The sequence below is a fragment of the Talpa europaea genome (genome assembly GCF_964194135.1).
Source record: "Talpa europaea genome assembly, chromosome: 4".
NCBI classification, from domain to species: Eukaryota; Metazoa; Chordata; class Mammalia; order Eulipotyphla; family Talpidae; genus Talpa; species Talpa europaea.
The window spans coordinates 72,066,801-72,138,889 of record NC_140070.1 but is presented as its reverse complement, the minus strand read 5'-3'; positions in this window follow the sequence as shown (position 1 = coordinate 72,138,889).

The following is a 72,089-nucleotide window of genomic DNA, read 5'->3' as shown; positions in this document are numbered from 1 at the left end:
GTAGCATTCCTGCTGATAAACTAAACAGAGGATATACTTCTATGATTTTGTCAATCTCTCTTCCCATTTCTTTTGATCAGTCTCTAAGGAGAGGGCATTTTAATCCAATTGATTAATACATTATTGAGTTTTAAGCTGCCTGAGTAGACATTTCCTTGATGGTGTGTGTGTGTGTGTGTATATATATATATATATATATATATATATATATATATATATAAAGAGAGAGAGAGAGAGAGTCATATATATGGTTGTAGAGGCAGGAATGGACACAGTGCAGGTTTTCTGATCCCATGCAGACCAGGTAAAGTTGCAGTCAGAGTCCTCAGTGGTTTTTTGCAGGTCTTTTATTGGGGTTCACCAGGCATATGGCAGGCAGGGGTGCTGGCTGGGGGGCTGGGAGGCTGGCAGGCCTCCCAGCCCCCAGCAAATCTTCACTCTATCTGGGCTCTCTGGCGTTCGTTCTGCTGCTTCTCGGCTTCTCTTTCGGCTTCTGCTTCGGCTTCTATTGGCATCCCCATGACGCAGCCCTTAAAAAAGCACAGTCTTAGTGCAGGTGTAGCCACTTCAGGTGTCCGCCATCAGGCATGCATTCAGGATCACATGGTTCCCTCATTCTATCCTGATGGGGGGAGGGCAGAAAAGCCTGATACCTTTTACCTTACCCTACAATGGTGATACATATATTTATATATATGTTGCCATATATATGGTGAGATATATGTGTGTGTTTATATATATATATATATATATATATATATCCACTTTAAAAAGGTCTAACTCATACACACTGCCAACCACAGACCAGAAAAGAGGCTGGCCTTCTCCCTACTGTCCCCAGTCCCCCAGCTCCTTTTGGTTTACAGGTCCTGGTTGATTTACTTTACTGGTCAGTTGAGACTGAGTTATCTTTTCACTTTTGTCTCTCTTCCCACACATTAAATTCCTGCTTTTATATATTGGATGCACCAGTAAAGAGCAAGCCAAACCTCGAACCCACCATTAACCTCAAGAAAGGCAGAATCCCAGATACGTGTTCTCCTCCTCTCGCACCTCTGTGGTCCATTTCCAGGTCTTATAAGTAATAAACTTCTATTTTTTTTTTAGACTTTCCTGATGGTTATTAGTGAAAGACACATCACAATCATAAAAAGAAACCTAAGAGTCAATGAGTCAATCCTTATTGTCTTAAAGGGGGAAATGTCTATGGAGAATTAACCTGGGTCCAGGTGAGTCCTCCCAGGAATTTCAAGCACTTAGCATTATTATCCATCAAGTGAGACCAGCACAGAACAGATACTGATTAATTGAACCCCATTAATTAGTGGCAAGTCCCCTACATAGTAAACAATATGGACAGCTGTGAGGTTCCCCTCTCCAGAAAGCCATTGTAAAGTAAGGAACCCTCTTCAGTTTATGCACATTCTCAAAGCAGTAGAGTTGACATACTGAGGTGGGCATGACTTCACCAACAACCCTTGCTATATTATGTGGTGACTTAGGATAGAAAATACCTTATTGATGGGGCTTGTTGAAGTCATATGCACACCTGACTTCAATAAAGACCATATTATATTAGGGTGTAAATTCAAGGCAATTTATGAATTAAAAATGATTTCAAAAGAGAAACTTTATTCATATTTGTCAGGACACTTATCTTTCTTGTAGAATCTGTATAATTTAAATTAGGAGATAATAACAGCCAAATATTCTCAATTTTCGAACTACCAGAACTCTTAGTATTAATTCAAAGACTGATAACTAACATCCCAGGTAACTATGCTTCAGTTTAATTGAATATTGTTCATTTATACAATCATTCTCTTCCAATGGTGCTTTATTTTTAATAAAACATTTAAATGAAGAAACTAGGCAATGAAAACTGCACATACCAATTCAAGTATTTTCTGTCTAAATACTTTTGAAAATATTAAAGGCATACATTTGAGAGAAGATGCTGGACTTAATTAGAGAGAGTAAACTCCTCTAATTTGAACAAAGTTACTGGATAAACAGATCGTTCCTATCACTCTGGTCCCAATGGTGATTGGAAAAAAAAATTAAGAAAACAAAATACAAAAGCAATGGATTAAAAACTGAAAAATTACTATAATAATAAGCTAAGAATATTCTATGTACATTACATCATTAGTTTTGGGATGCATATTTTATAATTGATTTCACATGACAAATGAGGAAACTGAGCTCTGAATAAAGAGATTAATATCAGCCCTCTACATCTTTGTGTTGCCTGAGAACTGTCTACAGTCCTACACCATGGTTCAGTGAAACTCTGATTGAAACCATTGAGCATATGAATGTTTCCTCTACTCTTTACCAGTGAAAGTCCTAAAAATTTTCAGTTGAATTATATAATTTTCATTTTAAGAATAGTATATCATATTAAAGAGATTTATCTTTGAATAGCCTAAACCATAATATGAAGTGTTATAATACTAGAAGAAATAGTAAGATAAAGGTTTTTTTTTCTAAGTAAAAACTTTTATTTAGTTTAGAAATATATGTATTTTATAGAAATTCTGTGGAATTCCTGGGTTAAGATTCAAGTTTCTAAATGGTCTGATTTTATTAATAAAAATGATCTAGGAACATAAATAAAGGAAACATGTTAATGAAAAACTGAGTAATGTATCTCTAAGTTTTATTTAATTTAATCCAAACATAAGAAAATTCAGCTGAGAAATGCTGTATTAGAAACCCTTTGAAACACTTCTCTACAAAATAAGGGCAAAAAGATGAAAAAGTTTCTGCACAATGTTTTGAATCTCTTTTCATTTATATCCTCAAGGAACTAAGAATTTGATGTACCCTAAGGAAAATAAAAATCCAAGAAAGATTTTTTGGGGGAAGAAAGACTATTATCAAGCCTCAGAGGTTAGATTTAAAAGCCAAGAAAAACTTTCTTAGATTGTAGTGTTACAGAGCAAACCAATCTTTAAATCCATGAAAACACTCCTAGAATGCTAAAATACAATGTGAACGAACAAATCACCAGTGATTTGAAAAACATCAATTTTGGTTTTTGGGGTTTTTTTTAATGTCCTAAACCACTGGCTTATAAAGTACGAAAGGATATGGTATAACATGGATTGGAGAATATATAATGTGGAGACAACTATTAACAGGCTTTCTTTTGACATTGAAGTACATTCCCCAAAATAGTTCTTGTGGCTTTTTTTTTTTTTCACTTCATGAACAAGAAAAGAGACAAAGCTCAACTGAACTGCAAGAAAGACATAACAATTCAACACTAAGAATCTGTAAATCTACCTGTATCCATTTTTAAGATTCAGCTCTTCATTTGTAATAAAAAATTATAATAGTTAAATATTGTTTATCCTATTTTTATTATAACCTCTTGCTCTTTCCCTAAATTAGTAAATCATTACTAATATCATTATCAGTGCCTCTCAATTCTTAGTGAATTTAAAAGGCAACATCATTCCTTAATTTACCATCTCAAAATTTCATTAGAAAATTAGTAATTGTTTGTAGGACTAATATAAATCAAAGCAAGAACTTACATTTAAATTATATTGAATCCTGACTTGGATAAGAAATACTTAAAAATATGAATGTATCCTGGGCCTCCCTGGTGGCACAAGGGGTTAAGATGCAACCTATGAAGCTGTCCGAAGCTGCTGCAGCACGAGTTCAATCCCCAGCTCACAATGGGCAAGTCAGGAGAGGTCTGCTGCACCATGTGGGTAGCTCCCTGGCCAGGCACTGTTCCCCTCATAAGTATATTTCAGTCAGTCTTCCTGTTCTGTTCCCCACTCTGTCTCTGGTGAATCTTCTCACCCCCCACACCAATTGGCCTGTATCCCAGTTCTTGTAAGTGTAAATAAATAAATCTTTTTATATATATATATATATATATATATATATATATATATATGAGGGCCTCCCCGGTGGCGCAGCGGTTGAGCGCTGGGTTGCGAAGCTGCCCGCAGCCTCTGTGGCGCCGGTTCGATCCCTGGCTGCTCCCCGGCCACCGGAGAAGGGTCCCACAAGGCACGCAGACCTCTCCTGCTGCCCGCTGCTCCCCTCAGCAGTGTACTTCGTCCTTCTGCCTGCTCTGCTCCCCGCTCTGGCTCTGGTGAATTCTCTCAGCCTCCCGCACTTCTGACTGTACCCAGTGCATGTACAAACAAAACAAAAAAATAAATAAATTAAAAAAAACATGCCTCTATTAAAAAAAATTGTTAAAAAAAATATATGAATGAATCCTGTGTCACAAGCACATGAACACAATTGAAATATAAATTTCAAAGAGCAAATTATGTAGAAAGAAGCCAGATAACATAACTAGTTCATAATAGTTTATATTTAATATAATATAAATGAGATAGTTACTAATGAGATAATGCGTTTCATATAATACTTAATAGTCATTGGGTATTTACCCAAAGGACCCAGAAACATCAATTCCAAAGAGCACCTGCTGTTTATAGCAGCACTGTTTACAATAGCTAAGCTTTGGAAACAACCCAAATGCCCCAAAATAGATGACTGGATCAAGAAGATGTGGTACATATACACCATGGAATATTACTCAGCATTCAAAAAAGATAAACACATGCCATTTGCAGCAACATGGATGGCGCTGGAAGGGATCATGCTCAGCGAAACAAGCCAGAAAGAAAAAGAAAAATACCGGATGGTCTCACTCATAGCCGGAATCTAGAAAACTTAAATAAGGGACCGGGAGAAAGAATAACTATGAGAAAGTAAAAATCAAAATCAACAAACAACTATGACCCAGAGACACTCTATGAGGGGTGGGGGCGGGAAGGGGAGGAATTGGGGTCAAAATAAGGGAGTCACAATTGTATGGGGAATATAAAAATAAAATTTATAATATAAAAAATAAATAAATTCAAAATAAAAATGAAAATTTAAATTAAAAAAAAAGAAATGAAGAGGTCAAATTAATTTCTATGTCCTTCCATTCATATTTGGAAAAGACAGGGGAAGTCAAATTATAATACTCTTTTAGGTAAACCTAATGAATGGTTTTAACAAATATGAGATCTGACAGAAGCATATATGATGAAAAACTTCAGACAAACAGAAAATTATTGGAAACAATCGATACTCACCTGAATATTTTGAATGGATTAAGCATCAATTCAGGCACACTACACATACTTAAAATGCAATTGTGACTGAAAACCAGTCACAGGATATGATCAAATTAAAAAACTTACTGACATAGAAATTATGAACCATAAAATGCCATATTTGAGCTAGAGGATATAACCCTTTATTAGTTCCATTGGTAAAACTCAATGCCCAACATGACACTTAGGTTTCTTTATCAGATTTCTTTGTGATACTTAAGACTGACTCTCAAAGAATTCCCAAGTCTAATAAAACAACAGCCCTCTTCTCTCTGAATTCAACTTAGACTTTCAGTTAACACATTTGCATTTGTTCTTTGTTCTTGAGGAAGAACTCATCATGGAAAAATCATCTGCAGGGAGAAATTTACCTCAAGACTTGAGGAAAGGTTTAGAATTTTGTCATGATCATAAAATATATGCACAGGTACTTTTATTTTTTTAAGATGTATTTATTTATGCATACAAGAACTGGGGTAAAACCCAGAGGAGTGGGGGGTGAGCGGATTCACCAGAGACAGAGTGGGGAGCAGAACAGACAGATGTACTGAAATACACTGCTGAGGGGCACAGCGGGCAAGTCAGGAGAGGTCTGCTTTGCCATGTGGGTTGCTCCCTGGCAAGGCCAAGGATTGAACTCGTGCTACAGTGGCTGCAGATAGCTTTATAGGTTGCTTCTTTTTTTTTTTAAGACTTATTTATGCATACAAGAGCTGGGGTACAGGCCAGAAATGGGGGGGTGAAAGGATTTACCAGAGACAGAGCAGGTTACAGAACCGGCAGATTGACCGAAGTACACTGCTGAGGGAAGTAATGGGAGAGTTAGGAGAGGTCTGCTGCGCCATGTGGGTTGCTCCCTGGCCAGCCAGGGATAGAATTCATGCTGCAGAGGCTGCAGTTACCTTCATAGGTTGTGTCTTAACCCCTTGCACTACCAGGGAGGCCCTATAGGTTGCTTCTTTACCTCTTGTGCCACCAGGGAGGCCCCCTCGGGTACTTTTATTATGTAGCAAAATTTATATGTCAATTATATAAGGCCAACCAAGTTACAATAATTGCCATTTAATTTTTTAAAGGACTAGCAATAAACCTGCTCTTAAGAGACTCAAATGATAGGCAACGATGAGGATATTCCACTGTGAGCTGATAGTGATTTGGCCCAGTAGAGTGTCAGTGCAAAATGCCCCAGTTCTATATTCAATTCAAAAGTAGACTTGCAGGATTTCCTAGTGCACTGAGTATAGGACAATAAAAGTAACAGCTGAAGATAATTTCATGGTTTTTGGTTTGAATAACTGAAGAATGGAATTTATTTATTGAATTGGGCAAGACTGTGGAAATACAAAAGATCAGAGGGCTAATTTGGGGGAAAAGATTATTGGATTAATTTTGCAAATAAAATTGCCAAGTTACTTTTCATTTCAAACAGAAATATCTACCTGGAAATTTAATACACGATTCATGAGTTGAACAGAGCAACGAAGGTTGGAGATAAAAGTTCAAAGTCTATATGCAAAATTTAAAACATAAGATTAAGAAGGGGGTTAAGTATGGACAGAGGAAATAATTACCAAAATTTAGCTGTGTCATGCTATAATTTAGAAATCAGGAATATGGGGATCAGCCAAGGAGTCTAAGAAACAAGTTAATTAAGTAGATAGAAAATAATCAAAACAATCAAAATAAAATAAAGACTCAGTGAATAGTAATTGTTTTTAGAGTTTATTCAGATAACTAACCTTTTCTAATGAGTGGTGTCACCTAAAATCGTAGTCTATGAGTGATCTATGATATTTCTTGTAGATTTGTTTTCCACAGCTTCCTCTAACTTACAGGCAAAGATTCAAATTGTAATGGTCAGAGCCTTTGTAGTCAAACTTCATAAGTAAAATTAATTACTCAGTCACTCATCAAACACAACCCATTCCATACAATAGTAGGATAGGCTACAGGACATGTTCCAATTTTAGACATTCCGTCTTAAATTCTATACCACAAGAGTGATGAGTATTGTTACATTATACCTCAGGTTCTTACTTATTTTCTCTATATGAATAAAATTTCAGTAGGCATATGATTATTCTAATATTATTCCATGACAGGTTTCATACTGTAAGATCGTGGAAATGATTTATAGTTAAGGTAATAATATTCAGCAATTCAAATTGCATGATCTTACAAGAAAAGTGGTTTTCTAGTTTATCAAAGTATTTTGATCTGGTGATATTTACATAGATAGAATATAATAGAAAAAGCTGCTACTTTTTGATTTATAATATTTCTTATGCAACAATTTCAAACAAGTGGGGAAAATCACTCTATTTTACCAAGTAGGTTGTGATAAGTTTTATATTCATAAACCATGTGCTTTAAACAAATAGGCAATATTACATTTTATGGTATAAACTATAAAATTGAATGACAGTAACTTCAGGACCTGTTTTTCCTCTAGAAAAGTGTTTTATATGATTGCAATTCTTGGATACAGTATTTTCTAATACTGCCTTCCTAAAATAACCTTATTGGATTTATTTTTCTAACTCACACATGTTTTCTTTTTAATCACATTCCTTCACAAACACATGGTAAATGCGGTGATTTATTGTACTGGATTTTTAACTACCTGTCTACATTTATGCTTTGCTGTTAAATACATCATTCCTGACAAGTATAGCTACACAAAACATTTGTAGAAGGCATGAAATTAGGGGCAAAAATCAAGACGTATAATTTATAATAAGGCACAATCTGAATTTTCATATAAAAAAATCAAATTCAATTGTTATTTCAACAAGGAAAGACAAGACAAAGGACATTTGGTGAATATTTGAAAAAAAAAAGCTAGTATCATTGGTCGACAGTAGTGATCTACAGCTCTGCATAATAGGCTTCCAGCTCTATAAATCTGTTCTACTCTGCAATACTTTCCTGTGAAAGTGATATATTTCTAAAAAGTTCCAACTAAATGTCACCCTGAAAGCTTACTAAGTTAAGGATCATTCCAAATACAGAGTACAGCACCATCTTTTTCAGTGACCTGATACTGACTTAAATATCAACCTAGAATATGTGTATAAAATGAATGTACAAAGATTTAAACATTTTGAGGATAACATCTATTTCCTTAAAAGAACTTGCAATTTCCAATGCATCCAGCTGCTAACATTTCTAAGGATAAGTCTTTGTTCCTTCCCAAGAGATCAAGGAACACAGAGACTGGATTATGATGCAAAAAATAAACCCTGTACTGTAAATTTAATAAGGAGGGGTGTGGTCCCCAAATATTTAAGGAACTCTGATTATGCCCCAGGGAAAGCACAGTGTGGGAACTGTACAAATGCGTAGGACTGCATAGCTCTAGTATGAGGTTAAAGTAAATATGAAGAAGATTATAGAAGGAGAAAGGTGATGATAACAAAATCTTGCATACAGAGAAAAGGAATGTAGATTTTCATCACTGAATATTTTGAGCACTCATCTTAATTCTAGTTGATCTTTAGAAAATAGGTGAAACCCAGAGATAAATAGGCAAAATATTCTGGTTATTAATATAGTTTAAATATGCATATATAATTGTGAAGACATAATTTTAATTTTTTTGTTTTCCTTTCAGGGTGGTAGGAGGAGGAGAGTGAAACTTCACTCCTAACATATGACCCAAAATTACTATTTACTGTGTCTAACATTATACTTGCTTCTACTTTATACTAGTTCTTAATAAATCAATTTGTAGATTTCAAACTTTACCAATTACCACTTATTAATTCACAATTTACTCTTTTATTTTTAGAGATTCTAGCTACCCCCCTTAGCCCTGCTGAGAATCTTACAAAAAGCAAAGGTAATTGTACATAAAGCATTGTAAAGGCATTTATCTTTGTACAAGAGATAACATTTAAGAGCTTCTTTATTTCTTTTCATTTATAAACATCCCAATAAAGAGATAATCAAATTTTCAGTATTTTAAGTGTGTAAACTTTTCCAATTTTATTTTAGAGACTCTTTTAGACTATGTAGTTAAAATTAAATAAATTCAATCTGATAATTCCTTTAAAATATAATGTTTTTAAAGAAAATACAATCACATTTGAAGAATATATATCTATTTCACACTGCAGGGTCAGTATTAAAAAGATCCTGTATGACTGATTTTTGCCAGCAATATTTTTTTGCTGCAGGCTATCTAAACATGTGTTTTTAATGTCAAAATCCTGAATGAGTCCCCAAAATTGAAACTTACCTTATAAAAACAGTGAATCTAGTTTGTTTTAATAAGTTGATGATAACAATAAAGGGGACCTGCCCTTTCAAACTGATAATCAATTTATTTTTTAATTAATTTTTTTATATCATTGTTCATTTTTAAACAATATTTGCTTCCTCCACCCCCTCAGGTGCAGTTCCCATAGAGTTTCCTTCACCAATGCACCCGTGCACCATCACCTCAGTCCCCTGTGCTCCTCCCTCCCTCCCTCTGATCTCTCTCCCTCCTCCTCCCCTGCAATATGTCTCTGATTTATAATTGTCTGTTTTTGCTTTATTGTGTTTTGTGCTGTTATTATCTTCTACACTGATGTCTTATTTGGTTCCCCTATATTTCAGCAATAAGTGAAACCATCCGATATTTTTCTTTTTCCTTCTGGCTTATTTCACTGAGCATAATTTCTTCTAGCTCCATCCACGTTGCTGCAAATGGCATGAGTTTATCTTTTTTGATTGCTGAATAATATTCCATTGTGCATATATGCCACATCTTCTTGATCCAGTCACCTATTTTTGGGCATTTGGTTTCTAGGTTTACCTATTGTAAATAGTGCTGCAATAAACATACAGGTACAGGTGGTCTTTTGAATCAGTGTTTTTGTGTCCTTTGGGTAGATCCCTAGGAGTGGAATTGCCACGTCATATGGTAGCTTCATTTTTAGTAGACTAAGGAAACTCCACACAGCTTTCCATAGTGGTTGGACCAGTTTCACTCCCACCAGCAATGTAGGAGAATTCCTTTTTTACCGCATCCTCGCCAACATTTGTTGCTGCTTGTTTTTTTGATATGTGGCTTTCTTACTGGTGTAAGGTGGAATCTCAGTGTGGTTTTGATTTGCAATTCCCTGATGAGAAGGGATGGTAAACATCTTTTTCATATGCCTGTTGGCCATTTGCAATTCCTCTTTGGAGAAATGTCTTTTAAGTTCTTCTGCCCATTTCTCGACTGGATTGTTGTTTTTTTATTTTTTTTAAAGATTTATTTATTTATACAAGAACTGGGGTACCGGCCAGATGCGTAGGAGGTTGAGAAGATTCACCAGAGACAGAGTGGGGAACAGAACAGGCAAACTGACAAAATACACTGCTGAGGGGAGCAGCGGGCGAGAGAGGAGAGGTCTGCTCACCATATGGGTTGCTCCAAGGCCAGTGGGGATCGAACCGGCACTGCAGAGGCTGCAGACAGCTTCACAGTGCTGAGCTCAACCTCCTGCACCACCAGGGAGGCCCATGGATTGTTTATTATGTTTTTGTTGAGTCCTGTGAGTTCTTTGTATATCTTTTTTTTTAGAGGCATGTTTTATTTATTTATTTTATTTGTTTGTTTTTTGGTTTTGTTTATACATGCACTGGGTACAGTCAGAAGCGCGGGAGGGTGAGAGAATTCACCAGAGCCAGAGCGGGGAGCAGAGCAGGCAGAAGGACCGAAGTACACTGCTGAGGGGAGCAGTGGGCGGCAGGAGAGGTCTGCGTGCCTTGTGGGACCCTCCTCCGGTGGCCGGGGAGCAGCCAGGGATCGAACCGGCGCCGCTAGGCTGCGGGCAGCTTCGCAACCCAGCGCTCAACCGCTGTGCCACCAGGGAGGCCCTCTTTGTATATCTTTGTGATCAGTCCCTTATCAGTTGAATGGAGTGCAAAGATTTTTTCCCAATCAGTGGAAAAGGTCTGTTTTGGTAATGTCTCTTTTGCTATACAGAAGCTTTTCAGTTTGAAGTAATTCCAGGTGTTTATCTTTTCCTTGACTATCTTTGCTTTGGGTGATGAGTCTATAAAGATGTATGTCTTATAGTGTTTTACCTATATTTTCTTCTATATATTTTATGGTGATGTATGTCTTATAGTGTTTGTATGTCTTATAGTGTTTTACCTATATTTTCTTCTATATATTTTATGGTTTCAGGTCTTATGTCCAGTGCTCTTATCCATTTTGAGTTGATTTTTGTGCACAGTGAGAGGTAGTGGTCTAGTTTCATTTTTTTGCATGTGGTGGTTCAGTTTTCCAAGCACCATTTATTGAACAAACTGTCCATGTTCCATTGCATGTTCTTTGTTCCTTTGTCAAAGATCAGCTCTCCATGTAAGTGTGGTTTTATTTCTGGGCTCTCTATTCAGTTCCATTGGTCTGTGTGTCTGTTTTTGTTTCAATACCAAATGGTTTTAATTATCATGGCTTTGCGGTATAGCTTGAAGTTTGGAAGCGATACTTCCTTTCTCCTTTGTTTTCATCAGCAGGGCTTTGGCTATTCATGGTTTTTTGTGGTTCCATATGAATTTCATCAGTATTTGTTCTGTTTCCTTGAAGATGTCATTGAGATTTTCATTGGAATAGTGTTGAATCTGTATATTGCTTTTGATATGATGGACATTTTAATAATATTAATTCTTCTAATCCATGAGCAGGGCATGCCTTTCCATTTCCTTGTGTCTTCTTCTATTTCTTTTTTTAAAAAAAAGATTTATTTATTTATGCATACAAGAATTGGGGTACAGGCCAGAGGTTGGGGGGGTGAGAGGATTCACCAGAGACAGAGTGGGGAATGGAACGGGCAGATCGACTGAAATACACTGCTGAGGAGAGCAGCGGGTGAGACAGGAGAGGTCTGCAGCATCAGGTGGGTATCTCCCTGGCCAGGGATCGAACTGGTGCTGCAGTGGCTGCTGATAGCTTTGTAGGCTGCATCCTAACCCCTTGCACCACTAGGGAGGCCCTTCTCCTATTTCTTTTAACAGTGTTTTATAATTTTAATTGTATAGGTCTTTCACCTCTTTTGTTAGGTTTATTCCCAAGTATTTGATTTTTTTTGTTTCAATTATAAAAGGGATGGTTTTCTTGATTTCTTCTTCTTCAGATTGATTGTTTATAGGAAGGCTACTGATTTTTGTGTGTTGATTTTGTATCCTGCTACTTTACTAAACTAGTTGATTACTTCAAGTGGTTTTTCTGTGGTGTTTTTAGGGTTCTCTACATATATTATCATATCGTCTGCAAATAGTGATAGTCAAACTGATAATCAATTTAACATGTCACCAGGTTCTTTATATCCCACTTTGGCTCAGTAAGTACAGCACCTGGGGGGGGGGGGTGGAATCCATACTTCTAATCACAAACAGTGATGTAACAGGTATTAGCTCAATAAAAGGGAGGGAGCAAGGCAATGTCATTTTGTCCACTTGTCCTCAAGTGAAATAAAACATGCATATCGGTAGGTCAGCAACATATAAAATCTAAATCTAAGACAAGGAGTTGAGATTGTAATAAATTAAGCAGAATTCTGGTTTTTAGATACAGCAGGTATTATATCCAGTCATTATAGTATCACTGAGAAATTGTACTTCAATCAGACAATGAGATAATCTGAGTCTTGAAAATATTCAGTGCAAAATGTGTATCATGCTGACAGTCTAACTTAGAAGTCTCTAGGACAGTAACATGAAATAACTAAGGGATGAAAAGACATAATCAAACTTTGCTAATCTAAATTCACCTTGCATTTCTTCACCAGAGATTAAATCCTGGACTTGTCATGACTTTATTTCACCTATTAACGTTGCTATGGAACAAAAGTCATCTTCATTAATGTGCTCTGGAGTCAAACATTTGTAAGGTTGCTAGACAATAAGTGCTGCAATTTTAGGGGTGATGTTAGGATTTACATTACATTACTACAGCTGATTTAATCTGCAACACAAATGTTAAACTTCCCAGAAGCCTTTCTTTTTATATTTACCACATTGTAAAGACTGCTGATTTTTTTCATACTCATATAGCCTTACCATATCAGATGAAACAGTTGTTTTTACATAGGTTTTAAACCTAGATTAAGAAGTTCTTAAATTTAAGAAGTGTTATAGAATGAATGTGTGTGAACCCCTCCCCACAATTAATATATATTGAAGTCTGGTCTCTAATCATCTAAACCAGGACATGAATTGTGGGTATCATTCTTTTGAATCAGGAACTTCATCTGAAATATTCTTTTAAAACCCCATCAAGGGCCTCCCCTGGCGGCGCAGGCAGTCGAGCGCCATGCTGTGAAGCTGCCCGCAGCCTCTGCGGCACAGGTTTGATCCCAACAGGCTGGCGAGGGTCCCACATGATGCGGCAGACCTCTCCTGTCTTGCCTGCTGCTCCCCTCAGCAGTGTATTTCATCAGTCTGCCTGTTCTGTTCCCCACTCTGACTCTGATGAATCCTCTCACCCTCCTGCACATCTGGCCTGTACCCAGGTTCTTGTATAAATAAATAAATCTTTTTTTAAAAAAAAGAAGATCAAGAAACGAGAGCCACTGATCAAGATCTGGTGGAGAAATAAATACTGAAGTTGCTGCAGCAGCCACAAGAACCAGCCAATAGGTGTTTATATATCTACAGTCTTGACTATCCCTCCTAGCTAGGGAATGACAAACATTAGTTACCAAATGCAACAGAAACCACTCTGTGTCCACTTAATCAGGGATGTGCAATGCCTTGTCAGTATCACAGTGCTGGGAAAAAGAGGCACAGCTTTTCCGTGCACTGAGGCAGGAAGCAAAAGTAAAGAACAGTGCCTATTGGCCTATTTTCCTGAAATAAACTGTGTTGACAGAAGTGAAATGTTTCCAACCTGCCAGAAGGGGGGCGGAGACGTACACATAGCTTCTTTGATGGAAAGTGTCAGGAATTAGAGGACACTGGGTAATAACTTCAATGAATTAAGTCTAGAGTAGAAATTGTGGAAAAATACCATCCAGGACTGATGCTTGAATATCTAAGGTAAAAATCATTTCCATTTTTTCCTTCGGAGTAGAATGCATACGGATTTACAATAAATGTGTGAGGCATTAAAACAAAAAAGTAATACCGTCCCTATATAAATATGGTCCAACTCAAGGTTGTTCCTAGACCCCAGAAGCTCCCCAGGGGGAGGGGGCATATTCACATCAATCTCCCCCATGAAAGTTAACAATATCCTACATATTGTGCTTTTTGTTCCTTTCTTCTTATTAATAACTTTACCAAAATATCTACTCCTAAAGAATATGCTGTTTATTCTTGTATTGTATTTATTTTATTTAAATAGACTCAAGAAGTATGTTTGTTTCTGTCACGTGCTATTTTCACTCAACCTTATGTTCCTCAGATTCATCCGACTGACATTTATAGTTCACTTTACTCATTCTCACTTCTGAATGGTATTCCATTCTGTAAATACACTCATTTAGTCTCTTATATTTATATTTATTTTTATTTTTTCTTATATTTAGTCCCTCAGCCATACTCAATATTCTGTGGTGGTAGGGAAGCCGTGAATGATCTCACACAGGCACATGAGCCTTCTCCTGCCTCTCTCAGAGGGAAGCAGCTGGATCATAATGTGAGTATCTTCAAATTTACAATTGCATATTGTTTTCCAATCATGTGACAATTGACAATCTCACCGGCAAAAATGTAAGTGTAGCATTTTCCTCACCCTCAGATCATTACTCACAAGATCAGAAACAGGGTCTAACCTATTGTTTACTATGTTAAGTGAAACTATTTGCAGGTGTGTGATAATAAACACTTTTTATTTTGCTTACCACTCTTTATTACCTACTCTGCAACATAACCCAAATGCCACTCATAAATCATGTCTCCCTGTCACTGCATGAAAGATTCACACTTTCAGATCACACAAGTAGTGGTGTAATTTTGATTTCATGTATCTAAAGTGTCATATTTTTCATAAAAATTGCCCCCAAACCAGCAAAAAATTCCATTGTCTAGAGGCAGTGTATATACTGGTGAAAAGATGTGTGTGCCACTATTTTTTAGTATCAAAAACCTATGGAATGCAAATAAGCATCCCTGTTTTTCTTTCATAAAATATTGACAAAATATGCCATGTTTTAGTGGCTTCCCCGGTGACGCAGAGGTTGAGCGCTGGGTTGTGAAGCTGCCCACAGCCTCTGCAGTGCCTGTTCGACCCCCGGCCACTGGGTGAGGGTCCCATATGGTGTGCAGACCTCTCCTGCTGCCTGCTGCTCTCCTCAGCAATGTACTTCGTCAATCTGCCTGCTCTGCTCTCCACTCTGACTTTGGTGAATTCTCTCACTCTCCCGCGCTTCTGACTGTATCCAGTGCTTGTATAAATAAATAAATAAATCTTTTAAAAAATGCCATGTTTTATTATTAAATGAGATAATAGGTGGGAATAAATATAATGTCCAGCACAAAATTCAATAAAGTTTAATTAGTATTATGCATCAGCCACTGGATAAATCACCAATGTCTTAGGGTCACCTTAATAAGCAGTTGTCAGATGTTACATAGTCACCTTCATGAAAGAAGCAAATTCCTCAATGTTTTTACTTCAGTGCCATTCAGCATTTCAGTTAAGATAATTTTAATGGTATTGAAAAGGTCCAGGAATTATTTGCTGTTACAAGAACACAGTAATCTGTAGATTCCATTAGTAAGTCAATGACAAAAAGAGAATACCTCTAACTAGAGATTAAAAAAATCTGCACCAACCTTCTAGACGTTGCATGAGTGTGTTTGTTACATATACAGATACAAGCATACGGTATCTGGTCTCAAGATTAAATTCAAGGCTAGACTGTTGGACCATTACAAACATGTACTTATCAAATTACATTTCCATGAAGTTAAAGCATTTTAATATAATTATCCCTGACACTAATCATCACTCAAAATCCCACAGTGATTATGCTGGATGATGATTCAGACCATAGTTCCAGATCCTAAGTAGTAAGTCAGACTCATGTTCACCCCCACACAGCAAGGCAACCAATCTTCACTGACGAAAAGCTGAATGTCATACTGTGTATTGATATCATGGAGATATAATGAGTGTAATCTAGATCCTTTCATTTGAATGAGAGAAGGTGGGAAGGGGAATCAGCTTTAGCTATAGAATGTATTCAAATGTCAGCCTAAAAATAATATTTTTAGCCCTTTTAAATTTATACTTCATCTCCTGTCTTCCTATTTAGCAATATTTTTCATGGGGGAAATCAATGCATCAATAGTCCACAAGTTCATACTTCCTACACTGGGAAAGAACATTGGCATGTTATCTGAAATGGGTGGAAAAGCATTGATCCTGGTGGAATTAGTAATTTTTTAATTAATTCTCACTTATTTAAAATTTTTCAGCCAGAATTTTTTAAATTAATAATAGCATCACTGAAGACCCGGTGGTTGTTTATATATCACTTCAGTCTCAAATGCTATTAAGTTGCTTATCGGTGGATACCATACAGCGAAATAAAATATTTAAACTCTTTAAAGAGAGCCTTGGTAAAAACAGGAAAAGAAGCTGGTACCAGAATTGCATTTAATAAACAAATGCATGCTTAGGCAAATTATGTCCTCAATCAAGGTAGAATATATTTTGATGAGGAACTTTGTAATTGCTCTGAAGAAAGCAGAAATATACCAGCAACAATAATGTAAATAAACTAGTTACTTAAGGGAAACACTAACATGTCAGAAGAGAAGATATTTTCCTGGGGGCCCTCACAAAAGGAATATTTTATCAATACAGCAAAGCACAGTTCAGAAAGAAGTAATTGTGCCAGACTCTGTGTGTGGGTCCAGTTAGACAGCACTCTCATGGTCTCTTGTAACCCTGAAATAGATTTTAGATTATATGGCAAAATGGATGGCTGCACTTCCTCCAGGCCATCTTCCATAAATATTATTTCTCTTAGCCAAGTGTCTGAAAGGTATTGAGCTGCAGTGAATTTGAGATTATGGCCCCTGACAAGTACCAGGAAGACTGCAATTCTGTGCTTCCATTCAGGAACAGGACCATCGTGTCTAAACGCCAACTAAGCTGTGTGGTGCACAAGCTCCTCATATGGAAAGGAGGGATGCGATACGGATGAGCCTGAACAAAAACCCACTCAGTTTCTGTCTGGCAGTCAGGGCTAAGAGTCTCCTCAGAAAACAGGTTTAGGCAAACTCCAGTGCAGACACACATGAGAGAGAAAGTCCTGCCGTTGCACTCCATGAAGTGTGCTGGCAATACTGTGTCAAAAACATTTGCAGTGAGAATGGCTGCCTGAATCAAAAGGAAGGAAAGAAGAGAGGAAGGAAGGAAGAGAGGGAGGGAGGGAGGGAGGATCATATATAATACCTTTTTTTGAGCAATAAAACTTACTAAAATACTTCAAAGAAAACAGCAAAATGTTGAACTTTGATTCAGACAATATGATTTATATGATATAATAACTTATATTCAACAAAGGTAAATCCTGTGGGTTTTTTTTTGTTTGTTTTTTGTTCTAAGATTTATTTATTTATGCATACAAGAGCTGGGGTGCAGGCCAGAGGTGTAGGGGGTGAGAGGATTCACCAAAGACAAAGTGGGGAACAGAACAGGCAAATTGACTAAAGTACACTGCTGAGGGGAGCAGCGGGTGAGACAGGAGAGGTCTGCTGTGCCATGTGGGTTGCTCCCTGCCCTGCCGGGGATCAAACTCGTGCTGCAGTGGCTGGCAGTAGCTGGATAGCACAGTCTTTAACACCTGTGCCACCAGGGAGGCCCCAATCCTTTGTAGTTTTGACTGAGAAATTGATCAGGTATATACAAAAGTAGAGATTTGGGGACAAAGACTGACAAATGTTAGTGGCCTATAGGTCTATTTATTTTCAAATTCCCTGCTTTATATATAGATATAGATAGATACAGATAGATATCTTCATCTACAGCTTGTGTCTTCAAATTTCCCATGGTCCTTTCTACACCCTATTGTGTGAGACCAGATCTGGCTGCACGAACTTTTTCTCAATATACCTGGCTATTAAATTCACTGAAGCCCTGGCTCCCTGTGCATGGCTATTCAGGAGAAGGTAGGCAAGCAGTGAAACACAAACCCAGTGAAGGAAGAAATAAAGTATTCTTCTATATTAGAGTCTAATAGCAGCTAGAGGTGACTCAGCTTAACTGAAAAAGATGTGCAAATGTTTTTCTAAACTCATGCTTCAAGACTTTACACATTAAGAGCATGGCAAGTAAGTAATGCAGTGGTTTGCCACATGAGGGCAGTAGATGGCCAGCCTTCTTAGAAGAAAATTAAATGTAAAAGTTTATGGAAACACGATTTTGATTGAAATAAAAGTATGCTTCTCAAAAAAGATAAAGGACCACACTTCTTAGATATTTACAGACCCTATGTGTGGTCTGTAATTAAACTGATACAGGCGTTGACTTCCACCTCCAACATAGATGCTACCATTTTTTCAAACAGCCTAGGAATTTTCCAACTTAAAGAGCTTTCCATATCCTCTTTATCTCTGCCTAGAACAGTCCCTGAATCCACCTTAATCTTTCCATTCCAGGTTAAATGCCACTTCCTTAGAATTTCCTAGCCACCTTTCCTCAGTAAGTCGTTCTCATAGGACATTGCAGTTCTCTGCAGAATTCTTCCCTGTGTTCCAGTTACGGCATCCATTTCAATTCATAAATGTTTTATTATGCACTTTTCCTATTTGAGTTTTGTTTTTTCCTCCAGGCCACTCTAAGTTCCAGGAGACTAATACCCTTTCTCTCTGGATCACTTTTTAATGTGTAGAACTGAGAATATACTGGAACATAACAGAGATTGAAAAACTACTTGTTGAATGACTGTGGCCTATTTACCCCACCTACAATTTCAACCCAGTTCCAAAATCCCATATACCTTTTTACAATAATAATAATAATAGCAGTAATAAATGTCACCCTACATTTTCCAACCAACAAATCTGAGAACAAATCTAGAAGTTAAACAATCAAGCATAATTATGATATACCTGCAATTATATACTACTTCTCTTCTCCTTAGAAAACTATAGTCTTTGACCCAGTGGGGGCACAGGCATAGAAAGAAGCCAGCTTACTGAAAGAAGCATATTACTCTGTCTCCCTCATTATCAGTTTGGTATAGCTTTTATTCCTTGCTCTAAGAACCCATGTTTCCTGCAGTGCTCTGCATGTACGCTATTTAAGTAAAAAATTCAGTGAGAGGTCAAAGAGGAGTTTAATGCTGCTCTTTTCCTCCCATGATGAAAACAACAAAATATTCCATTTTCCTCAACTTTACAAGTACTTACTGCTACATATAAAATGGTCATTTATAATTATGACAAATAGAAGGGTATTAAAAATATGCTTATGGGACATTAGGTTGTAAATCACCATCACTGAACAACATGATACAACATTATGAAGCAGCAGGAATGATGAGAGAAGAAACAGGTGCATACCTTTGGCTAAGTGATTTATTTATTTTATTTATTTATTTATTTATTTATTTTTTTATACAAGCACTGGGTACAGTCAGAAGCGCGGGAGGGTGAGAGAATTCACCAGAGCCAGAGCGGGGAGCAGAGCAGGCAGAGGGACCGAAGTACACTGCTGAGGGGAGCAGCGGGCGGCAGGAGAGGTCTGCGCGCCATGTGGGACCCTCCTCCGGTGGCCGGGGAGCAGCCGGGGATCGAACCGGCGCCGCAGAGGCTGCAGGCAGCTTTGCAACCCAGCGCTCAACCGCTGCGCCACCTGGGAGGCCCTGGCTAAGTGATTTAAAGGCTATCTTCACATAGTCCTGTGATTATGTGGATTCCCAAGTCCAGAATTTGTTTACTCACCAATATTTACCCCATGCTTCATAAGATAACACAGTATAAATTGTTGATTAAATCTTACTTTTTGAAGTGCTGAATAAAAATCATAATTGATTTGAAATAAGTGCTTTTCTTTTTTCCTAACATTGAAGAACTGCCTAGAATGTGAGATCTGCTTCTCAGGGTTTCTACCACTAAGCCTAGCAAGCCGGTCAGGCTGCAGTGACTGTTAGCTGTGCCCAGACATGGGTTTTGGAGAGTAAGGAGCCAACATCTGCAGATTCAGGGAAACTCCTTAACCTTAATGATTTTCAGCCTCATATTTAGTTGCTTTATGGCTGCTCCTTCTTCTCTTTCTCACATAGAGGGATGCAGCATTTATAGGCCCGCAGCCTCTGCAGCGCTGGTTCGATCTCCGGGCGCCAGGGAGGGTCCCACATGGCTCGCAGACCTCCCCTGCCACCCGCTGCTCCCCTCAGCAGTGTACTTCAGTCCTTCTGCCTATTCTGCTCCCTGCTCTGGCTCTGGTGAATTCTCTCATCCTCCCATGCTTCTGACTGTACCCAGTGCTGCTTGTATAAATAAATAAATAAATCTTAAAAAAAAAAAAAAAGAAAAGAACAAAGCAGTGATGACTGGGAACCACTAAAAGCTCCAGAGTCTAAGACAAACTTCTGCCAGGAGGGAGAGGAAGAAATTTCCCCCTAACTTTTGTGGGTTCCTTTTGGGGATGGCCAATTAATCAAATTAACATCAGACATATTAGTGGGAGAAAAGAACAAATTTAGTAAGATATGTTTGGAGAATCTACATAGACTCTAAAGCCAATAGGAGAAACGAAGGCTATAGATTAGCGAAATGGAGAGTGCCCCGGGGCTTCAGGGAGAGAGGCAGGGACTCTCACAACAAGGAGGAAGTGACTCATGACAAAGACAATATGCTCTGTTTTTTGATGTTTGTCCTGCCATGTAGATAGGGGGTGCCCCCCACCCCCATACAAGGATTATTTCTGGTAAAAATCCCAATTTTGTATGATATCCAGCTTTTATCTTCTAGATATTTAAGGGGTGGTAAAAAGCTCTGAGACTGCAGGGTTTTGACTGACCTCAGCTTGAAATACTCCACAAGCCAAAGTGACACATCTTGTTTGTTTGAACATCTTGGAGGAGACAATCCTTCACTTCCAATTGGAAAGGAAAAGAATATCCCCGGGAATGGGAAACAAGGAAATGAGCCATTTAAAAGCAGAAAGGCATTATTTCCTATATGCAATGGATGTATTATGAATAGACAAGTCTATGGGACTTGTCTATAGCATATTGTCAAAGGCATATTGCCTTTGTCATGAGTCATTTTCTCCTTGTCACGAGAGTCCCTGCCTTTCTCCCTGAAGCCCCGGGTCACTCTCCATTTCTCCCACTATATAGCCTTCATTTCTCCGATTGGCTTTAGAGTCTATGTAGATTCTCCAAACATATGTTACTAAATTTTAGGTATTTAGGCATCACTTTAGATATTTAGTTAGTCCTTTTTTTTCATTTTTATGATTCAAAAACTATGTATTATATATAGCAAGTGTAGTAATAGGACTGCAGCAAATTTATATTTTGTGAAGTTAAAAAAAAAACCCACTTAAGTAGATGTTAATAACTGTATATACATAACGGAGCATTTCAAATACCTTCTCAGTGGAAGTCTTTCAACAAATAAACTTTTAATCGTAGCACTGCTTTTCTGCTCAGTTTCTATTTTAATCTCTGATGTTCATATACACCTCAGTGCACCTGGAAACATCTGCTACTGTTTTTAGAAATACAACTTTTACCAAAGTTCTTATATACACCTGCATATCATACATTAGAAATCAAGTTCTTTGCTCACTTCATTTCTTTAAAATCATGCTATTGTACTAATTTTCTATCCTTTCTATAACCTGATATTTTTAGAAAACGTTATTCAGTTTTCTCCAAAACTGACTGTATTTAAAGTTTGGATGAAATTAACTCATCTTCAATTTTTTTCTGGCACTTCATTATATGCTAGGGTGGATTTTTACTCTGTGTGAATGCATGTATGTTCCTTCAAGGTTAATTAACTTTGGAAGACATTCATCAATTGTTGCCTGCCAAAGATTTTCCGATTTTCTTAGGGTTTTAAAGTCTCAAAATAATCCATGTCTGTTCTTGTTCTCTCTCTGTCTTACTCTCTCTCTCTCTCTCTCTCTCTCTCTCTCTCTCACACACACACACACACACACACACACACACACACACACACACAGACAAGTGCTGACAACTCTGAGATTTCAATGGTCAGGAAAAACGGAACTATTACCTCGACATCTTTTAAAATTGAAATACACTTATATGTCAATGAATACCTATTTGTTTTTGTCATTGCAGGCAAAATTATGGCTTTCTCTATTTCCAAATGCCAAATCCATAGGAAATGTCAGAAGCAATAATTAAATGTCAATGGTATGCCCTTATAATTTTTAAGCCTAAGTCAGACAAAGCTATAAAAGATATAGCTTTATATTAACATCTGTAAATATTTTGTGGCAATAAGAATACAAAAAATGCAAAATTCCTTCAAATTCAAAGTTTTTTAAAGTTAAAAAATATTTGGGCCTCCCCTGGTGGCACAGCAGTTGAGCGCTGGGCCGTGAAGCTGCCAGCAGCCTCTGCAGCGCTGATTCGATCCCTGGCCGCCAGTGAGGGTCCCGCATGGCGTGCAGACCTCTCCTGCCACACCCGCTGCTCCCCTCAGCAGTGTATTTCATCAGTCTGCCTGTTCTGTTCCCCGCTCTGGCTCTGGTGAATTCTCTCACCCTCCCATGCTTCTGACTGTACCCAGTGCTTGTATAAATAAATAAATAAATCTTAAAAAATATAAAATAAAATAAAGTTAAAAAAATTTGTTATTCCAACAAAGTGTTAACATTTAGTAGGAATATACATATATATATATATTTTATACATATTATATAATGTGTCTATCTACACACACAGTTTTCTTAAGAACTAAAACAAGACAGGTGAATAAAGAGGGTAGAATTCTGTGATCAGAAAGGAGAATTAAGAAATCTGTGCCCAGGAGCCTCCCTGGTGGCACAAGGGGTTAAGTCGTAGCACTATGAAGCTATCCATAGCCACTGCAGCATGAGTTTGATCCCCGGCCAGGCAGTTAACCCACATAGTGCAGCAGACTTCTCCTGTGTCGCCTGCTGCTCCCCTCAGCAGTGTATTTCAATCCACCTGTTCTGTACCCCACTCTGTTTCTGGTTAATCTTCTCATCCCCCCAACACCTCTGGCCTGCACCCCATTTCTGGTATGCATAAATAAATAAATCTTGTGGAAGGAAGGAAGGAAGGAATCAATCTTTACTCACTGAGTCTAGGCTACGAGCGATGTGACTTCCTTCTTGTGGCTTAGGGTCTCTGACTAACAACTCTCTACCAGTAGCCTAAGAAAAAGTAGATCAGTCAATATCCTGACCAAGGCCACTGGCCAAAATCCACAACAGCCATAGAGCATGGCATTATCCTCCTCACCAAAAATATTTTTTTTAAATAGTACTGAGGTAGCATTGCATGATAATTGCAGAGTATTTGGGGTAGTTTGAGTTACCAGGATGGTGATTACATTCTTAGTACAGAAATATTTCAAAGATTAAAATTCATGGTAGAGATATTTTTGTGAGGAGGGTAGTTTCGTCAGGCACCCAGAGCTGGCCACAGGCCCGGCAGTCTCAGGAATAGTCATGATAGTGCCAGCTGCCTCAGGCCATCAAGGTCTGGGTAGCCCCAGCACCTACCTGTGTGACCAGGACACACTCACTATAGATACGGGTGTGGGGTCACCACTGGTGCTTGCATTTGGCATAGTGGAGCCACATACTACTATTCCTGGCTATTCATGGCTATTCCTGGCTATTTCTGGCTCCACTGCACCAGCGGCACCTCCAGCAGATGGCCAAAGAGGTCAGTGTGTCTGAAGTGCATGTCTTACAGCTCTAACATGCTGGATTTGGCAGGGCTAGGGCCCTGATACACCCCCTAACTGCCTTCCCCACAAGCTGCCTGTGGGAAGCCCAGTAGAGGATGCTCTTTCCTGCTCCACTCCTTGACTTTCTGAATGAAGGCGGCTAGGAATGAAGGTAAGAACTGAGTGGACACCAAAGCTTTTAAAAGTCGAAGCAACAGATGGTCCAGCTCTGTTGGTGGATGGTGTTTGCTTGACCTTCAGTCCCTGAGTTTCAATCTGCCTGACTTCCCTCTTAGCCACATGTCGGGTCCTGGCACAACCTCTGAGAGTCAAGCTGGTTCCGTCCATGTGCCTGATCCCTGGACTCTGGTTTCTGATTTGTGGTTGCCTTTTATTCTTCCACTTGTGTGGTGGACTCCAGGCTCTCCTCAGAGGACTGGCCACCATCTTCAATGTGTGTCCTGACCCTTTAGTTTGAATTCTGCAACATATACATTATCTGAGATAGGACAGACTACTTTGGTCAAATGCCAGGCTATGAATTTCCATCCTTTCTCTTTCTCTCTCTCTCTCTCTCTCTCTCTCACACACACACACACTCACACCTACCACTTGTATTTTTGTTTCTCCCCGATTGTTTATTTCTGAGTCATGGCTTGCAGTTCTTTGCATGAAGGTAGAACCCACCAAGTGGATTACTCCCTTTCACCGAGTTGAGTAGGTTTCAGTATTGAGTTGGGAAGGAAACAAGAGTGTATTGGAAATGGATATATTTGTAAAATTTAAAAAGCCTAAAGGCATAATATCAAATTTGTAACTGAGTACCTAATTCAGATACTTGTTTTTATAAGTCTTGCTATTATCATTGTATTGTATTAAAATTTTTGCAAAATTTTGGTAGTTTAACAAATTATTTGAATAAAAATTAAATTATCAGGAAACATTTGTTTATTGATACTGGAAATCTAAAAATGTAAACATTAGAAAATATTAATTTAGAAATGCTAATTAATTACAATGATATTTCATAATTTCAAATATGTAATTAATTGATGTAGAAATATTATTTTAAGTCGATATCTTGTGACATATATGTGCATATATACATATGGAATAGCTAGAAGAACTGTCTTAGGTTCACTAAATTTCTCAGATTCATAAGTTATTTGTTCAGAAAGAATTTCACTCTCGGGCCTCCCCGGTGGCTCAGCAGTTGAGTGCTGGGTTGCGATGCTGCCCGCGGCCTCTGCGGCGCCGGTTCCATCCCCAGCTGCTCCCCGGCCACCGGAGGAGGGTCCCACATGGCGCACAGACCTCTCCTGCCACCCGCTGCTCCCCTCAGCAGTGTACTTCGGTCCTTCTGCCTGCTCTGCTCCCTGCTCTGGCTCTGGTGAATTCTCTCACCCTCCCGCGCTTCTGACTGTACCCAGTGCATGTATAAACAAACAAACAAACAAACAAATAAATAAATAAATAAAAACATGCCTCTATAAAAAAAAAAAAAAAGGATTTCACTCTCATATAATTGAAGCATGTAAAAATAAATATATTAATGCTTATTTTTTAAATTTGGAGATGTTTTACATTTTTTTAAATATTGAGCACTATTCAAATTCCTTAAAATTATATAAACAGTTACATGTGCATAAATATAAGATTTGTAATGAAAAGTCTAAGGAAGGATTTTTTCTAAATTTGTAAATTTAATAAACAGTAATTGTTAAATGTAAACTCCAGAAGTCTTCCCTGCACAAATAAAGACAATGAAAATCAAAATCATAAGATTTGCATAATTTTAATAATTAAATATTATGTAACAATGGGATAATATATCACCTTCTCATGTCATTTATAGAATTCAAAGGAACTTCAAGATGGTGTGTAGTTTATTTTCTAAAGCAGCTTTGACCATCTCTGCATGTAATACTTATTAAACAGTCATCCATCCACCCATATTCTCTATGGAAATAAATTTTTCCAAGACATTTATTGTATTATACACAAATATTCCTTTTCTTCAGCAGTCACATTTTGACTACAGAGGCTCAACAGAGTAAATTTAGAATGACAAGTATACATGTTTATTATTATAAATTCACAAAGAGCTCCTTTTCACTTATTAGTCAAATATGCCCCTTCTTTTTGCTTTATGGACAGGTGTAGTCAGGATGAAACTTATTAGAAGTATTTTTCAACCAAGAAAATGTTTCTGTAAACATATCAGTATGCTCTTTTTTTAATGAAAAGTAACTGAACATAACCCAAATCTCTTTCTTTGAATGGCATATTCTTTTTTTTTTTTAAATTTTATTTATTTATTTACACAAGCACTGGGTACAGTCAGAAGCGCGGGAGGGTGAGAGAATTCACCAGAGCCAGAGTGGGGAGCAGAACAGGCAGAAGGACCGAAGTACACTACCGAGGGGAGCAGCAGGCGGCAGGAGAGGTCTGCGCGCCTTGTGGGACCCTCCTCTGGTGGCCAAAGAGCAGCCGGAGATCGAACTGATGCTGCAGAGGCTGCAGGCAGCTTCGCAACCCAGCGCTCAACCGCTGTGCCACGGGGGAGGCCCTGAATGGCATATTCTTAAGGGAATTAAAAAAACAGATTTTTCATCGCAAGGAATATTTACAGGCAACCCCAAATTTGTGACTTTTATGTTAGACAAGAAAGCAGGTAGAAAAGAATGCTATTGCTGAACTTGTACCAGTCTATATTCATTAGCATTGCATCAACTGGGTTCTCAAGCCTGGGAAGGAGAAATGACTGTTTCTCTTTCAATTCAATCCATCATTCTTCAACATGACTATTCAGTCTTTCCCCCAATACACAATCCTCAGAATCACTCTCTACTCTTTACTCTTTAAATGTACCAACCCCACCTCAAAGTAATTTTTAGTATTTTGTAATAATGATTATCATCTGTCTTATTTTTCGGCTCTTGGACTAACCATACTGACTCTAGCTTTAGGAATTATATGGAAGGAAGAAGAAAATAACTTTGATGAAAATTATCCTTTGAAAAAGTTTTGGATAACACAATAATTTGGGGATATTTTTTGTGAAAAAGGGGCAGCTAAATGTATAGTAAAAGATGAGCCATATGCATCAAAAATATGCTAATTCTGTGGTCCTTAGAAATTACTTGTAAAATCAAATAAAAAAATCATTTAGGACTATCACTCTTAGATGAGATCAGTTCCAACTGATAATGAGCACAGAGTCCCCAGTGCATATGGGAATTATGTGACATATCAAGGTACAGTTCTGTGAAACATACTCTGTGCAATATGGCTTGTAGAGTCACCATTCCTTTATTTAATTGCATTCAACTAATGAATGCTTTAGAAAGCAAGGACATCAAACACTGTCTTAACGGGCTTTTGAAAGAAAAAAGGGATTTTCTAGTTGCTCTAAAACAACCTACTGATTAGCTCATGACACAGAAGAGAAAATCTAGGTTGGCACATCTTCAGGCTGAACACATCCAGCTTCTAATCATGTGTCAAGTCTTCATTAAAAAAACCAAAGCATCATACACAAATAATCTAAGTCATACTGGGATAATCCATGCTGAGATAATACTCGTGTATTTGCCTGAGACTTGTCTAGCATACTTGTTACAGTGAATGTTAAATAGAAAAACCAATTTTAGTACAGGTTCATAACTACTATTCTAAAATATAAAACAGGCATTGTCTTAGGAAAAGAGACTCAGGAAAAAAATATGCTGCATATAGTCCAATAGATGACGACTAGTAAATAAATAAATGCAGTAAAATAGCGTAACTCCATTTTGAAGTCTGGAAATTGGCACACATGAAATAAAGTCACTTCAGCATAAGAAGCAACAATTTTAAGGATGATTCTGTAAGTAAATATTTGAACTAATGCTAGAAAGAATAGTAGTGCCTTTGGGACATGGGGGGGGGGGTAGGTAAGTCAGGAGACCAGTGAAAGATGCTTCAATAGTGGCAATTGAAATAACAAATTATTATAAGTTGACCCAGTTTCTAACTTGAGAGACTTACAGTCAGTGTGATTGGCTGGGAGATGGGCCACAAAATGGGGTGTGATGAATGATAATTGAAAACAAGCCAGAGCTACAAATGCCACACCAAGGAATTTTTGTTTTATTCTTCAAGCCGTGGGAAGAAATTAAAGGACTTTAAGAAAGACAATAACACATCACAATTCAAGTTGATGAGACAAAACGTTACTTTCACAAATGAATAAGGAAGCAGAAATTCAGAATAAGTATTAATCCCTGCAGAATATAATTCCAGCTATTGGAATTGATGCCCATTTTTCAGCATTTACATTGTTCCTTAATGCAACAATGGACTTCCTATTTTGTTCTTTTAGTCCTGAGTGTGCCCGTCTACAAGTGAACATAACCCAAATCTCTACATCTTATCACATAGTATCAGTACAAATGACTCGCTTCTCTCCAAAGGAAAGAGAAATATAATAGAGAAGCATTTATATCTCCTGAACTAACCAGCTGAACTATTTTTTTATTTAACATTATAGTCAGCAACAAGCAGGAAATCAGGAAAAAAAACTTGAAGTTCATGCTTCTGCCTCACTCAAAGGAAAACACTACCCAGAATCATCTTTTTTCAAAGGCCACTGCAAATGGTTTGTAAAAGCAGTGTGGAAGGATGTTAAAAGCAACTCACCCATGAACATGCCTATGTCCCTTTGCACAGTGTTTGTCACTCCTCCCATCAAGAAGTGAAATCTGCTTCCTCAACCCTTGAATTGGAACTGCCCAGATTGCTTGCTTTGGTCAGTGGAATGTGACAGTAAGATTTGGGGACTATTGAGCTCAGAACCTTTAACATCTACTTTTCCTCTGAGAATCCAAAGCTCACATGAAGAACCCCAGTCTCTACTGCTTAAGACATGCACAAAAAAAAAAAAAAAACAGGGTCTGAAGAATAAGAGATGACAGGCAGAGAAAGGGCCCCCTGGAGGAAATGGCATTAGAGCTGTCAGAAGACCCCAAACCCCAGATATATAAAGGATGTCATGTTGGTTCTACCAGTCCTGATTCAGCCGTGTAGACAAAAACCCATCAAGCATAGATTAACTGTCCACCACTACCTTGACTGAGGAAAATCCCAGTGGCAGAACTTTGTGCCATGTAGAAGCTATAGGGGCGTGGGGGAGGCTTGATAAAAATTCACAGTGTATGGGACACACTGGCACAACCACACTTGTAGGCTCTGCATGCAGCGGGAGGCACAGGATATACAAGGCACAAAGAGCAGCAGGTGACACTGTGGCCTTTTTAACATTCACATCCAAAAGCAGAAGCAACAGCACAGCATCCCAAGCAGTGATGGATGCATGTCGTGGATGGACCAGACCAGAGCAAATAGGAATCTTGACTAGAAACATTATTAGAAAATCTACTGAAAACACAGGACATTTTTTAGATATGTACCAACTGTGATTTTAAAAAATGCTATTTTTTTAACTTCCCTTGAGGAAGCAAAGAAAAAACAATAACAATAAAATCCACCTTCCCCTTTTATTTATTGCTGCTACAGTCATTTTATGGTGTTTTGGAAGTTTTGCTTATTTTAACTGTGAAAACCAGTCAGAATGTGTTAGGGTTTCTCTTATGTCTGTCTGTCTTTTTAAAGCTTTGACACAAAGTTCTGCAACAGATCACACATTGTAATACTAAAAGAAATTACCACCTCCCTTAAACAAGCAGTGTCATACACTTTCACTCCCAAATTCACTTCAGTGCGTGTGACATGAATATTGCTTTTTAAAAAATTACATGGCCTGTTTGGAGCTCCCAACAGGAAATTATTTAAGCCAGCATGACAGAGCATTTTAAAAGTCCATACACTGGAAATTTTAAAAGTGCTGAAATACAGGTTTATAAATGTGTACAATAAAATTCTGTAACGCCACACTTCTGAATATTTTCCAAACACAGTTGACCAAAGCAAATAGAAATGATAATATTTTGTTCATTTTCCATAACTTCCATTTTAATTTTAATTCTTCCCTAACTTCCAGATGATGAAAATTTGTTTTCAACAAATAAAAATGAAATATCTTAGTTTCTTGTTAGTGTGCTTTTTCCTCTAAAGAGAATGCCCTTTTCCCATTTTTATTTGAGCTAGCATAGGAAGAATAAGTACTTGTTGGTTGTTGCTTTGTGTTTCAGAGCTATATAGGTTCTCAAACAGGAAAATTAGAGAACCAGGAAGCAAAAGGTTCAGGTCGTCAACTGTGTGACTAATTTATTCCCAGCAAGGCAGTTAAAATGCTTAACTGATTTACTTTAAACAGTATATCAATTTATCTTCATAACCATGTTCCAGCCACCTCTCTCCAGTCTGAGCCACCCACTAACAGGAGTAGGACTCAAGGCATGTGCAGTTCAGACCCCAGGTGACCTGACAGAGACATAGACATCTTTGCAAGGGAGGGTGATGTGGGGAGAGGAAGGTTGAAAAGACATTTTGTGAACATGCAATGTGTGAAAGCATGTTCTACCCTCAGCACACATAGATGCTCCAGCACTGCACAGTATTTGAGCATCCAATCACTCAAGACTTCTTTGTTCTATATTTCATCTTTCCCCATTAAAAAAGAATTTTCTAATTTTCTTTTTTTTTTTAATTAATTTACTTATTTATACAAGCACAGGGTACAGTCAGAAGCTCGGGAGGGTGAGAGAATCACCAGAGCCAGTGCGGGGAGCAGAGCAGGCAGAAGGACCTAAGTACACTGCTGAGGGGAGCAGCAGGTGGCAGGAGAGGTCTGTGCGCCATGTGGGATCCTCCTCCGGTGGCCGGGGAGCAGCCGGGGATTGAACCGGCACAGCAGTGGCCACGGGCAGCTTCGCAACCCAGCGCTCAACCGCTGCGCCACCGGGGAGGCCCGAATTTTCTAATTTTCAACCTGGGGAGTCAGTCTTGGAAGATCTACCTTCTGTCCAAGAAATACGACTACTCTTTCTTTGACAAACTTCAGTTTGATCTACTGGCTGACATACCAAGTGGAGAAACTCTTGCATTTGGTAACACATATACAAGTAAGATAGATTAGTTCAACCCCTGATATTTGAATAATCAAATTATGAACACTGCACACCTACCTTATGACAAGTATGGTAATATCAAAAAGCTCAAAAGGAACCAGTGGTATCCTGCTCTTCACTTTAAATTTTAAGACTAGTAAGTGGGTAGAAATAAGAATATGCCCTTTGAATACGCCCTCGTTGTCAGAAAGTAGCCCTAAAATTATGACCACGATGGAGCTGGGATGCCATATGACTTTAATTGCAAACACACAGCCAGAGTTACTGAACAAATTAGATAACTCAGGCCTTTTTAGATATAAAAATATGTGGTAATCACTGCATTTTTTTTCACATACCAGTAGGAGTTTTGGTCAACTGTGTATGCTATTAGGTGATTTTATGACTAACATAATAGTGACCTTTGGTAGAAAGTTTATTTTTTTAAACCTCTTTAAGAAATATCCAAAATCCTGAAGGCGTTTCTGCCTAAAAACTTATACGACTGAAAGTTAGAGGCTATAATAGTTAAACCATTTTTGTCTGAATATTACTACTCAGTGATTTTACTATATTGCATTTTCTTGATTTCCTTAATGCATGTCTTAGTTCTTTGGAGATTTTCAAATTCTGTTTAACAGCTTTTCTTATTCATTAACAACTTCCTTCAAAATCTAACAACGAGTCTCAGATGGCCCTGGAGTTCTGTCAGTCATGGTACTTTTTAATATTTTATCACATATTTGGTAATAATTCTGTTACTTTTATTACACTTATAAAATTAATGATTTTTCTCATATATATAACTGCTAAAAATGTTATATAACTCTTACTTGCATCTCCAGCTCTCATTTATGAGTGTCTTTGGAACTCCATAAACCATGAGTCTAAATTTCTCATAGACAATCTAGTTTAGATTCCTGTGGTATTATCTCTCTCATATTGGCTTTATCAGCATGTATTTGAATATAGCTTAATTTTATAAAATGTGCTTTATCTTTCTCACATTCTACTCACATGAGTACAATATTGTACTTATACTTAGTTTTCCTCTCTTCTAAGAAAGAATTAATTTTTCTAATCTCAAAATATTTTTAATAAAACTAGCTAAGAACCAAAAATCCCAGCTCTCTGAAAGCTGCCTTCATTTTTCTTGAAAATCACTCCATCCAAACTCTTTATCCAACTGCCTACATTAGCACAAAGGGCTGTGGTGATGGACTGGGGTGCTTTGGTGATGGGAGAACTGCAGTGACCACAACTGAGGACAGAAATCATATATTGTCCAAACATTAACAATGATTAATAAAAACAACAACAACTAAACATTTAGTTATTAATATAGCTTCTTGAATGCTTGGTTTTGAATGATGGATAAAAAGTAAAAGTAAAAGATGAAAGTCAATAGAAGTCTCTACAAGTGCATCTTATGCTAATATATTCAAAGATTCCTAATTAGGATTACCAGATGTGGCATATAAAAATACAGAATGCCCAATTAAATTTAACATAATTTGGGCCTCTCCTGGTGGCCCAGTGGTTGAGCGCTGGGCTGCGAAGCTGCCCGCAGCCTCTGTAGCACCGGTTCAATCCCCAGGCCCCAGCGAGAGTCCCACATGGTGCGCAGACCTCTCCTGCCGTGCCCGCTGCTCCCCTCAGCAGTGTTCATCAGTCTGCCTGTTCTGTTCCCCGCTCTGGCTCTGGTGAATTCTCTCACCCTCCTGAGCTTCTGATTATACCCAGTGCTTGTATAAACAAACAAATAAATAAATAAATAAATCTTTTAAAAAAAGAAAAAAATAAATTTAACATAACTTACTAGTATATGTATTTCCCAAATTATCTGTGATCTAATAAAAATTTAAATTGATGTCCTGTCCTTTATCAAGCAACCCTGTGGGATTTGACCTCAGATCTCCTTTACTCAGGAATGTGAAGAATATTTGCTTAAGAGGGTTTTCTCTATTAATATGTACAACTGAGTGGGACTCAGTTTTCTCTGTAGCTTTTATCTTAAAGCTTGATTGGGGATCTTCTGCAAATATCATTGGTTTCATAGTCAAAAGCAAAAAATAAAGTGTTATCAGAGAAGGACAGGTTTCTTTATTTGAATTTTCTGTGCTTGACTCTTTCTGCTATTAGAACTGGGACGGAAGGGTCGCCTTGCAGTCATCACAGCGGCTCCACTCCTGGCATTCCTGGGGAAGGAGGAACAAAGCTCCCCCCTGTTCAGTGGGTCTTTGTGTAGTTAACTCCTTTGCTCGAATTATGAACACGGCACACTTACCCTATGGCAAGTATTGTAATATCAAAAAGCTCAAAAGGAAACAGTGGTATCCGGCTGTTCACTATAAATTTTAAGACTACTAAGTGGGGAAAAATAAGACAATGCCCTTTTTATTGATTTCAGAACCTGTATTTGTGTCTTTGGGCTGAGTCATGCTTCTCTATAATGATGTTCTCATTACTAAAAGTAGCTTGTGCTCTATAAGAATCAAGATATACATGGATGGATTATTTAAATCATTTTCTTGAATTTTCTTTGCTCCAGAACTCTGATTATTGGGCTGTTCTAGCTTAGTTTTCAGATGTCTCTTCTCTATATAATCAATCTCTCAGTCTGAGGTCTTTAAAGTATGAGCTGGAGACCCCTGGGTGCCCTTACACCCATTTCTGGGGGGATACAAAATATGGAGACCAATTTTTATAATTATTTTATCATTTTTTTTACTGTCTTCATTCTCTCAGATACACAGTTTTCCAAGAGCAAGATGGCACATGATATCCCAACAGATTGAAAACAGAGCAGATATTAGAATCCTTCTGTCTTCTATATGAGAACCATTAAAGAAATAGATTCATCTATATAAACACATATATATTTAAGCAATTTAAGCAACCCCTTTTTTCTAGTTTTTGTGTTGGAAAGCAATTATTATTTTAAAAATTCATGTAAAAAAGCTTATTACTGTTATTTCAAAATGAATTAATAAATTGTATTTGGAGAACTTCTGCTTAAATTTTTAGTTGTACATATTAATAGATAAAACCCACTTAAGCAAATGTTCTTCACATTCCTGAGTAAAGGAGTTCTGAGGTCAAAAATGTTTGCAAGTCAGTGACATTCAATTGCAAAGCTTTTAAATACAAACTTATAACTGCAACAATAAAATTTATACTAATTCCAAGAGCAGCCACACCCTCTACCAAAAACTTTCAATCACTCTCCTATACATACAAGATTCAAGTTCCTTTTTTTTGACCTATCAATTCATTAGAAATCTGGGCTTTGCCTTAATCTCCAATTTCTTTATCTATCACTGCCTGCTTCCTGTGCTTTTGCCACACTATCCATCTAAGTTCTTCATCAAGTATATGGAGAATGATCTCATACCAACATTTTGCAAATCCTACTGCCTGATATGCTTCCCTAAATGACTTGCCTCTTTACTCAGGTATCTAAGTAAAGTTTCCCTGCAGGAAAATCTCACTGACTACCCAGTGTGGAAAGTTCAATCTGTTACTTTGTTACTTTGTCCTGCTTCACCTTTCTTCATAGACCTATCACAAACTATAATAAAACAAAATATAAATTGTTTATGTTGAATCCCCAACACCTTCAAAAGTACAGGACACAATGTCCCCCCATAAAAATCACTTCCATTTTTTTGTCCCATGAATATATTTGATCCTATAATCTTGCTTTCAGGGGAATATAATGCAAACTTTAGTTTTACATGTTTTCCCACTCAAGAACATTTATCTTCATTCCTGATTCAAAGAGACAAAATATTATTTAGGAAAAGAATTAATAACACTTGATAATTTATACCTAAAAGAGTTAATTGAAGTTTTATCATTAGGGCAGCAACAGAAATTCTTCTATTCTGTCTGAAAATAAATGTACATTCAGGGCCTCCTCTGGTGGTGCAGGCGGCTGAGTGCAGTGCTGTGAAGCTGTCCACTGCCTCTGCAGCGCTAGTTCAATCCCGGCCAGCGGCAAGAATCTCACATGGCTTGGCAGACCTCTCCTGTCTCGCCCACTGCTCCCCTCAGCAATGTATTTCGTCAGTCTGCCTGCTCTGTTTGTTCCCTGCTCTGTCTCTGGTGTATCCTTTCACCCTCCCAAACATCTGACCTGTATCCTGGTTCTTATATGTATGGATAAATTAAAAAATCTTTAAAAAAAATAAAATAAATGCATATTCAATGCCTTAGATTTTCAGTGTCTTATATAGAGCAGAAATAAATGCAGTCATCAAAAGGAAAGTGATGTTGTATAAATCAATATATAAGAGAGTAACGATAAAAAAAGTTAATGTGTGACATTATCAACATTAGTTCTGAGCTATGTCTTGAGCTTAAAATCTTTTATCCAATCAATGGTTAATTGGTTGCTTACTACTCTGGGTTATGTACTGGAAAGAAAAAGGCAAATTAATTATAGTCACCAATTTGAAAAATAAAGTCTGTCAGCCAACTGGATACAACAGTTTTACAGCATAAAGATAGTGAGTTCAGTTTGGGACACAATGAAATTGAAGTGACTGGAATATCAAGGAGAAAAAAAAAATCTAAATAGGTTGATATAATTAGGTAGAGATTTAGGAGTAGGAAAACTGATTTCACAAACACTGGCATTAGGAGTTGATGCTATTGTAGTGGCAGATATACTTCAAAGGAAATGGTAAACTGATAACCCAATCTTCATTTATAAAGATTTTTAAAAGTAAGAGTTAAATTTTGTAGAACTTCTTGACAGAAGACAGTTTGTAATACAGAATCACTGAGATGGCCTTTTGTTGAGATATACTTGACAAGCTTACCATGGACCTTGTGCATATCAATGTAAATAATTTCAACAACCACCACTTATATGGTATTCTAGAATTTACAAAAATTATAGTAAATTTTATATTTGAACTCAAGAGAAATAAGAATCTATTTTATGAAGAACTTCATAAGTTTAAATGGCAAAGTCACAGGTCACTGATGTTTAATTCTTTACCCTTTGGATGATACATAGTGTCAATACTTCCTTAAAGTATTTTTTTAAGAGATATTTTTTTTTGACTTGCCAGAAATGTAAGATTGTCACTGACTGTAAACTGCTGAAAGCAAAATGAAAGAGTTCCATCAAGTGGTCATTTACAGATATGGCAGTCCACATTTCATCAAACGGAGAAGAAAGCAATGTAGTTCAAATACACATTTTTAAGAAATGCAAATTTTTATGTCATGTAATATTAAAAATATAGATACATTTAAAATATCAGTATTTTTTACTTGTTTTCTAGTTTTTATTTTCTAATTGTCCATACAGCTAGGGCTTAAAAATGCATGGCAATAACCTTCATTTGTATGCCACAGCCATGTACGTAAAGTAACATGCAACACACGGTCATGTATGTAAATTTTAACATGCAGTGCACAGTCATGTGTAAATTAACATGCAAAGCACTATGCTAGTATTGTGATAGTACAGAAATTCAGAAACCAGTAACATAATTAAACCAACATGTTTAAAACGTGTACCTTATAAGCACAAAGGAAACTCAATGCAAAGATTAAAATGAATAAAATTAATCATAAAACATCAATATAGTTAGCTTACTTCCTTTAAACCCTCAGTTTTTCACAATGCCTTGTCAAGACGTATCTCCCTTGTGAAGGTGAGCCAAAGGAACATCTCCCCTTATAAATTATTGTAGATTTAAAGGGCTATAGGTCTTTACCCTATTTCTGAAAAGAGGAATAGCTTATTTCTAATGGCTTGTTTCAAGGCTATAAATGCTAGTTCTATGTACATATTACAAATTAGTATTTGTTTCATACTTTATCACATAGTAGTTCATTTGAGCAACCACTTATAGAATTTAATGAAACAAACTTTTTGACCATAAGGAGTGTTTACTGCATTATTTGGAAACAAAGAATACTATTACTGGGGTAATATTAGAAGGTAACTTTTTTATATTAGATCTATGAAGTCTCATTAATATATATATATATATTACATAAACATAGATTTGGAGATAGTGTGTGTAAGGATTATGAATTAATGATCTGGTCATGGTGGAAATTGTATATATTCAGTACTTATATGTGAAGCTGATTATAGTTAAAATGAAGAAAACTTCTTGGTGAAGAATCCATTATTTTACCTAGTCATTAATAAATAAAAGTGGTGGAGAATTTCACTGGATTAAGAGTATAAAATTTTAATCAGCTAAGGAAACAAAATAAAAGTGGACAAACATGCTGTTGTTATGATGATGACATGATTATACTTTTTTCTCTGTTATCGCCCTCCAATCTCATGGTTTTTTGGACTTGTATTTCTATTTCCACCAGAAACCATGAAAAGGTTAACATGATTACCCTACTTTCTCTCCATTATTGCATGAGTAATAAAATAAGCAAGGCAGATTTTAAATTCTCATATGATAGTAAAAAAAAAAAAAACCTTCTCAACACGGTAATAAACTGAATATTGAACATAAAGAGATGATGATGAAGTACATTTGGTAAAATATTAAAAGCAGGGAATAAAGCTGTAGAGTGCACAGAAATTATTTGTACTTTTCTTATCTATTTTCTGTGTGTGGGCTTATACCCAATAAAATAAGAGTATATGTGAATGAAAACTAAAATCTCTTTTAGGTAACCTAAAAGTAAATGAATACACCACCAATATATTAGATAACTTCAAAATATTAAATATACTTTAAAGACTTCTAATGCTGTTTCTGCAAGACAGAAAATAAGCACAGAAAGAAAGTTGAAAATACAAGAAGAAATGTTGAATAAAGAGAGTGGTAAGCTTGTGCATGTATCCACACACAGCCTTTGTGAAACAACAAAAATACCTAATGAGGGGAGAAAGATGGTCATGAAAACAAATGTAATAGTAATTGAAATAAATATAAATGCATTTATTTTCCATTCAAGGACTAAAAAAAAAACCCTGAAATCCAGACTTGTGATATAAAAACAAAAGCATGGTAAAATTGGTAGTCAGAGGATAGAAAATCAGATAGGGTAAATATTAGCCACGGGAAAGCTGGCACATCTATAATAATATCAGATAGCATATTCTCTAAGGTATAGGGCAGTAGGTAGAACTGAAAAGATCATAAAAGAATGATAAATGATTCAATTTATAGAAATGATTCTAAAGTTTGATATCACTAAAACTTGCCATCAAAATATAGAGAGCAGAATGATAGATATATAACAAGTCAACAAATACATCACTTCAAGGAAAAGACATTATCTTCACATAGACATAAAACTTCAAACAAAACTTGACTATGTAGAGAGACCATAAAGCAAGAATCAGAAAAATCAAGGCATTATCAAGCAGGAATAAAGCATCAATTGTGTAAAAAAAAATTAGATTTGGAATTACAAGAGCATGCAACACACTAGAAATCTGTAAACACTGACAGTAATGAATTAAACAATTTAAGACACAGAAAGAACAATAGAATAAACTCAAGCAGAGGAGCAAAAATTACAGTAACAACAAAAATTAATGAAATCGTAAACAAAGATACGAAAGATTAACAAAACTAAAGACCAATTCTGATGTATTTTATATGTGCATGTTCAATCTGCTCTTATGACAAGATTTTCAAAACTTTTTCATTTAAACATATATCCATAAATGTTTGTTATATTTTTTCCATTTTAAAATTTACACAAAAAAAAACTTTGTGAGGCCCATCTTGTTTTACTTAGTTTTTTGACATAAAATGTTACTCTGAGGCCTATTTGATTAATATATATAGTGGTTTAGCTTACACCCTTTAACAATTAAGCCTAGAGTGCACAGGCTAAATTTTATTCATTCATCCCCGTTTTGATCTCTATTGACAATATTTCAATGAACATCCAAGATTTTCCTGTAAATCTGTGTTAGAAGGATCTGTGTTATTAACTTCAAAGAAGTGATATACCATCTTCCATAAATGTTGTGGAATTATTTATATGGTATTGCTCAAGAAAATCTAATACTCTTCCTTCATAATAATAATAGTAATAACCACTAGGCTGCTGCTTAGTGTTCCTGTAAAAGGAAGACTTGAGAAGTATTCAGGGTTTTCTATTTTATTCAATTGGTATAATCGCTTCTATAATCCCTTGAATTATAACCCTTTATGAAAAGACTTTCAAGTTAAATAAGACAATATTATACAGCTTTACTGACCTTGACTTTTAGAAACTTTAGTTCTAATTAGCTTGCTATGACACCGATTGTGACTGGTGTGTGTATGAATAATCTACTACATGCAGGTTATACAAATATGGACAAGTGTGTGGATCCACTGTCTTAGCAAAATGCATCCTGATAAATGCTGACTGATAGGTGGTGTTCAGCTATCATACAAATCTATTCCCACTTGGTCAAAAATTTTTAACACTGATGTTTCTTGTAACAGGCACAGGTAAACCTAAGGTATAATGACCATAAAATTTGTTAGGCAAGGGCCTCCCTGGTGGCTTAGGGATTAAGTCTCAGTGCTACCACTGCCAAGGCCTGAGTTCAATCCTGGCCAGGGTGCTAACCACATGACCCAGCAGTGGATTTCAGGGTGCTATCCTCAGCAGTGGATTTCAGTAGATCCAGCTGTTCTGCTCCCTACTCTGTCCCTGGTGAATCCTCTTACCCTCAGTACCTGTGCCTGCACCCAGTTCTTCTATACAAAAAAAAAAATCTTTAAAAAAAACAACTGTTAGCTGACCTCCCTGGTGGCGCAGGTGGTTGAGCGCAGTGCTGTGAGGCTGTCCGCAGACTCTGCAGTGCTGGTTGGATCCCAGCCAGCCTTGGAGCAACCCACATGTTGAGAAGACCTCTCCTGTCTTGCCCGCTGCTCCCCTCAGCAGTGTATTTTGTCAGTCTGCCTGTTCTGTTCCCTGCTCTGTCTCTGGTGAATCCTCTCACCCTCCCTCACATCTGGTCTGTACCCTGGCTCTTGTATAAATAAAAATAAAATCTTTAAAAAAAAAAGTTAGCTAAAACAGGATACTTCTGAGAGAGAATAAGAGAGACCTCAAGAATAACTAGGACCTGATTTATATAGGAAAGACAAACACTGGATGATGTCACTTATGGGTGGACTATTGAAAATAAATCAAAGGGACAGATAAAGCCAACTAGAAACTAGCTTTTGAAAGCTGCCTGTGGAATGAGGGCAACCAGAGGGGGAGAATGGAGGTGGGGGGAGGGGATGAGAACAAAGAAAGGAAGGGAGCACCATGGTCTGTGATGGCGGATTAGGAGGTTTTGGTGGTGGGTGCTCTATGACAATAGTGTCTTTTTTTTAAGATTTATTTTATTTATACAAAAACTGGGGTACAGACCAGAGGCACAGGAGGGTGAGAGGATTCACCAGAGACAGAGCAGGGAAAGGAACAGGCAGAAGGACCAAAATACACTGCTGAAGGGAGCAGCGGGTAGGACAGGAGAGGTCTGCCTCGCCATGTGGGTATCTCCCCAGCCAGCCAGGAATCAAACCTGCGTTGCAGAGGCTACAGACAGCTTCACAGCACTGCGCTCAACCTGCTGCATCACAGGGGAGGTCCAATGACAACAATGTCTATTATAGTAACAACAATGTAAACCAACATTAACTCAATAAAAAAAATAAAAAGAAATAAATTTTAAAAAGAAACGAATTAATCAGGGCTTGTCCTTAGGGAATTCCTATGTCAAATAACTATTAGTTTTAATAGCAAAAATATACTGTTAATTGCTATAAAGTTGGTAGGTGCTAATCCCCGGCAGGTAGTATGCTTGTCCTTTACAGAACTGGAGGGACAGCTGTCCTTCCAATATATCATGATTGTTAAGAAAGTGACATTTGTCAAAATGAGCAAGAACCTGCTGCCATTGAAGGTGCTCTAAGCAAGAATATAAAACAAATCATTCTAGTTCGTTAAGAACCAGATGGAAGATGACAATTAAGGAAAGGAATCTTTTTTCCTTAATTTCTCACTCACATTTTACACCGTATTTCTTACTGGCCAGAAATTGCTCTGGCAGAACTCAGGGTGTTTTTTTTTTTTTTTCCTGAAAACTCTGTACCTTAAATTTTTTTGAATGAACATAACTACAAATAACCTCACATACTCCCATTTGTGTACCTGACTTAATTTTTCATGTAGGTTCCCCCTTAACACATTTAGCCTTCATTTTGCCCTTTCCCTGGTAAATTATTTTGAGTAAGAAAATGTGGGTATGTATTGAAAATCGCTACCTTCTGGGACATGTTCTGTGCCTAAGGATGCTAAGGTGAAACTGAGTTCCTAGTAGGCATAGACGAGTTCCCTACAAAATCTGGGCAATTTATGCCATTTTTTAAAACTATATTTCAATATAGGTCACAGCATGAAGAGTTTGTCTATGCCAGTTTTTTACATTTTTCCTAGAAAAATTTGAGATAATACCAATACAAAGTAAAATAACCCATTTAAATATATTCAATAATCAGACTTCCTGTAAGCCAGGATAGAACTGAAATTCTCCAGGTTCTGTATTTAAAGTGTATTTACTAAAATGACAGACATTTCATATAAATGTCTGAGACTGGAAAATGCCAAATATTTTCCTTGTGAATTAATACCCCAGTTAGGCACTGATATGTTGGTATATACTGATATAGTTTATATGCCAAATCTTGTTCATGTACAGTTCATGAATAGATTCAGTATTTTAGTACAAAGACTTTAAATATCAAGTTCAGTTGAGTTCTGATATCACACTTCTCTTGAATTCTTCCTGCAAGATAAAGTTGTTCATCTAAAAAGCACAGTCTGTCTCTAGCAGATGCATGCCATAAAAAAAAATCACTTAAATTTTCCTCTTTTAATTCTCCCATGGTAGCATGTATGAATTCATGTGTACTACAATAAAGATCCAAGCTAATAAAATGGGTGATAAATTTATTATTGCAATAATTGCAATGCTGCTCATTTCTATGTACTCAGTATTGGCTATTGTCCTGTTTTATTTGAACCACAGTTCTGATTTTGGACAAATAACTACCTGCAAGAAATAATTCTCTCATTTTTGCTCTTTCTCCATTCAGTTAACAGGAAAAAACAAGATTATGTGTGCAAAATTCTTATAAAAACAAAAGTGTCAATAGAGAATAGATTTTTGGACTTTAGAAGATAAAATATTTGGGATTATTAACAGTGAAATATTGTGACTTTGATTAAGAATGGCTTGGTTGATTTGAAAGTCATCTCCTAGATCTTTATTCTCGGGTTGTATGCAACTTGAAAATATCTTACGTTAAAACTGCTGCCTAACTTGTCACCTGGTTTCCTTCCAATGCACAGAACTAGAAGCCTTTTAAACAAATGGATCATGTGCACCATCTGTCCATTTTTGTGTTGCATAGTAAATTTCATATTAAAATGCCTTTTCTCCACACTAGAATACAAGAAATTTGCTCTTTCTTGGTCTGACATATAATGCAGCCTTTAATAGAAATTGGTGGCTAGAGTTGTATAAAATATTGTAACATTTAAATGATAAATTCATATAAAAATCACAAAATCTGAGACCATGAGGGATTGCAAATATGTCTGAGGTAGATTTTCAACTTAATATTTAGATGTCTGCCTTTTTCTAACTGCAACTTGAACTACGTGTGTGAAATACAATTGCAAATTCTAAATTTTGTAAGATATCTTTAAAATAAACATGCTATAAATATGCTATGTAAGATATTGTTAAGATAAATATGCATATTTTCTATCATTTTTGAATATAAATACATGTAAATTCTTCCAGCTTTTTAAAATCTAAGCTCTTTTAGAAAGGTATATTATCATAGGTAGCCATTTATAATTTGGTGACCATGGATAATATAAACTTGACAATAACCATGAAACAGGTAAGGAAAAAATTACCTACTACTGTTTTTATCCTAATCTATTATAAATGTGTAAATTCACAGAAAAGGGAGTACAAGACCAGAATATGACAGATTTATATGCCTTGAGTACATAGGCCAACGCAATGCATAGGGGGACAGATTGATACATCTCAGTTATAAATACATTATTGCTCCATCTAAAGGTGTTCTTGGTGCCTTTTCCAAAGAAACAAGCTGCAGGTTGGAGAACTTACATAACTTCTCAAAATAATACTACATGGAACTTCTTGTTTTTACACATTTAGGCCTATTTATGCATTTTGCTTACATAGAATCACTTACAAACACCTAATAAATCACTTTTACAGGCACAAATACCATGATCCATGACCTCAGAGCAAAATTAAATATACCTGTTATCAGCAAAATACATCGCTGGCAGAAAACCATCAATAACTACTTATAGAATTAATTAAAAACTAATTTGAAGGAAATTGATTCTGTCAAATATTTATATATTTTATTTTATCAAGTTTTGTTGTGCATGGGCCAAAGAAGATTTGTATATTAAAAAGGCGTTTCTCTTTCAGAGATTGATCTATAAAATATTATCTAAAAAATCACATTTTAATACACTAGAGATTATATAGTTTTCCTTTGAACATCATTTTGACCTTAATGATATAGCTAAATATTTTACTCAGCCAGGATTATATACTTTGTATTTATAATTGCTAAAACATGCCACTTCTAGAATTATGACACATAATTCATTACACACAGGCTTTACTTTAGAATGAATGGATGTTGGCCGTCATCCGAATTTATGCTTCCCAAAAGACTGGCTCACTCGCTCTAGGTAGACACAGAGTGAAATTCACTCTTGATGAATTCAGATTCTCTGGCAAGAGTTGCATCTCCACTAATTAATTAAAATGGAAATTAAAGAATCCTGGATAAAAACGACTTTCTAATTGAAATAAGGAAGTTTAAATTCAAAAACTACTTCCTCTGAAGAGAATTGGTGATGTCAATCTACCAAATCACTGACTATAGTGCTGAAAGGACACAACTGAAAACAGTCCTACAATTTAGCCAGTGTGTGAACACAATGTCCACACATAGGCCACTATGAGATTCCTTCCAGAACTTTCACTTCCTTTGTTTTTAATTATCTTAAGTTTATGTCTTCCTAATTCTAAGTGCCACTTGCCTGCCTCTGAGACTTCCCTAAGTCTATATTTTCAATGTCCACTTTCAGAGTACATCTAGTAATTTAGAACTTTAGGGAATCAACGTTTTTTCCAAACATTTCCTAGCTCTAGGACACATGTGTGCCAATAATTTGGACTGAATTCAGATAGTTTTTTAAAAAAACACTTAAGTTCAAAATTACAGGGTGTGCCTTGTCTGTTTCTTTACTAATGTGATATTTTCATCAAATATGTATAATGCAAATTTCTTCAAAGTATGATGTCAACAATCTACTACAAGTCTATACTTATAAGATGGCAATTATGTTCATTCCAACACTTTCTCCCGTAAGCCATTCCTTAAGTTACTTCAAATCAACAATGGGAAGCTACTTCTGCATTTTCTTTTAGAATCTTCATAAAATTAATCACAAATACAAAACTATGCTTCTAAATTCTTGTTAAAAGTCATTTTGAGAATATATTCATACTCAAGGTTAGCGTCTGGTCAATGCAGTAAATCAGTTAGGCAGATAGGTCTAGCAACAGTAGCAAAACATTTGCAATTTATACCATATGGCTTTCAGCCTAGTAGGTCCATCTCACTACATTTTCATTGTCTCCAGGGAAATCAGCCTGTTTGGAGGTCATGAATGTTAATTTGAAGGCTCTAGGACAATGACAAGAAGTTCACAGCATGCCAACACAAGTCATACCTCCAGCTGAGTGGTAAACCCCTTTCATCAGTGGAGAAGGAATTGTTCATTTTGAGCCTGTGCTTTGCTACAAGGACAAGGGCACAGACAGAGCTACCACTGCTGCCTTCACAGAGAAGGCTGTATTAGACATTCAGTCCTGACAATTCCATTTTGAAACAACCCTCTGGTCCCTTTATAATTATAAAATCCAAATTCCTCTCCATTGTCTCCCTGAATGACCCAACCTGGTACCTCTCTCCCTTGAGTTCATACAGTCCCAAGTATGCCAGATTTGTAAGTTGACATCTTATTAATTTTAAATTCACTTTTATGGAAATGTTCTCAAATGCGCAAGTGCCTATGATGTCCAACTCATATAACTCAATTTCCAATGTGGTTTTGAATGTTAGTGAAAAATTACAACACATGTAAAGGACAGAGGAGAAATTAGTCGTTTCTGACTAGCAAGAGAAACATGTAAAAACTAAACCTTCTTTTCAACAAGTAAACTAATTTTCAGTAAAGAATTAAGTGAGTGACTACCTTATGAAGAACAAATACAATGCAGAGTCAAAAATCAAAATGTTAGAAGTAAATTTCCTTCTATTGACTGGTGATAGATAGGATATGGTAAGATACATCTATAGAGGTGTAAACCTATACCCTTAAAACATATACAGTATTGTAAACCAATGTTGCCTCAATAAATGTAATTTTAAAAATATTCCTGAACTTTTCTGGAATACAAAAAGCCATCATCCAGCATTATTACCCATTTTCATTTTCCAAACTGTTTGAGAGAAGATTTCTTTCAATATTATTCATAAATAGAAATGAGGAAGCCATACAAAATGAGATTATGTTTTGTTCTTGAGATTTCTGAGACCCAATATTCTTAAATAAACAAACTATTCTTTTAATGGTCCACAAATTTTCTTTGCTATTCAGAAAATTTTTAAAAATATAAGACAACTAGGGCCTCCCCGGTGGCTCAGCGGTTGAGCGCTGGGTAACGAAGCTCCCACGGCCTCTGAGGTGCCGGATCGATCCCCGGCTGCTCCCCGGCCACCGCAGGAGGGTCCCACATGGCACGCAGACCTCTCCTGCCGCCCGCTGTTCCCCTCAGCAGTGTACTTCGGTCCTTCTGCCTGCTCTGCTCCCTGCTCTGGCTCTGGTGAATTCTCTCACCCTCCCGCGCTTCTGACTGTACCCAGTGCATGTATAAACAAAAAACAAACAAATAAAACATGCCTCTATTAAAAAAAAAAAAATTTTAAAAAAAAATATAAGACAACTTGAAGTTGGACATAAGTAAAGGGATGTTTTTAGGGCCACAAAAAATCTCTAGTATCTGAGTGAGAAGGAAAGTACATTCGACAGTGAAAGACCGGTGAAAAGAAAATAGTAACCATAACATTATACAGAACTGATGATCAAATATTGAACATCCTGAATTTTACTGTTCTTTCTCATTTCATTCCCTATTAGTCAAGGGTAAAGACAAAATGAGCATGCCCAGATATGGGCAATTAGTTGCAGAGGAGCACAAGGCAACTTTGTTAGGTGATGGGCATTTTTTGTATTTCCACTGAAGTAGCTGTTACATTACTATAAACATCTGTCAAATTTTATTTATTTATTTATTTTTAAAGATTTATTTATTTATTTATTTATTTATTTATTTATACAAGCACTGAGTACATCAGAAGCGTGGGAGGGTGAGAGAATTCACCAGAGCCAGAGCGGGGAACAGAACAGGCAGATAGACCGAAGTACACTGCTGAGGGGAGCAGCGGGCGGCAGGAGAGGTCTGCGCGCCATGTGGGACCCTCCTCTGGTGGCCGGGAGCAGCCGGGGAACGAACCAGTGCTGCAGAGGCTGGGGGCAGCTTCACAACCAAGTGCTCAACTGCTGCGCCACCGGGGAGGCCCTGTCAAAATTTATTAATGGGTATTTCTTCTACTTGATGTAGAAGAAAACATGTTTGGTAGCTTTCTGAATTAAATATATCTGGAAATGTATTGCATGTCATGCTAACAAGGAAGAATACAAGAAGTCTCATGTTCTGTAAAGGGTATCCATTATGATTGGAGGTATACCTAAAGTATAAAATCAGAAATGTACAATCTGAACAAATGCTTGAAAATTTTATGCTATATATCATTGATTGGGGATGACTTGTTGCTCACGTTTTGTTGTATATAACCTCAAAGAAGCACCTGAAAATTTCTACACCCTTCACAAGAATCTGATTATTTTTTCATGCTAGGGATGACATTGTGGTTGCTGTAAGTATAATAGGTGGTGGTGTTATCGTTAGTACTAAGTCTTTGTTATTTATCCCAAGCTGTATTATAAGAAGTCAAATCATCTCATCCATATAACAACTGTGCTTTCCTATAAAAACCTAATTGATTATTAAAAGTAAAAGCATGGATTATGTCACTGTGAATAGAAACTAGTACTAACCATAAATGCTGAGTGGCAATTATAAAAGTTATTGACCTATTGCATTTTCTTAGTGTACTTGTTGAAAAGAAGTTTTGGTTTTTACATATTTCTTTTGTCAGTCAGGAATGACAAATTTCTCCTATGTCCTTTACAAGTGTTGTAATTTTTCACTGGCATTCAAAAACTCAGGAAAATGCATTGGAAATTGAGTTAACAATGTTATAAACCAATTATCTCTCAATTTAATTGGGGAGAGCTTAAAGTTCAATGCACCTTTAAAGAAGTGGGTCATGAATAGACCCGACCCACAGAATATTTGCAGACATTTGACAAATTAGTTATTTCCTCTTTGCATAGATATCCCTAATTCAGGCTGCAGGGACTCATGTTTCTAAATCTGGAAGAAAATTGAATCATGAGATATTTTTTAAGATGAGTCATTTTGCAAGTAATTTATCACTTAAATTTAAGCTCTCCCCAATTAAATTCAGAGATAATTGGCATGTTGTGTTTATTATATTGTTTATAAAAAAATAAATGTTCTTGCAAGGGAAATTAAAGATTTTCCCACAGGAATTCAAGGGTTGTAAGCCTGACTTCATAGTGTAATTTTATTAAATGAAAAGAAATTTTCATTGAAATGTCTCAAATTATTGTGCCCTTTTCAGAGCTACTTCTTTTTGCAGTATGAACTGTCTGGATACCTGTCTGATATAAACAATAAGGAACTAAAAGAGTCTTTCTTTGTATCCCTGCATGGAATATAAAATTGTGAACAACAGTACATCAGTGGCAGTGCAGGGGTTAAGTCTTGCGCTATCAAGCTATCAATAGCTACTCTAACAGCCACTCTGATCTGATTTCAATCCCTGGCCAGGGAGCTAAACCACATGGTACAGCAGACTTCTTCTGTCTCGCCAGCTGCTCCCCTCAGTAGTGTATTTCAGTAGATCTGCCTGTTCTGCCACCCACTCTGCCTCTGGTGAATCCTCCCCCTCACATATACTATTCTATATACTATTGCCCCTGTACCTCTGGCCTACCCCCTAGTTCTTGTATAGTGTGCTGATTTGATTACCAGAGGGCACAGTATGGATTGTCAGGAGCATAATCATAGAAACAGAATTATTGCCTGGAAAACAATGAAGACTTGCAAGCATCTGAGGACAGAGTCTGTGCAGGAAGAAAATGGGGAAATGGTGAGCTGCGCGGTGATCTACAAACCTGTTGTATAGTGGCTGAAGTGCTTCATCACAACCTCAAGAAAGTCAGGATATGGTACTCCATAGAAAGCCAGAGGCCATAGTGTCTCCTGGTGTTTCATTTCTGTTTTAAATATTAATGTCTGTATTGATTTCCTGGTGCTGCCAGAATGAAGCACCACAAGCTGGGTGGCTTAACTAACAGAAATGTCACACAATTCTGGAGAAAAATTTATCAAGAGATTGAGGGTTAGTTTGTACTAAAAGGAAAAATCTGTTCCATGACTCTCCCATAGCTTTCTCGGGAAATTCTCAATTTGTAGATGACGATTCCCCTGTATCATATTAATGTTTACATAGGGAATTTAAAATGGAAAGTGATCAAAGTAAAAAATTCAACTCTTTTTTTATGGAACTCTTAGTGACTTTTTAATTATTTTTTAATGAAGTACCAGTATTTTATATCCTTATTTTTTCCGCAATATAAAATGTGTCTGTCCTCAGGTGGGATCACCACAGTTCTCCCACCACCAATGCACCCATAATCCTCCACTGTGATCCCTTGTGCTCTGTCTGCCCTGTTTTCTCTCCTCCTCCCTCCTCCTGGATGCCTCAGATATATGATCAGTTTTCATGGGTAGGTTTTCAAGTTTGTCTTTGACTGATCCTTGGTTTGGTTTGTCTATATACCACATATAAATGATACCATATGATATTTATCTTTCTCCTTCTAGATAATCATTTAGGATAATCTTCTATCTTATATTAATATTTTTGATCATCTCTTGTCTCAAAAGTAGGACATACTAAAGAATAAAGACTGTGCTTTAGTATTTTCATCCCAAAACTAACTTATGTTGTTGTATTTACTTTGAACTTATTTTGTTGCTGACTGACTAAAGTACAACTAAATCAAGGATTTTTTGTACATTATTCTCATTTTTTTCTTTACATTTCAAATATCTTACAACTTTTTCAGTTGTACCTCAAGTTAAAAAAAATTCCAAGAATCTTCAAGACACTTAGCTGGTGTACTGCAGCAAATCTTAGGGATATTGCACAGCACCTAAGCACAAAGAAAATGTTCAAAACAAAAGACCATAGTTTGGCTCTTGGTTCTGAAACCAGCTATTTAACCTAGATAAATCACTAATTCACACCAGAGACTAACTGACCACAAAAAAGTCAATGAGATCAGTCTACTCCATTTTAAAGTGGCTCCCTAATAGAAGCGTATGTAAGGTAAAATGTCCTTACTGCCCCTAGTGAGGAAAATAGAGCAAAATAGATTAAATCATTATGGATCCCTAAAACATAAGCTATGATCATGCCATAAAAATATAATACCAGCTCTCTGACAAGTTGGGAAATTAGTTTTTCCTTTCTTTCAGTGTCCTTACCACTTTGTGAGACTGAAAGGACATTTTGACAGGACATCCATTTGCAACATGGATTCACCCATGTTGAGGATTTTACACTGAGTAAAATAAACCAATTCAAAAAAAAAAAAAACAACTATGATCACATGTATGAGTTACCTAGAGAAGTAAAATCATAGGGAGTAGAATGGTGGTTTCCAGGGTCTTGGGGCAGAGAAGAGTGGGGAGTCATTGTTTAATGGGTAGAAAGTTTCAGTTTTGCCAAAAGGAAAGAGTTCTGGAGATAGTGATGACAGTTACACAGAATATGAGTGCACTTAGTACTATTGAACTGCACACTTAAAAATGGGTAAGATAAATTTTATGTCTATGCATATTTTGCCAAGTAAAATACTTCAAAAATAGATTTCACATGTAGAGAGTGTTGCATAGTTATCATCCTTGTGTCCATTTGCTATTAGCTGTACTAGTTCTTTTGTCATCACAAGCAGGAGAGAATTGTGATAAGAAAAGGAATAGGAAAGTTCATCAAGTAGAGTCTAAGAATTTCATAAAAGTTACTGTCAAGACAGTGTATGTAAGGTAAAATGTCCATGGCTTATTATATGAGTAATATTTTTTCATCACAGTATATATTTAACATTCTATTGGTGTTTTGAAACAAAATTAAAATGACCTCTGTGTGTACAGGTATTTTACATCATTGAAATAAAGATCTCCAAGGAAATACACAGATAATACAGGGATTAGATGTCTTTAGTAATCCTGAGCCTTGCTTAATTTAGCCAGTATTACATTTATGTTTCAAGTGTCATGTTTGTAAAATAAATCAATACAATCTATAAAACACACAACTAATTAAGCCAAAATCACTGCAGATAACCAAATTCTTCCAGTTTTCTTAGAAAGAAAGGCAGTATTTTATGATGATCAGGCATAGACTCCAGTCAGATTGCGGGGGCTGGAAGCCCAGCTGTGTGAATTGGCCAGTTAACTTCTCTCTGCCTCATAAAATTTCTTGGGAAATTGAATGTGTAAGTGCATGTACAATACAGACATACACGTGTACACAACAGTTCATAGCACATAGCAACCCAAAAATAGCTATTTTAAATTATTTTTTATTTTACCCTACTGAGCTATGTTAAATGAATTGTGCTCATCTCAGGGTAAATGACTGCAATATAAGAAAATTAAAACATGCAACAAATTTATTGAAAAATACTGTCTCTCACAGTACTGAGTATCTCAATGTTGTCAGCTCTCTCCAGCTAGTACTAGCTAACAGTATATTTTGAGATCCTAACCTATGATATAATCATCTTCTAATCATGTTTCCAAAAACTCAAATTAAGGAAAAATATACCTTGGGTTCCTTACAATTAAAAAATAAATAAAATCAGTATAATAGGCATTTCAGTTTTTCATACTAATTTTAAAAACTAGGGAGAAAGAGAAATCAATTCAATAATTGGTTTTATAAATCTATTCAAGCAATGAGATTTTAAAGAGTTTATTTGCATTTGCTCAGCAAACTACTGTTCCATTTACCTTGGAAGAAAGCACTATACCTATGCAATATTATAAAAATTTTGCAGTAGCCTTTATCAAAATGTATGAGAGTTCTAATTTTAATTATCAGTGGTATATCAAATGGTAGTTCAGTCATTTCCAGATGAACATAATCAAGGATCCCAAGACCAGAAGTTTTAAAGATGTATTACTATGTTTGGAAAAGTTCGTCAGAATTACTGTATTAGTGATCAAGGATCCAGCAGAATTACTGTCTAATCAGAGTAGCTGTGCCACAAATAATGCAGGATAATTGTTAGTAAGTTAATTAAATATTTGAGTTTTCTGTACTATTTGCAAGTATTGTTTTTTAGGTTACATCATTGTAACTCTCTTGATGCAGATAAAGAACAGACATAAGCTTTTTAATGAATTATTTACTAAATATTTACTATATTTACTAATTTAATGAATTATTTACCTCAAGATATGCAATGGAGCAAAGAAAGTTTGTTCAATAAATGGTGCTGGGACAACTGGGTTGCTACATGCAAAAGAATGAAGCTTGACTACTACCTCTCACCATGCACAAAAACCAACTCAAAATGGATTAAAGAACTAGGCATAAGACATGAAACCATAAAATATATAGAAGGAAATAGACGTGAAACACTATATCACATACACCTCAGTAACATCTTTAAAGACACATCACCCAAAGCAGTGATAGTGAAGGCAAAGATAAACAGCTGGGACTACATCAAATTAAAGAGCTTCAGTACAGCAAAAGAGAGAGACAATAACCAAAACAAAAAGACACCCCACCAATTGGGAGAAAATTTTTGCACACAAAATTAATGATAAAGGACTGATCACAAAAATTTACAAAGAGCTGAGGAGACTCAACAAAAACAAAATAAATAATCCAGTGAAAATATGGGCAGAAGGGCTAAAAGGAACTTCTCTGAAAAGGAAATGCAAATGGCCAACAGGCATATGAAAAAATGTTCAACATCACTTGTAATCAGGGAAATGCAAATCAAAACTACAATGAGATACCATCTCACACCAGTGAGAATGGCACATATTAAAAAAACTAACAACAACAAATGTAGGTGAGGATGTGCAGGAAATGGAACTCTCCTGCACGGCTGGTAGGAGTGCAAACTGGTCCAACCACCATGGAAAGCTGTGTGGAGATTCCTCAATCTGCTAAAGATCAAGCTTCCATATGATCCAGCAATTCCACTCCTAGGTATTTACCCAAAGGACACAGAATCATTAATTCAAAAGGGCACCTTCACACCTATGTTTATAGCAGCACTATTTACAATAGGTAAGCTATGGAAACAACCCAAATGCCCAAAAATAGATGACTGGATCAAGAAGATGTGGTATATATACACAATGGAATATTACTCAGCAATCAAAAAAGATAAACTCATGCAATTTGCTGCAACATGGATGGAGCAGGAAGGGACCACGCTAAGCAAAATAAGCCAGAAACAAAAAGAAAAATAACGAATGGTCTCACTCATAGCAGGAATTTAGAAAGCCTAAATAAGCAACCAGGAAAAAAAAAACCTAATTATAATAAAGTAAAAATCAAAATCAACAAACAACTATAAACCAGAGATACACTATGGGGGGAGGGGAGGAGAAGAGAGTAGGAACAAAACAAGGGGGGGTGGGAATTGTATGGGGAACTATAACCAATAGTAAAATGCATACATTGTGCAAAAATGAAAAATGATTTTATAAAATGTATAAAATAAAAAAATATTAAAATGAGGGCAGGAAGTGCACAAGGCACTATGGTGATGGTGCACGGGTGAATTGGTGGTTGAAATTCTATGGGGACTACACCTGAGAAAAGAAAGCAAACACTGTTAAAAAAAATGAACAATGATGTAAAAATATATATAAATAAATTAAATATTAAAAAAAAAGTCTCAACAAATTTGGAATGAAAAAAAAAGATATCAGGCCTCCCCTGATGGTGCAGCAGTTGAGCGCTGGGCTACGAAGCTGCCTGCAGCCTCTGCAGCACTGGTTGGATCCCCAGCCGCCGGTGAGGGTCCCACATGGCGGGCAGACCTCTCCTCCCACGCCCGCTGCTCCCCTCAGCAGTGTACTCCGTCAGTCTGCCTCTTCTGTTCCCCGCTCTAGCTCTGGTGAATTCTCTCACCCTCCCACGCTTCTGACTGTACCCAGTGCTTGTATAAATAAACACATAAATCTTAAAAAAAAAAAAAGATGTCTACCCCTGGGATGATTATTAATTTTAAAAAATTAGTTGGGGAATCTAGAGTGTGCATCAGTGGGATTGGTCAGTGCTTCAGTACAGCATGAAAGCTGTTATTATCATACCTGGTTTATCACAGACCTAGCATATGAAGAACACAATTCAAGGCACAAAGGACATCATGTCAAATATTAGATATTGTCAACTCAGTCCTGATTCTTCTCATTTTTCTCTTATTTTACAGTCTTCATTGCCATCTTTACACTACAGATAACCATACATGGCTACAAGTTTATCATAACTTTGCTTCAAAGCTAAAGAATTTTTTAGCTATTTTTGGGATGCTTTTACACATTTCGTTGTGCCAGTCTATAATATATACTTTCCTTTCAAAAAATGTGCTTTTTTAATATGTGCCAACTAGTAAAAATTGCCATCTGGTCATACTGAAAGCGGTTCTTCTCTCTTTTTCTTTTCACTTCACCCTCAGTCCACTCAGAATCAGATTCTTCACATAGTTCTAAAGCTTTGACCTAAGGTCAGCGTGAAGTAAAATATTGCACGTGTTGTTTATCTAAGTAAAAATGCTGACTCGTGTATACTCTACACTATTGTACACTTAAGCTTTCTTGTTAAATTAAAAATTGGAATCTAAAACATTGAGGGCAACCTTTTCCTGATTACTGATGATAAAATGATTTTGTTTGACTCAACTGTCTTTCTATTGCATTAGAAATGCACTGCAATATAACCTTCCTCACATCATAGGCACAAGCAGAGTATCCGATTTTAAACTGGAAAACATTTCAATCAAATTGCAGCTTAAATTAACTAATTCTATCATTTCTAGAATAACCATTGAATACTACTTATAGAAGGTCATAAGACATGCTTTTCTCTCCTAATCTTAAATTCTGAGGACTTACATAGGTACATTAAAATGCTCTTAAGCTGATTGGATTTGCTGGCAAGGTTGAAAGGTGACTAGCAGACAACTCCACAGTTGAGTATCAAAAGTGTGAGCAAACTTTTATATTCATCCTAGATAAAACACAATACCAGTAATTGCCATGCAAAGCACAAAGTGTGTTTGAATTTATAGAGGTAGGGTAGCAAAATACTAGGACCCATATTTCAGTACTGAAAGACTTGCCCTTTAAGAATTAAAAATAAGTTTACTTTATATGATCATTTGTTATGGTACTTATTTAATATTAATGTACGAGTGAATGTTTAACAATGAAAATAAATAATTTATATACTCTCTCACACATAGTAGGCATTTGATACCTAGAGCCTGGTGATTATTTGTGCATAATAAATAACATTTATTGAATACACACCATGGAACTAATGCTCTCTTTTAAGAATTATGTGTCATATATTTAATCTTCACAATGCCCTTGGGATGTAGACATCCAATTTTTCAATTGGAGAAACTGAGGAAGAAAACAGTTAAACATCTTCTAAGCCCTTCAGTTCCTAAGTGGCAGAGTGAGTATTAGAACACGATTGTTTGATTTTTCTGCCCAAGTTCTTCACCGCTATGACATGCTAGCTCTTGAAATGTTGCTGAAAGAAAAGGGTACTATTGTCAAAGATCTTACGTTCAACTGAAAATACTACAGCCTTATAGCAAATATAATATTCAGTAATTTTTTTTAAGATTTATTTATACAAGCACTGGGTACAGTCAGAAGCGCGGGAGGGTGAGAGAATTCACCAGAGCCAGAGTGGGGAGCGGAGCAGGCAGAAGGAGCAAAGCACACTGCTGAGGGGAGCAGCCGGCGGCAGGAGAGGTCTGCGCGCCATGTGGGACCCTCCTCGGGTGGCCGGGGAACAGCGGGGGAATGAACCGGTGCTGCAGAGGCTGCGAGCAGCTTCGCAACCCAGCGCTCAACCACTGCACCACCGGGGAGGCCCAATATTCAGTAATTAAAGTGGAGGTGAATATCAAATTATTTTCATAGAGTTGATCAGTCTACAATATAGATTTGTAACAGTCTGTCTCACTAATAATGTTTATTCCTATGCTTATCTCTTTAAAACAGAGAGACTATTAGAAGGAAAGCTACTATCGGTAAGAAATGAAGAATCAGTACAAGTATCTCCAGTGCACTCAGACATTTTCTTTTTATTAAGGTCAGAAATGCATATGTTCAGCCAGATTCAATCTGGGCGTAAGTGAATAGCAATGCTTTGAGTCTTCCAGTTTAGCATTGTAAATATTATATATAATTCATGTCGGTAGGTTTTTAGATGCAGGCTAGCATTGATAGCTTTCAGTAGAGAAACTTACCATGTATCATGTGAAAATAAAACACTCCTTCTTGATGATAGATACTGGTGCTTATACTATGCCCAAAATTAAAGATGAGGAAGATTCAAGACAAAATTTTTTCATCTACTTTTGTTATATCATGGTGTTTACAAGTTCAAGAGTAAATATGACATGCTTACTAAGCAGAAAGAAAACTAAAGAAATTGCATGCAGTTTCAAGCTATAAATCAAATCCAAACATTTTATGGAAGCTTTTAACAAAGGTTAATAGAATAAATAATAATCAGTAGACCTGGACACCCTAGAGGAAATTTAGAGCATTTTATTTTTTCAAGGAGTGATTTTATTCTGAATGTAGAAGAGGAGAGGGAGACCTATGTTCCACTTATTCTCAAAGTTGATTTATTTTATGCTTTCTGAGATTTCATTTGATAAGAGAAATGTAGCACTTCACAAAGACTTTAAGACTTAACAGTCTTAAATTTATGATAACAAAGACTTTGCCCTGTCATTTGGCATTTGGGAAAAGATAAAATGTTCCTTATTGATAAGATTTTTCATCTAGCTAACTATAAATATAAAAAAAATCTACAGCAATATTAGCCAGTTTTATATAGATTTTAAAATATGTCACATATTAATGTTTTTAATTATTATCACAATTTAGTATTTCTAAGATTTCAATGAGTATTATATGAAATGGAATTTCTTTTAAAACGTTTATAAAGCAAAATTATTAACTCAAGACAGGATTAAGTAACATGAATTTTGGATGTGAGATGAAAGGAAATCCACATCATTCTCTACAAATTTTCTACTTTAGAGGCAATTTTATGGTGAAGCACAAAATTGGACTTTCAGTGGTGAAACTGATACAGTATATCCATATGTTAATTATCTTATAATGCAATGTTTCTTAAATGATATTTTTAGATTTCTTGTTTTCTATTTAATATTTTATTATTATTATTTTATATGATTTTATATCATTTTTCATTTTTGCACAATGCATGCATGTTCATTTTGGTTATATTCCCCATACAATTCCCACCCACCTTATTTTGACTCTAATCCCTCCTCTCCTCCACCCCCCCCCCCAGTAGTGTGTCTCTGGTCTACAGTTGCTTGTTGATTTTTCCTTTATTATAATTAGTCTTTTTAAATAAAATTAAAAAATTAAAATGAATAATGAATAAAATTTAAAGTTGACTAAAAAATGTGTAGTTTTCAAAACTTAGAAAAGAAATGAAAAATGTGATCATGGTCATGGTTTGAATTTCATCAGATTCAAGCTCATAAGATTAAGAGGATATAGAAGTTGAAGGGAGGCGAGAAATTAGCACTGATTATTTTGGACACCCAAAAGGCAAGACATTTTTATACTTTATGCCCCCAGTCTTCATTTGACAACTCTAAAAATTATGTATAAGAAGAAAATTTTCACTCATTAGATCAGAGTGCACTGGAACCTGTCCTCAGAACTATTCTCCATTTCTAGACAATTACTAGAGCAATTTATACAGTCATGAACTTCTATCATTCACATTCTCTCCAAACCTGTCTCAAGCAGGGTCTTGGATCCTACCTCCTCCCTCTCTTTGTTCAAGTAAATTGTTCCAGCATTCCTCCTGTCTCTCTAGTGGATGTGATAATTAGCATATAACTAAATATACACAACCATTGTGAGCGCACACGTGTGTGTGTGTGTGTGTGTGTATTTCTCCAGGAAAAACAGTCTTACTCATCCTCCCACCTTCTCCAGTCACTGTCCAATACCTTTCCTTTCTTTACAAGATTTCTTCATAGTAGATCTCCATTCACAATTCCCTTCTTTCACTCTCATTATTTCAAGCCCATCGTTCCATGCTGCGTTCATTTCCCCCTTCCACTTAAGTTTATTTTATCATTGTCCCCAGATAACCATACCTAGTCAGTGTCATATTCAAGTCCTCGTATTACTTGTTTTATATGTAACAAATGACCTAACCCAGTTGATCGTATCCTTCTCCTTGAAATATTATATAAATATCACCTATTTGTTTCTTCTTGGGACATTTCTGCTCATCAACCTTAAAGATACTGTTGCTGATTTTCTGCATAGCCTTACGACTGTTTTTATGTGCAGTATATCAATATTTTCAAAAATTGGAACATATGTGATATAAGGCTATCATATTTGCTTTGCTTTTTACATTGTAGTCATCTTTCCAGAATGTTGGTATTAAGACAGTATCTTTAAACTGTCAAATTCAATGAGAAAATGTTAAAGTAATCATAATAATTTACTCATAACTTTCAGAATCTTTTTGGCTGTATACAAAATTGTCTCATTGCTTACTAAAACTCAAAGTAGGAAATAGTGGAAACAGTCAATAACAGACTATAATACATGATGTAATCCATCTTTGACATTTTTTATCTTTTTTATCTGTGAAGTTTCATGCTGACATGCATATGGCAATAGGATAACTCCATTCTTCAAATACTTTAATGCACATTTATTGAATTTAATTAAATTGAACAAGCATAAGTCTAGTCATTTCTTCAAGTAAACATAATTCCTTAGATTTTAAGTGACCCAAAAAATGGCTTCACCTGGTACAAAATAAGGTATATATAAAGAGTTGCTAGTGGCAGAACAATATTTTTAAGCATAGAGTAGAAGTTTCTACTTCTATGAGCTAGAGAAAAATCAATGGTAAGCAAAGTAAGTCAGAAGAAAGACGAACAGCAGATCACGTCACTAAAATGTGGAATAAAGAGAAACAAAACAAACTAATAACTAATCCTAGAAGTTTGACTGTGGAGTGGAGGATGCCAGAGGGAGAGTGAAGGGGACTCGATGGGCTATGATGGTAGAATATGGGTGCCTTGGAGGTGAGTGTGGGGTGGTGACATACATCTGAAGATGTGTGATCCTATATAACTGAATAACATGCAGCGTGGTAAACCAGTATTACTCCAATTTAAAAAAAAATAGATTGTTTCATCCAAGTGACTGAAAACCAGCTATACTGATGCAATGCAACACTTTTCCATGTAATGACTTCACAGGTTAAATATGCCCTAATAATGCTTTGAGATCACTAACAGACTGCATATATACCCTTTCTTCTCAAATCCATTGTTGAGCTATCTGTTTAGTGCATGTTTGGATCTCTCGTTATTTGTGGTCTGACCCTATTAGAGCCCATGAAGTATATATTATGTTGCTGGGCACTATTATAACACAGTGGTATCAGACAAGATTTAGTTTCATTCAATATATGATCTCAAATATATTCTCCCATTTAGTTGGGTGTCTGTTCGTTTTGGGCACTGTCTCATTCTCTGTCCAGAAACTTTCTAGTTTGATACAGTCCCAGTTGTTTATTTTCACTTTGGCTTTCCTTGCTTCTGGAGAGGAATCCACAGGTATTTCTGAAGTTTATGCCATTTGTAGAGATATGGATGGAAATGAAAGGGATTATTCTAAGCAAAGTGAGCCATAAGAGTGATAAATACTGATGATTTCACTTCTATGTGGAATTTAAAGAAACCAAAGGATCAAACAAAGATAAACCTTAAGACTAACCTTGAAAACAGACCATAGCTCTGAAGCATTCAGAAAGGGAAGAGGCAGAGGGAGAAAAGGGAAAATGCGGGTCGGAAAGCATGGGCGTTTGGTGGAGTGTGGTGGAGGATGGGCACTTTGGTGGCAGATAAACAATGGTGTCCACACCTGAGAAAAGAAATCCTATAATATGAAAAAAATAAACTCAGATATTTAAAATATAAGATAAATAAATAATAGGAAAAATACTGCCTCATTTATTAGCATGTTATTTGAAATTATTGCTATTTGGCTCTTGAGAGGAGTTTACATTATTAGCATGGACCCCTAAAGAATGGAATTTGCATCCTTTATAAAAATAAATAAATTATTTAAAAAAAAGACTCCAGTGAGCTCTCTATTCCCTTCTTCTGGGTGAGGACGCAATGAGATAGCTGAGACCCTCAAGAGGAACTTCACCCAACATGCCAGTTCCATGATCTTGCACTTCCAGTAGGGGACACATGTCTGTCTCTGTAAAACTGCCTATTGCTTCGGTCGGTCGCATGTTCTGCTCCCCGCTCTGTCTCTGGTGAATTCTCTCATCCTCCCGTGGCTCTGGCCTGTACCCCAGTTCTTGTATAAATAAGTAAATATTAAAAAAAATAAAAAATAACTGCCTAGTGCATGGTATTCTGTTACAGTAGAAAAAAACTGCAACAACAACAAAAAGCAACAGAAAGTGATATTCCTCTGGATGGCTCGCAAATATTTTATATCTGGACAATTGTTAACCAAATATATGTATCCTTTTTTCCAAATGTAAAGCATACATTAGAACTTTTTTTTTTAGATTTATTTATTTATTTATTTATACAAGCACTGGGTACAGTCAGAAGCACGGGAGGGGGCCTCCCCCATGGCGCAGTGGTTGAGTGCTGGGTTGTGAAGCTGCCTGCAGCCTCTGCAGCGCGGTTCGATCCCCGGCTGCTCCCCGGCCACCTGAGGAGTGTCCCACATGGCTCACAGACCTCTCCTGCCACCCGCTGCTCCCCTCAGCAGTGTACTTCGGTCCCTCTGCCTGCTCTGCTCCCCACTCTGGCTCTGGTGAATTCTCTCACCCTCCCGCACTTCTGACTGTACCCAGTGCTGTATAAATAAATAAATAAATAAATAAATAAATAAATAAATAAATAAACAAATAAATAAATAAATAAATCTTTAAAAAAAAAAAAAAAGAAGAAGCACAGGAGGGTGAGACAATTCACCATAGCAGGGAACAGAACAGGCAGACTGACGAAATACACTGCTGAGGGGAGCAGTGGGCGCGGCAGGAGAGGTCTCCGCGCCATATAGGACCCATGCTGGGCTGCCAGGGACCAAACCGACACTGCAGAGCTGCGGGCAGCTTCGCAGCCTAGCGCTGAACCACTGCGCCACCAGGGAGGCCCATTAGAACTCTTTAAATGTAACATGTTTTCAGCTATTGTGAAAAAAAATTACCATAGACCCATTTTCTTGTTATTCTTTATACTTTGAAGACACAGACAAGAAATATACTAAAGCACCACAAAGATAAATAGAGCTATTATCAATTTTTCAGAAATTCCATCTGCATTTTTTAGATAAGGTCAATAAACATATCCCTATTTTTTTAATTTATTTCTATTATTATTGCATAAAGGCTAAAAAAATTTACTGAAAGCAAATGCTCTCCCAATGTATTAGCGTCTCAAAAGAATTCTTATTAAACAATAAGGAAATAAACACTCTAAAGTTTGCAAGAAGTGATTTGTGCAATTAAACTTAAAAAATAAAAATATGGGCCTCCCCGGTGGTGCAGCGGTTGAGCGCTGGGTTGCGAAGCTGCCCACAGCCTCTGCAGCGCCGGTTCGATCCCCGGTCACCGGGTGAGGGTCCCGCATGGCGCACAGACCTCTCCTGCCGCCCGCTGCTCCCCTCAGCAGTGTACTCTGTCAGTCTGCCTGCTCTGCTCTCTACTCTGACTCTGGTGAATTCTCTCACCCTCCGGCACTTCTGACTGTACCCAGTGCTTGTATAAATAAATAAATAAATAAATCTTTAAAAAAAAAAAAAAAAGACAGAAAAGAACCAAACCTACAGCACAAATAATTTTAAATAAATAAATAATAAAAATATTACAAATATTTACAGTGACATACAGGATAATTGTTAATTCTGTAAAACATTATTTGCCAAATTTAAATATGAATTAGCCCACAGAATATATGAAAATTAAATTTTCTCTGATGTCACAGTAAAAACTAAGCAAGGTTTTTATTTCTGCATTTTAACTCCAATTATAGTCTCACTAATAACTAATTCACAGTAGAGAATCCTGAATTCCTCAAATACACCTGCCATTCAAAATCCTGGGCTGATAACCTTCCCTCTTACTCTGCTCATAATAATTGCAACAATAAATTGTATTTCTCTTTAATTGATTGCTTCTGAACCAAAATTAAAATTATTTGAGCCTATTATCTCTTTTTCCAATACACCTTTATACATTTTACCTGCTAACTTTTACATTTACCAAAATTATTCAACTATCTCTTGAGTTTAAACATTTTATGCACTTCTTTCACCCCCTCTTTCTTGCATTCACCAAGTACTTTATGTTTTACAATAGTAATGACTCCACAATGGTTAACCCCAATTGCCTTTCAGTTTTAGCAAACTGTGTGTTCTCTGTTGGATTTAGTGTTCTTCATCACACATTGCTCTTTTCCCTCACTTTCTCCTTTAAAAAATTTCCCCACTCATCTACAGTTGCTTCATAATAAACTACCATATTATATGATGTTTCTCTTCTCCACCCCCCTACTCTACTCCTCAGCCCACTTTTACCATATCTATTGGTTTCTCTTTCATCACTTGTTTCTCTAAACCTGGATAATTCAATTTATTCCTGCCTTCAGTTTTATTTTTTCTTTTTATCTCTGAGATGCTGAATATTACTTCTATGTGATGATTCAGACACCACTCTATCTAGATCTTTATATCAGCCTTTCCATCTGCTGCATATCTTCTTTCATTTCCATGCCCTGCTGTCATTTCAGACTAATCTAAAATCTAACTTAACAATCTCTTTATAAAATTAATTCTTACCTGCCGCGGACCAGCCCAGCAGTGGCGGGAGATCGAGACAATCTCGGGGTTGAATGAGAATGAGCAAAAGGTGATCGAAGGAATTAGGGCGAGGGACAAGAAAGAATGACACACAGACACACTCAAGGGAGAGTGAAAATCTGAGTGCACTTTATTGCAAGCAATCTTCTCTTTTTATACATTTTTACAGTAATTGCTTCATTGTGTTTTGCACAGAATATGGTTAATCATTTATCAAGGCATACGTGCACATTGTGTCACATATCATTACATATTGCTTATTATTTATCAAGAAATCAAGTACAAATCAAGAACATTTCATATTCTACTCTCCATACTGGAGGCTCATTCTAGAACATCTGAATTATGATTATATTTTTATTATTACGTTATTATTATATTTTCCATATACTATTATTTATTCTTATACCTTTGTTTGGCTATATTATTTACTAAGTAATAGAATCTGTTTCCATAGTTGCATTCCTTTACTATGAGCCTAGTTACTGGTAATGAGTAACAACATATTTTGGTGGTGCCTTAACAACGCCCAGGCCTAATTGTTCCAGTTATTCTTCATGGATGAAAAGGTGGGAACCAAATTCCCCTCGGGGACTGCGCCTGTCTTAGGTTGTCAGAACTCACTTTCTGATCTTACCCGTCATTGACTGTCCAGTCCAGCGCACAGGGGCAGGGGCTGATTATGCCAAGATAGCACAGCCACCTGATATTAATGCGAAATTGTGGCAATTGTTACATTGCTCTCAGGAGCCGCCACACTTACTTCTTATTCCTGTTGTCCAAAATTTGCACCATTTTCTGAGATATTATCTTAACCACTACATTTTCCTTACTTTCATATTCGGATAATAGATCTTATCTACTTTTTACTTAACTCCTCACATATCTCTCTCTTACTTTCCATCACATTGTTCCCCTTTGAATTTCCTGGACTCCCAGACCCTGTACTGTGCACCCCAGTCTCATTCTTGATGCTCACCCCACTATTGCATATTACAAGATTATTCCTAGAAGCCCTACCCTTTCTTTACCCACCAATTCCAGATAGCCTGCCTTTGATCACCAACCTCTTGATAATATTGCCAAAATTAAACTTTCTAGACTCACACAGTAGAAACACAAGCATGTCTGCCATCACAAAGGGCCACAACTCTACACATCACTGTCCTCAGATCACATTGTCAATAGTTTCTTGAAAACTGGAACTCTAAGCGAAACAAATATAATGAATCACGTCTTCACATAATGTAGTTTAGTTCAATGTCATTTGGGATTGATTTTTTTCCTCATCACCATTATAAAGAAACATTGAACAAAACAGTATTATTTGAGGAACTACTATAAGCTTTGCATGCACCATATCTCAGCATTTAAATATCTTTATTTTCAATCTTGATGTATCTGTCATAGTGTTCAAGATATATTATCTAAGAAATATTCCTGAACTTGGCTCCATAAAATATTCCTAGTCATAATGGAATGCAAATTCACCTTCCTCTGAACTACTCTAGTTCTTATTGAATTGGACACCTACATGGTTCTTTTAGTGCAGGCTTATATTGTTACTCATATACTGTATATAAAATATCATTACCTATTTACAAGAACTTATTATATTAACACTTTAGACCAAAATATTTCCATTATTATAAACCATAATAGAATGCTTATATTGCTATGGAAGTAAAACAACTGTAATGGAAATAACATTTGGAAAATAAGTATCATACTAATCACCCTTTTAACCCTTAAAAATAATTTATCTCATTTAGTCTTCATTTAAGGAAAACACTATTTCATCACTTTTTGTAGATGAAAAAAAATTTTCACATTTGTAGAAAGTTCATACAATTAGAAAGGATGGAACTAATATTTACATCAAAAAGTTATTTCTTTTATATCAAAAATTGTTTCTTTTCTAGTAATTTTTCTGTGAAACACTAAATAATAATAAATTTACAATTTATTCAAATAATTTTATATTATTTACTATTTAGATCTATCATTATCTACTTGTCCATAAATCCACCAGTGTGAGATAATCAGCTTTATGTATAATTTTGCTAATTTAACTTCAATCTTTTTTCTATTTAAGTATTTATTTTAATAAAGCTCACCATGCTATATACAGTATTGTATCTTCCTTTTTAATTTTAATAGTCTTTTACACCTATATACTATGCTATCATGCTGATATAATTTGTTTGATTCTTGGAAATTTAGGTTTGTCGATGATGTAGCAGATATAAAAGTACCAGAAGTATTTTATGACACATATACTGCTTTTTATAACTTTGGGTTGTGTCTTCCAATCAGACAACTTAAAAACAGGTTATTCCAAGGATCATGTTTTATATACAAAGCCATATCTTATCCTTTGTTATTCTCTCATCTGTCATTAGACTTTAGTTAGTACTGTGGCAGTCACAATTAATGAGCCATCACAATTAGTGGCACACTGCCTTAGAGAGATGAGGGTTGTTAATCTACATCTGTGATTCTCTAATTCAAGTGTGCAGTGGAGTCCATCTTCTGTATTTCTGATTCAATTGATCAGAGAAAGAATTTTTGTACCAGTGTCCCAATGTTGCTGTTTATACAGGGACTGCACTTTGAGTGCCTTTGTTCTAAAAGACTTAATTGCAGAAAAATTATGATAAGCCCTAAGTGTCTCTAAAATCCAAGTTTCTCAGTCATCCTAAACTTAATTACATTGGGTTTCATCAACTTAGAATAATAAATCAAACTAGTAACACAAAAACAACTTCTTTTTCTCTTGATGCTTTTCATTTTTAGACATTTGTCTTTTTGTCTTTGTTTTCCCTCATATCACATTCAATATTCCTGCCCCACTGACTCCATTTATTTATGACACTGAAACACAGTCCTGGCTAATGACCAAAAAATATTTTCAGGGCTCTATACTCATCCCTGAATACTTTTCTAATCTGGGACTCCCCAACAACCCACATACTACTTTTGTGGAATTTAGTACATTTTAATTCTATTAATCATTTCTATGCATGTTTCATTACTCTCTTCCAAATGCTTCAGTATGTCTTAATAATTTTTGCTCCTGAAATATCTTATTCAAAATAGCCATCTGATAAGTATTAATTCAGCAATCATTTATTAGACTTAGAGGGGGCTGGAGGAAAAGAATATATAGCTGATGGAATACTATGTTCCATTTCTATAAGGAAAGTGTATCATTTAAATCATTTTTCCATGTACAGAACAGATTCTTTTCATTTGCCATACAATGAGCTTTGCTTACTAAGGAAAAAAAAAACACATATTTCAGGATGGTAACTTCTATTATGTAACTCTCAACAAGTAGAACTTTTTCACTTATATAGAGTTTCATATTTAATTGTTGATACTGAAACATTTTCTAATAGCATTCCTTTTTAAGAATTCATCATCTATAAAGTTTAATTAGGTCTAATAGCTTACAAGAAAAATTAATATATCAGTATACACATGCATTTCCTTATGGTATCACCTGAAATATTCCAAATTTAGACAAGGAACACTCATACAATTTATTGGAATTTTACAAAATCATAATGCTTCATTGCTTTCAAGACATCTTATTATTTTATTTCATTTATTTCAATATTCCCATTTAGTAAAGAAGATTGACATTATAACCTCAAATTGCAAGTGAAAAGATTGAGGTTATTATTTCACCAATATCTACAAAGAATTCATACAACTTGACAAGAATACAAATAACCCAATCAATAATTGGGCAAAAGAGAGAAATACAGATACTTCTTTAAAGAAGACAGCAGATGGCCAACAAGTACATGAACAAAAAGCTTATCATAGTTTATCATCAAGGAAATGCAAATCAAAACTACAATGAGATACTAACTCACATCTATGAAAATGGTGTGTATCAAAAAAGACCAGAAACAATAAGTTTTGGTGAGGATATGGAGAAAAAGGGACCCTCATACCTACACTGTTGGTGGGAATGTAACTAGTCCAGGCCCCATGGAAAACAGTATTATGTTTCTTAAAATCTTAACAAAAGATTTACCATAAAATCCAGCTACTACACTCCTAGGAATCTACCCAAAGAATGCAAAGACACTTACTGAATGTGATGTTGGCACTCCTATGTTCTCTGCTGCACTATTGACAATGACCAAGTTATGGAAGCAAACTAAATGCCCAAAGACATATGTGTAGATTAAGAAATATATATATATATTTATATTATATATATAATATAAATATATATATATTTATGTCCCACATAAAAATGTGGGACACAGTAGGATCAGTTCAATTATTTATTCTGCACAGATGAAAAAAAATGAGAGTTTAAGATTTGCCACTAACAACTGAACTAGGATTTGTGACTAAGTTTATCAATTATTGCCCTGCTCCCAATTTTATTTTGCTCCAAATTTGTGATAGCTTCTCTCATTTGAATATTAATAAAGAAACTATGTTGACACTTTAAGGTGATGTTCAAAGGTCTCTGACTGAAATGATAGCTCGCTCAACATGATGATTGTTTTCTTTTTAAAATTTAGATCCATGGTTCAAGCAACATGATCTCACCAGAAATTATCACAAGCACTTTTCTTCTAAAATACCTCACATTTAATGATGAATGTTGTACTTAGTGGTCAAAGTTAAATCTAATTTTTCATGTCTTTTTTTTAAAGATCCATCTATTTATGCATACAAGAACTAGGGTACAAACCAGAGGTGCGGGGGGAGTGGGGGTGGATGTGTGTGATAGGTTTCACCAGAGAGAGTGAGGAGCAGAACTGGCAGATCTACTGAAATACATGCTGAGGGGAGCAACAGGGTGAGGCAGGAGAGGTCTGCAGTGCCAGGTTGGTTGCTCCCTGGCAGGCTGAGGATGGACACATGCCTCAGTGGCTGGCTACAGCCTGACAGCTCTGTCTTTAATCCCTGTGCCACCAGGGAGGCCATAATTTTTCATGTCTTAAGCATTAGAAATAGGGATACACAGCTTTGACCAAAAGAATGAATTTTTTTTTTCATTTCAAGCAGATATTTTATATATTCTCCATTTAAAGTTCAAAATTTATAAACAAAGCTGGTTGTAGAATAAATTTAAAGAGTAAAAGTGTTTCAGCCAAAGATTTTTCATTACCATTGGGTAGCTATTCAAAAATAAATTATTTATTGATGTTAATTTCATATCCATAAAAATAGCTGTAATTTCTAAAACACATATTTGCTGAAAAGATGCAATAAGACATGACAGGCTTTAAGTTTTTAAATGCTATAAAAATAATGAAAAGTAAAATTGGTCATACATTATTAGACATGTTTTCCTCTAGAATTGGTACTCAAGATGAAGAGATTGTGTGCTTTCATCTTGCAAATAAATAATGCACTGACTTACTTCATTAAAGATTGCACAGTGAATTTAATAAAGACTTTAGAGTATCTTCTAATGCAATAGAAACTCAATTTTCTACTTACTGTGTTAAGACAGAATTCAGAAGAAACATCCTTTACAAATTTGTCTTTCCGTCTCCCATAAGTGATTCAAGTAAACCAAAAATACTCTTTGGAATGCTTCATTTCATCTAGATGACCCTCAGCTGGCATGACTTGTAAATCATTGAAAACATAGGAAAGCAAAACCTTTTCATGGGAATGCTAGGTGTCCACATCGGACACTAAAAATTCAGCCTGATTTGCAGTTGTTCACTGACTTCAACAAATACTTCTCTGCATTTCTCATGTGTCAAGAACTTTGTCATGCTTCAAGAATATTTTATAGAGCAAGATAAATTTTGCTCTTAAGATGGCAAATGATACATTCTATTGGAATGTATCATTTAAAGTAGATTTTTGATTGAGAAAGGAAATGCAAGTCAATTGAAGAATGAATAGCAAGGTCATTTAGCATAACCTGAGAGGTTTGCCCAGTCTTCCTGAGACAGAATCATTTGCTCTTAGACTTCAAGAATGAGTTGCAGCTACTTTGGGGGGGAAAAAATGGAACAAAGTACAGAGAACATTCCTGAGAAAGAAGCAGCAGTGAAGGTGTAATTTTGAGAGGAGATATTTGGCAGAGAATAGTGGATTTGAAAGTTATTCTTGATTATAAGGTAACAAAGCCAGGGGAATAAAGATTTTGTAGGTGGAGTGTACAAAATAAGTCCTAATAAAGATTCAGCATTGATAAGCAAATATGTTTAGGAAAAGGATCAGCATGAATAAAGGGCTGAGAGCCTCTGCAGCACAAGTTTGATCCCCACATGCACTGCTGCTCCCCTCAGCAGTACATTTCAGTCAGGCTGCCTGTTCTGCTCCCCCTTTCTGGTGAATCCTCTCACCAACCCCCTCTGGCCTGTACCCCAGCTCTTGTATGCATAAATAAATAAATCTTTTTAAAAAGGGGGGCTGAAAAGTATGGTCAGAGACTGATTACAAAAGATGGAGCTTGCGGGTGTTTGGGAGGATAAACAAGAGTATGGTAGGTGAGGGGTGGGATCAAAATAGTTCAAAGCTACAAGAAAATAAGTATCAGATCATTGTTGGTGGCACTAGAGACATTGGAGAGAGCAGTGTCTGTTGAATACTTCAAGTATTAAGGGGTCCACAGAAGGCAAACAGATAGGAGTGCTTTACTGGGTGGTGAGAAAGGGAAGAAAAAGTAGGCAAGACAAACTGGGCCCCAAACACAAGAATGAATAAAAAAGTAAGAGGGAACTGAGGTGGGTTTAAATCCCTCCATTTACCAACTGTTCTTCAGAAACATTATTGTTTTAAAACTCAGATCTTTAATTGTAAAATACTGACATGATGAAATTTTAAAGTTTCTTATGAAAAGTTATGAGATAATAGAAGTAAAGTAATAGCATGGCTCACGAACATAGAAATCATTATATACCTTAAAAATATCCTAGATGCTCTCATGATCACTAATATATCATTATCAACTTCTATTATGAAGAAGAGGAAGAGAAAGCAAATGGATGGGCTTTTGTTTTGCTTTGTAAAATAGGAAGGATTTGCAATTGTTTCTATACTATGAAAGAGGGAGTGAAGATTTAAAAAAAAGAGTGGAAGATCACCTAATAAGTATAGAATCACCTGTGAAGTTCATTGGCAAAATATCGTAATAAAGTTCATAATGTGGACAGGCAAGCCATCAGTTTGGCTTTCATATGTTCTTGCTACAACACATAAAATTAAGACAGAGCAATGAATTTTGATTCTATTTATCTATTGAGCTCATTGACTGCTTCTGATCATGCATGTACATATCACTGTTCATCAATATTTTTAAAAAATTACTATGTATTTCTTGCATCATTGGAAACATAGTACATGGAATTTCTATTAGAAATTATTTGTTCAAAATTGTGGCTATCTTTTGATTTAAAAAAATTTAAATTGCTGAACACATTTTAATTATTTTCTACATGCCAGGAACATTTTTGAGTGCTGGATATATTTCAAGTTAACATTACTTCAAGGCAATAATGGCATCCTAAATATTGTAGTCATTAATATCCAACTCCAATCACTCTTAGAATCACTTAGAAATCTTCCTCAAGCGTTTCCATAAAATCTTTGCCATCCTGCTTGTGTTAACTCTAATAATTCATTTAGAGAGCTTAAAAATAAGCTTTTTAATCCATGGTGACAAAGATAATAGAAAATGTAAGATTCCTTCATGCAGTTTAACTAGTTTTTTCTACTTGATACTTTTTTGTCTTCAGAGCAAGTTACTAGGATGAAGAAGCATGTCACTTTATAGTAAAGAAGGCACTAGAATGGATACACACAATGTGCTAAATATGAGTGATATACATTTATTTGTAATTTTAGATGTTATTTTAATTATTATGGTGATTGTAGTATCCTTTTAGGGACTGATAAATACAAAATACTGAGACAGCTAGTATTAATTGGAAAACGGGTCGCTTAGCCCCAGTTACAAAAAAATTTGACTTACACACTTCTAATAGTCAAGTCAAAATATCTGAACCAAATTCACTTCTATACAAAGGAAATTTCTACAAGTTTACTGAGATTTTTCTCAAGATTGGCATATAGACAATTCTAAAAAAAATGTTGGGAAAAGAACTCTCAAGTTGGCAGTATATACTGGCATGTGCCTCATCCTGCTGACAGTCATTTCATTTTGAGATTCTTACAAGAAAAAAAGATAGTTCAATAGTTTCCAAGTTTAAATAATTATAACATTACATCCTTTCAAAGAAAAGTTAGGACATTATTTGGGAGTAAAAATTTTAGTTAGGATTTCTCCCTTCTTTCTCCCACCTATTCAACAGGCAAAAAAAATACAGCATCGTATAAATAAATAAACACACATACCACAGAAATCAAAGACATGAGTCTGTGCCAAAACTCATTGAAAACACACAATATCTGGATTTTTAAAAATTCCACTCTAGAGACATGAGGTAAATTAATGGCATACCAGCTAATGTCTAACTCTAGAAATGCAAGAAGGTAAGGAGATAAAATCTACTCAATAGGAAAATGTCAGTTCCTCTATTTTTCTTCAGTAGAAAATGGAGTAAAGAAGTGGTTTTTAATAAAAATGCTTATATTATTTAGAAGAGCAGATAAGAGAGGGACACTAGGATTAGGAAATAGACACTAATATTCGAGTACCTGGTATGTGCCAGGCAGTATATTTTGCATCTTTAGAATTTTTTTTTTCATTTAAGTGATCCCATTTAAATAGCACAACATAGTAAGATTGATGTTTATTTATATATATATATATATATATATATATATATATGAGAAAACCAAGATTATGAGACTTTCCTTCACTTATGCCATATTGGGTAGTGGCTGAGGTATAATTCAAAGCTTGACTTGTCAGCTACAGTCTGCATATCATCCATTAGAGATACACTGCTTCCCCACCACAGGCAAATCTGTAACAAAACAACTATAAAAACTGTATGGAAGTGCACAAAAAAAAAAGTGCTAGCATTAAATTAAAACTTTTTATCTAAAAATGTATCTTCACCACTTTTAATCTAGGATTATTTGTTTGCTAATGTGACTATTTTATGAGAAACCATGACAAATTAATCAATTATGAGCTCATTCTTTTTGCATGTGAGACTTTAAAAAAAATGAACACTTTTGGCAGAGTGATAATGAGAATCTCTCTCACCTTCCTGAAATTATGTCTTATGAGTCTATCCTGTAGATTTTAGGCATGGTTTCTCTGTCTTAATAGGATTACTTATTTGCTGGGTCATGAAGTGAATGGTGTGACAGATTCTTAAGATGAACTAATTAAATTTGTACCTCTCTAATAGCTAAGATAGACATATCTATGATCTCTTGGAGAAATAATTAACATTATACAATTTAAAGAGCAACAAAATGTGAGGACATGACTATTAATTTGTTGTTATCCTACAGGATTTCAAGGTAAATTGGCTGTGTTATTTCTATGACAAAAGACACAGCATTAAAGTTTGCTTTAAAGCACCAGTTCATTATAAGATTCTTTAT